Genomic DNA, 72,089 nt, shown 5'->3' on the forward strand with positions numbered 1-72,089 from the left:
CAAAGAATAAAAAGTATACATGATTAATCATAGGAGATCTTTATTTGTCGAGAGTTAATGTTTTCAATTTTCATTTGGAGTCAAACTAAATTGTATTCAAATTTTCTTCCAAGTTTAACTCACAAACAAGGGAGGATAAGGGAGGAGACGTGCAAACCTGACCACACGGCAGAAGGGTTACAGACCCCGGCCGGGTAAGGGTAGGGCGAACACTTGGTTTGGCCAACCTAGCTAGGACTTGGTTCTGTTTGCTGAATTTTGTGCGCGGCCGTGGGCTAGTGTTCATCACATTGTCATGTTGAGTTGATGCTGTTGCGCATCAGGAGTTCTGGAAAGACTCACCCACACTTGTTTTGTACCTTGTCTTTATTTAAAAAAAGATGGAAAGCAAAATGGGCTTCTACCGGGATAAATTACCGATGAGCCAAATTTTATTCAAGTAACTCTATACGCATAAAGTGTCTAAATGTACTTTTATTTTATTTCACTTTTATTTTGTTTTTATTTTTATATTATTTTTATATTTTTATAGTTTTATTTTTGTTTTTTATGGCAGCAATAGAGGTGGTGGGTACCTTAGCAGGGTGGACATATGTGAGGCGAGGATGCACAAGGTGTTTTGAATTCTTACAAGATAGGTCTTACCAAGCTTTGATTCAAATACAAGAATGCAATACAACTTTGCATTTATTCTGCTTGGTTCCCTGAGCATTTGTCTTCTCCTAGACCAAGAAGCGTGGTATGAATTTGCATTTGTTCTGCTTGGTTCCTTGAGCATCTGTCTTCTCCTAGACCAAGGAGCGTGGTATGAATGTTGGAGTTATTGTCCACTGCTCCGTAGTTGTCTTTTTATTTCCTGTAAAAGGTTAGTGGATTAAAAAGATTTTATCATAGCCTCAATATTATTTGTTCACATCCATGCTAAAAAGGATTTGGATTAAAAACTTAATAAGCATGGATCACATTAATTTGCCATAATTTTGTTTTGTCATTTTTTCTTTTTACTCGAGAGACAATTTTTTTTCTTTTTTTCTTTTACTCGAGAGACATTTCTTTTATTCTTTGAAATCAAATTTTCTACTTTTTTTTTCATTTTTTTATTATTCACCAAATTTTTATTTAAGCAAGGACGTGTCTTACACATATGTATGTCATCTCTACTACTTAATAAATTCGGATTAGTGACGGTGAAATCAAAGCAGACATGCGATCCAATCCAACCTAGAAACGTAACATCGACATGTTTGGAGTGACAAAAATAAAAAAGGTACATGCTTGTCCGCAACGAAAAAAGCCACGCGCCCCGCGACCCATGCCCCGCACCGCGCGTCTCGCGTCCCTCAACCGCGCCGCCTCCTCGCCGCCCTCGACCGCCGTCGCCCCGCGCACCCTCGACTGCCGCCGCCTCCTCGCCGCCCTCGACCACCCTCGACCGCCGACTCCCACGCCGCCCTCGACCGCCGCTGCCTCCTCGCCGCCCTCGACCACCGACGCCTCCTCGCCGCCCCGCGCCGCCCTCGACCATCTCCGCTGCGCCATCCTCCTCCCCACCGCCTGATCGTCCTTCTCCTCCCCATCACCCGCCGTGCCATCCTTCAACTTGCCAATCTCCACTCTCCGCCCTACGATCGATCCGCAGTGGCCACCGTCACCGAGTCCCCTTCACCGGCGACGTCGTCGTCGTCAGATCCTCTCCTCCACTGCCCCCAACGCCGGTCGGCCGTACTGTCCACCGCCGCCACCCGCCGCATCGTCGTCCTCCCCATCACCCGCCACCAACGCCTACTCCGTCCAACCCGCCACCAACACCGAATCCTCCGCCCACCCGCAACCGCCGCCAACGCCCCCGCCGCTGAGTCAGCTCCATATCCACCGTCGGGCTGACTCCTAGTCCTCCTCCTCCCCGCCACGAACGCCACCGCCGCCGTTGCCTACTACTCCGCTCCGATTCCCATCTAGCAAGCAGAGCAGGGATGGGAGGGGCGCCGTCGTCCTACTGCATCCCTGGTGAGCATCCACATCATTCATCTCTCTATGTCCCACCCATTTTTGGCTGGAATTTTATTGCGTTAACCATAGCTTCTCTTAGAGATCTGGATGATGCTCTTCTCTTAGGTTAGTTTAATTGTTTCCCTCGCCGCCGCCACACCCCCACCCCCCCCCCCCCCCCCAAAGTCCAAGTTGGATCTGCCCCTGCTATGGATAAATAAAATTAATCTGAATCACAGGTCAATCCCTTGTCATTTGTAATCCTAAGCAAATTAATAAGCTACATAGATGTTGTTCTTGTAATTTATTTGGAGTAATCAGTTTAATTGAATCACAATAGCATTGTGTTTCCCCAATTTGGTTTTGTCACTTACAAAAAAGAAAAAGGCATTTATGTTTCACATTTGGTACTCTAGCCAATTTATTCAGTTATCTGCCCAATTTATTCAATTGTTCTGCTGTGTACTATAGTCTAGCCAATTTATTCAACTATTCTGCTTTGGGTCCATTCGTTGTCCATCTGCTCATAGTCGTCCACTCACTGGTGTTTCCCTGGTGAAAGACTGAAGTGGCATATTTTCTTATGGTGTAGGACATACGAACTGAGCTCTTGCACGCCGCATAGGTTATCACAATGATATGTGCATGGGATATGTTTAATTACTCGATTTTACATAACGATTTGAGTACTCAACTTTATATAAAGAACTTCTGATTTTGATTCTGAAGTTATTTCTTATCTTGGGATTCAGATGGCATTTACTTCAGAATTTAATCAAAACACCAGTACACAAGGAATTTAGAATATGAACTTTTGGATGCAGGATGCTAGCGCAGAGAACTAATCCTGTGCCCGAACTCTGCTTGATCTAACGTGGTGGCTGACATTGACTAGTGAATGCTTTTGTGGAACCTCTTGATATTCCAGAATGGCAGATAATCATTTTCTTTGGCTAATTTTCACTGTTATTCGTTTCAGCAATAATAATTCATTTGTTCCGCTATGGAGAAGCACCTGGCCCTTGCGTACATCAGGATCAAGCTAAGGTGATCTTCATTTTATCCTGATGAATCTTAGAGCAAATAGGTGTGCATGGGCACAATGTTCTAAAATACATGGGGAGGACGGTTATTACCAGGAGTGAAAGTCTCCTACTGCAGCATATCAGACTTAATCAGAACCAGGAGTAGTGCACTATAGTTACTTTCTACTCCACCATGCAGATAAACCATGAACCAGTACTGTGTTTTACTACTAAATTTCCCCACCTCCTTTTCAGAATTTAAGACATCATATTCTTATATTTTTTTCTATTCAAAACTGTGTGTTATTCTACTTCTATAGGAAATTTCCTATGTATCCTTTTCCTCAAGGTGTTTTGTATATCTCTTTTCAAGGTACTTGCATAAGTATGTATTGGTAATTCTTAAGTGGAGTCAATAATCCATAGTTTTACATAGGTTTCCATGACGGAACATGATTTTTTTTTTGGACTACCGACTAGACGAGTAAGGTATTTATCAGTTGAATTTGCCAAAACAGAAAATTTGATCTTCTAGGGCTTGTGATGATGAAGAGACAGTGTGGTCAACCCATTCGGCAAGAGTGAAGGAAATTATTTTGAGGAAGATCAGCATACTGCAGAATGCTCGGTTACTCACAAGGTATTTGTGGAATTGCCTCGTAAATTTTCTGCATGTTAGTGTTCTATTTTTTTCCGGCATAAGTGTGCATGGTCAAATTATAATTATCGGTTAGTTGTTATATGTTAAATAGTAATAAGACCCTGGATAACCTCAGGATGCATGGGGGTGAAAAGTTATAAATGAGATGCAATTACCTCATCATGACATATTTTCCTTTGGTATTTCTTTTGTATTATGAAAAATAAATCAGTTTGAACTTCTTGGTTCCATACTTGCAGCAGTAACAACTAATGAGAAGTTTAGATAAGTGTGTATATTTGTGTATTGCTTGTAAATATTCCAATAGCGATTGTTGCATGCTTTGCCAATCAGTTAGGTACATGGACCCATGTTTAATGGGAGATGTAGATAATCTTGGCATCAAAACATAATCTTGAACTTACCTTTTCAGTTACCCATTATAGAATATTAAAATTGCTAACATACTGTTATTAAGTGAACACCAAATATTCTAATATATTACTATTAAATCATTCGGGAACAGAGTGCTTAGGTTGTTTCAGGATTTCCTATATTAGTACACAGGTCCTCATTCTGAAGCATTTTTCAGGCAAAAACCAAATGTACTGGTTTCTCAATTGAAGAGAGAATCATTTGAAACAGACCCTCCTAGCAATCACTTTGTGGATACTTTCAGAAAACAGCACCCAAACGATGATGCTTTTATTGAAGAAACAACAATTGTTGAACCTTCATGTAATATTTGTTGAACCTTATGTGAGATTGTTTTGTTCTGTTCTGAATTGCAAACCGCAGCTTTTGTCCTTGGTGCACTTTTGTTTTGTTCACGTATGTAATTGTGTGTGGTGTGGATGAGCTATGTGCTGAATAGGATCCCCCGTGTCAGTGTGGATGTTTGAACTTTCTGGTGGTTCTTGCAGACCTGAGTAGCTAGCTTGGATCCCCTTGTGATGTAGTCTATGACTTTGCATAACGTTATTTGCACTGACACTATGCAAATACTTATTGTAGTTGTTTTGTGTAACATTATCTCGACAAAGTATGAAAAGCAATATGTATTGACATGGATGTATATCATATTAATATTTGCATTATTAACGTTTTCTTACCACGGAATTACATTCAATGATTATTTAACATGATTTCATCCGGTGTGATTTTTCCCATTGCAACGCACGGGCACACCTAACTAGTCATTAATTAAAACCTGTTTGTTCTGTCTCTGATGCGATGCACTGGAGACATATACCGATCACATAGGACATTGATTTTGAAATTTACTTACATGCCTTATGATATCACATTCTCATTGAGTGCCGCTCCGGTGCTTTCTACTTGGAGTAGAAAGTAATCTGAGCCATTGATCATATTTAATTGTAGGGTTGAGATTTAGTTCTACTTCTACCAGAGTTAGTAGTAGAAATGTAAAGGGGTATATTCGTCCAAGGATAATAATTTGCGTAGGGGTATTATTGTAATTTATCAGTGTCTAACTCACCCTCTCCCTGCGCTAACCGGGCCACTACGTCGCGCTCGTCACCCTCCGTGTCGCCGAGGAGAAGCGGCCGCCGCCTCCACCGCCGGCGCGGGCCGAGCGGCGCGGCACGGGCACAGTGCGGGTCGGCAACACATTCTAGGCATCGTCAATGGCGCCCGTCGCTGCACAGCATCGCCGAAGTCAGTAGCTGATGCGATCGTCGGTGGCCGGCCTGTTCAACTGATCTGTGTTTTTAGACTTCATGTTCATCACTTCATCACAAGTAGCTTTTTCAGCTGATGCAGTGTTCTGTACTTCAGTTTGGTTGTGTTGGGTTCAGCATCTCAACTGAGGAAGATGATCAGTTGCTCTGAATGCATCATATTCAGAGTCAGTTAGTAGGTACCAAGTCACTGTAAGAAATCACCAATCTTATTCATGCCATTTCACTGAACACAACTTTGGTGTCCTAAATTATAATGCTATCAGGAAAGCAAGTGCTTTTCGAGCCAAACCTACTCATACAATTTCCTAAAAAGTTTCAGAAGCTTGGCTAGCACATCTGTCCAAAATAACATGGGTTTGTGGCTGTACAACAAAGCACCAGAAAAAAAAATCAACCATTGCTGGTTGGCTGGCCGGTACAGATTTCAGTAGGCAGAATGTGAAAGAAAGAGCCCCAAATTCCATGCAGAGAGCCACACAAATCAAGGCATCGTGCACCGCGGAAGAGTGGTCCTTCTCCTGGAGCTTGGAGATGACGGACATGTACAGGGTGCGCGCACGCGGCGAGGCGCTGGTAGGGCATGCCGGCCGCGGTCACCGCGTCCGATTCCGTCGCATCGAGGGACACCCCCCGATGTGTGCAACAGTGCAAGCAGAGGAAGTGATTTTCCCCTTCAATCAACGCTGGCAGCGCCGCCGCCTGCCGGGAGTAGCGATAACGCGATCGGACCTGATATGAGTGATCGAGACAGAGAAATATCCCATGCTAAAATTACCCCTAATCTGTATTAAGAGATTACTAATCTTCCTTTTAAAATAAAGGGTCAAGATTAATTCTACTTGTAGTAGAATACTGTAAGTAGAAAGTACTAGAGCGTCACTCTATTTCATTTTGGTAGATATCATGTGGAATAACATCAATTTGGAAATGATTTTTTTTCCGACATATCATTCGGAAATGACTTTTTTTTTTTTTGCAAATATCATTTGGGTTGTGGCTGGCAGATTCATCTCCTTTAATATATCTTCAATATATAACTAAGTTCCATATAGGCATGTGAGTTCGATTATAAATTTATGATCATTTGATTTTGATTTCAATACAAAGACCGCTGACCTCTAAAATGGCAAAATCTAAATCAAGAGGCCTCTCGTTTTAGTGCTAACGAGAGACCCTATCTAGATACCTTAGCTAGTACTAGTCCTCATCAAGTAGAAAATATATTCATATCACCTATGTTTCAAATAAAATTTTCTTTTAAACTACTCATCCGTTCTACGATCCGATTACATGGTTATGTTTGTAAGAATTAAATCTTTATAATAAGATCTCACATGATTATATTTTGATGAAAAAATACAAATTACTTTTATAATATATCTAAATTACTTTTAGATTTCACTAAATTACTTCTTAGATATATAAAAGTAATTTCAGTAAAGCTTAGAAGTAATTTACATATACTATAGAAGTAACTTAAGAAAAAAAGAAAGTAACTTTATCATGACATTAAAAGTAGATTCGTTATGGAGGTAAAAACATGAGTCTATCTAGAAATTAAATTTAATCAGCACAAAATATGGAATTGACTAAAAATGATAATAAAATAAACAACTCACAACATTATAAATGTATAATAAGTAATTTAATCAAATAGAAAAGTAATTTATATATATGATAAAAGTTACTTACATATATAATAAAAGTAATTTGCAATATAGATATTTCTTTTATCAAAATATAGTCTTGTAAGATCTTGTTGTAAATATTTAAATACAACGAACACAATGGTGTAATCGGATTATAAATCGGATAAATAATTTTAAAGAAAAATCTATAAGAAGAAAAAAAACATGTATCATTTGGTGTACTGGTAGGCAACAAGTGTGAGATGAGTCTCTAGTTAGGACAATATAGAGTGCGATCTTTATGTACTCATGTCCCTCTAAAATCCTCTTGCTTTCCCCATTTTTGCAGAGGATGGTGAAAGCCACAGCTGCCCCTCAATGCCTTAAATGGTTGATCCTATTGCACACAGTTCTTCAGGCTGCTGTCATCAAGAAATGTTTAGACGGTTGTCAGCCATTTTTCTAGTCTATGGGATGATATTTGTAATTTTTGTGGCAATCCCTACGTGTGGGTAGAGGTTGAACTGGAGAGATGTTTTCAAAGTTTGCATTGATTCCATGGGAGTGCTGATTACATGAGAATAGAGATGCTCAAATATATCTCTCATTTCATTAGCGAGAGCATCCGGGGGGAGCATGTGGTCTGATATCATTGACATTTTTCGCAAAAAAAATGTGTCTTCATTCACATAGTCCATAATGACATTTACTAAATGATATGCATATCTGAGATATCTCCATTCAACAAGTTATATCATTCGCAGCTTCTTTTTTCAAACTAATGATGCATCTACAAAAGATACTACTCGGTGTTCTTTTCTCCTGAAAATGAAGATGAAGATGAAGATTAAGTTTTTTTACGTAAAACGAGATGGTATTAATGTATGATTGATTAAGTTTTAATTATTATAAACTTGAAAAATAGATTAATATGGTATTTTAGAGCAACTTTCATATAGAAAGTTTTCGCACAAAACGCATCGTTTAGCAGTTTGAAATGTTGGAGACACTAGAACGGGATTGGTTATCTCTAACGGGCTTAATGCATTATCTCTTTCGGGCAGGCCGCCGTCACTAAGCAAAGGTTAGTGATGTGAGAAAATATCACTAATGGATGACTCTCATCTCTAATGGGCCTAGATTATAGCCCGTCACGGATGACTCTCATCTCTAACGGGCTTAGTCACAGATGAGTATAATCCACAAATAAATAAATTTTCTAAATTTTTGGTAAGCCTCAGGCTTTTGCCCTCACTTATGTGCCTTCTCGGCCGGTCACCCATTCCGAAATTGCTCTAGTCATGTGCCTTCCCGGTGACCGCCCTCACTTATGTGCCTTCTCGGCCGGTCACCCATTCCAAAATTGCTCTAGTCATGTGCCTTCCCGTCATGTGCCTTCCCGGTCGGTCACCCATGCCGAAATTGCTCTAGGCCAAGCACGCTTAACGTCATAGTTCTTTGAAGATTGGCTTCGGAGAAAGAAATTGTAATTTGTTGGTATGAGCATTCTATTAATCCTATTAAGCCTTGTCCAAGATGTCACACCCTAGCATCCCCTATTCATATACATTCATTCACATAACACAACCACATTCACATTACTTCCATTTTGATCACATATTTCACCAGCAAATCCGAGTTAATTGGATCAAATATATATTTAGCAAGTATTATCATGAGTAGAAGGCAAATCAGACTTCTAGGAAAAAATAAATTTCGAATTGAATTTTATGATACTAAATGAACTCATATGAAAAAGCTATCAAAAACAAAGTTGTAGAACTCATTGAGATCAACCACTTTTATTTTGGTCATTTCTCCATCCGGGTTTGATTGAACTATATAAAATTTGTATTTTAAAATATAAGAAACTCAAATATTTTTTCAGGTAGTAAATGATTTCAAACAGAAAAATTGTCAACAACAAAGTTGTATAACTCATCAAGATCTATAACTTTTACTTTGATCTTTTTTCTATATAACATTTTTTTGAACAGTTTGAATTTGAATTTAAAAGTATGACAATTTCAAACAAAATTTTCAAATACTAAATGATTTCAACTGAAAAAGTCATCAACAACAAAGTTGTATAACTCATTAATATCTATATCTTTTATTTTGTTCATTTTTCTATACAACATTTTTTTAAACAGTTTGAATTTGAATTTGAAAATATGATTACTTCAAACAACATTTTCAAATACTAAATGATTTCAATTGAAAAAGTCATCAACAACAAAGTTGTATAACTCATCAATATCTATAACTTTTATTTTGTTCATTTTTCTATACAACATTTTTTTTAAACAATTTGAATTTGAAAATATGATTACTTCAAACAACATTTTCAAATACTAAATGATTTCAACTGAAAAAGTCATCAACAACAAAGTTGTATAGCTCATTAAGATCTATAAATTTTATTTTGGTCATTTCTTTATCCGACAAAGTAATAGTAATATTGTTCACAAAATTCACATCTCTCATCTAGATTTATAAACTATAACACAGATTTGTAATTTTTGTGAACAATGTTACTAACACTTTGTCGGATGAAGAAATGACCAAAATAAAAGTTGTAGATCTTGATGAGTTTTACAACTTTGTTGTTGATGACTTTTTCAGTTGAAATCATTTAGTATTTGAAAATATTGTTTGAAGTTGTCATATTTTCAAATTCAAATTCAAATTCAAACTATTTAAAAAAATGTTGTATAGAAAAATCAACAAAATTAAAGTTATAGATATTAATGAGTTATACAACTTTGTAGTTGATGACTTTTTCAGTTGAAATCATTTAGTATTTGAAAATGTTGTTTGAAGTTGTCATATTTTCAAATTCAAATTCAAACTGTTCAAAAAAATGTTATATAGAAAAATGACCAAAATAAAAGTTATAGATCTTGTTGAGTTATACAACTTTTTTGTTGATGACTTTTTTAGTTCAAATCATTTAGTATTTGAAAATGTTGTTTTGAAGTTGTCATATTTTCAAATTCAAAGTCAAACTGTTCGAAAAAATGTTATATAGAAAAAATAACCAAAATAAAAATAAAAGTTGTAAATATTGGTATGTTATACAACTTTGTTGTTGATAATTTTTTTTATTTGAAATCATTTAGTATTTAAAAATGTTGTTTAAAGTTGTCATAGTTTCAAATTCAAACTCAAACTATTAAAAAAAAGTTATATAGAAAAATAACCTAAATAAAAGTTATCTCTAACAGGCATCAACAAAAGCCTGATTCCGATATGAGTCATCGGTGACGGGCTTTAAAGTCATCTCAATCGGGCCATATTTGGAGTCCGTCACCGATGACCCTCATCTCTGACGGGCTCGGTGTCTGGGCCCGATTGAGATATGCGAGGTCATCTCAATCGGGCCTAAATCTTTGCTCGTCACAGATGAGTGTCATCGGTGACGGGCTATATGTACTTGGGCCTAAAGTGAGTACATCTACAGCGGTGCAAATTTAGGCCCGATTGAGATGACTTCGTTCTGACGGCCCAAGTAGTCTAAGCATAATTGAGCCCGTTACAGATGATAGGATCTGTACTAGTGAGAGAAGAACGGGACCGTAGGCATACATATATCTAAATGATTGTTTGCCACTGACATAACATCTGTCATTCAGGCATGATGATACATCTCTAAATGGAATTGAATTTGAAAATATACACTTCATTCAATTTTTTTACAAAAATATTTGTGATTTAAATATTTTTACAGAAATATATCATCGATCTCGCACAACCGCTGCGTGCGTCGCGGGCGGCGTCGTGCGGGGAAAGTGCGAGACCGCACGGTCTCGCGGAATGGAAGAGCGAGACCAAACTGTCTCGCTGAACCAATCAGCAATACCGGATTTCAAAATGATTAATTAGTGATTAATTATCACGATTAGCGATTAGTTAATTATTAATTAATCACTAATCATTATAGTTAATTACGTCACTAATCAAATGGAGCGTTGCGACGGTGTCGCTGTCTGTTTCCGCGACACCGGTCGGTCTTGCTCTTCCTTTCTGCAAGACCGCGCGGTCTCGCACTTTCATCGTGTGATATCGTCCAGCGGTATATTTTTTAAAAGTTTTGCATCCTAAATATTTTTGAAAAAAAATTGAATGAACAGATAATTTGAAATTTAATTCTCTCTGAATGACATCTGCAAAAGCCAGTGATATGATAATCTTATACTTGTTGAATTGAGAGAATACAAATCTACCAAAGGATATTCCAACCGTTTAGATAACATTTTACATTTTTACATGAGAAAATTCCTTGCATGCCCCTGAAATTTCGCTCCATCCCTTATGTGCCCTTGAGTTTTGACGTATCTCTTATATGGATCCGAGTTTTCATTCTGATCCCCTCCATGCCCATACCGTTAGTTGATCATCAGTTGACCGTTAAATTGTTTTCAAAATGACTATATTGCCCCTACTTAGAGTACCTATGCGCTAGCTTTTTCACCAACATAATTTTTGAGTTGAAAATATTTTATTAGTAAACAACAAAAAGAATGTGTTTATTTGACCTCAAAGTTTGAAAAGTTAAATTTAAATTTTTAATAATTTAGATCAAATTTAATAAAAAATTCTTATTTATATTTAAATTCAAGTTAAGTATAGTTTTAATTTCTAAATGTTCGGTGAAACTTTTATATGAGTTTCATTAATTTTGATTTTGTTAAAGCTTGTTTGAAAATCTATTAAAAATATTTCAAAAAATAAATATTGGTTTTGAAATTTAGGCTCAACTATCTTTTGGTTTTCTATACAAATTTTAAAAAGTTCATACTAAGCTTTATTTAGCCTTTTGAAGTGATCACATGACTATAAAAAGGGCAACATGGCTATTTTGGAAAAGAGATGATGGTCAACTAATGGTATGGGTATAAACGGGATCAAGACGAAATATCAGGAGTATACAAGGGATGTGAAAAATTCAAGGGCATGGAAGGGATGGAGCAAACTTTCAGGGGTATATAAGGAATTGCCAAAAACATCATTCTTGCTACCGGAAACTGAAGATTTTTTTTTTCTCAAAATGGAACCAGTGGAGCTAAAATGATCACAGCAAAAAAGGAGCCCCCAAGCTGAAATCTGCTGCTGCGCTGCATCAGAAGTTTTCAGAACTCGCTCTGCAGTACATGGCAAAAATTAGCACCGAATCCCATAACCCATCTTATTTGGCAGTTCGGCAAGCTTTCAGCAGGCTGAGCAGCAGCTTAGGCATCGTAGTTGTTTCAGTTGTGATATATCAACGGCCCCTTTTCAATCGGTCATCATTGTAAAATTGTGAAAGATAATTTGATCGTCGCTCGTTATTCCAATGAGGTGTAACGGTTCAGGGTATGTATTAATCACCTGAAGCATGCATGGTTACTAATCATCTGATGATGGCTTCTTCCGTAATGAAAAAACATAGGAGCTAGAGAGATTAAATTTATATATATTACAGAGGACCTTCGATGCTAGTAGCTAGCGTACAGGAAAAATTACGCTACAATTTTAAAACTGATTACAACTGTAAATATTTTAATACTTATACGATGTAATTCTCCTATTAGTTTAGCTAGCTTCACGTTGCTTGCAGGAGTACGCTGTTCGTCGTTACTCATCTTTTGAAACCGTATTCAACCATATTATGTTCTCACAATCTAGATGTAGTATGTTAGTTATACGGAAAGCCGTGAGGTGGAGTAAGTCATAAAATTCTGGCAAGTCGTTGAGAGCCTAACATGGCGACAGCATGCAAATTAAGAGACATGATGAACAAACCAAATTAAGGCTACATACAGAGGGAGAGAGAAAGAGAGAGAGATTATAGTTAAGGCACTGAGACGATCGAATTGAACCACAAGAGTCGATCGTCGTTTTATTCATTACACACATATATACGGAATGATGAGGGGTTGAGATGATGAGCAGCTATATGTATGTAGAGTTTGTAGCACAGCACTCATCATTCCATGTCCATGATGATATATATATATATATAACCAGAGAGAGAGAGAGAGAGAGAGAGGGAGAGAGAGAGAGATTATTTGTCACCAGCCTGCGCGAAGTGGGTGGGAGGTACCGGTGTCGCGTCGATCAGTTATCCATGTTGAAGACGGCTGCCGCCCACGAGGGCTGTATGTTGCCGACGTACGGGCGGGTGGTGTTGTCGAGGTACGTGGTGCAGGGATCGGTCCAGGGGAACAGCCACGCGTACCATGGGGTTGGGGTAGTGCAGTTCTTCAGCAGCAAGCCCCCGAGAACGCGGCGGCCGCCGGTGGCAGTGAGCAGAGCAACCTCGCGGTTCTCGAAGAGAAGACGGCACTGGCCGTCTGCGCCGCTGGCGTCGTCGACCCGGCAGGAGGAAGCCTCCGGCCAGTTGCCGTCCCATGCCGGGACGCTGCTCTTGTAGTTTTCCTGGAAGGCCCAGGCGCAGGACACCTTGTTACGTGGCCCCAGGTCTTGGACGTCGTTGTAGAGGCGGCCGATGCTCTGGCCACTACCCACCGAGAAGTAGAATAAATCTCCATCACATTGGAACCAGATGGTGTCCCCCATCCGGTTCTCCAGCTCGCAGGAGAATGTGGTGTGGTTCGACTCCGGCTCAGAGGCAGAGCACGGAAATCCAACGGAACACACCGGGGGCAAATCGAACTCCGGTCTTGGTTTTCCTCCGACTCTAGGGCCACCAGGGACTGGTGGTGGTAGACGTCCTGGTCCTGGTGGAGGACGGCGTGCAGAAAATCGGGCGGCGGCCGCCTGATGAGGATACTCACCGAGTATGGTAGAGGCAATCATGCCAACTACCAGTAAAACTTTCTTGACCTTGCGCATGGCGTTTGGAGCCATTCTTCTGGGCGAGCTGAGCGAGACGAGTTCGAGATGGACATGCATGGATCCCCTATTTATTGGCCGTGCCACGGCCAGGAGGCAGGAGCTGAACTAGCTAGGTAGATCGTAGCGAGGCAGGCCGGGACCGCTAATTGCATGTGCTCCTAGGCCTAGCTACGTACTTGCATAATACACCCTGCTTAAGTTTATTGTCAAAATCATATAATTGCTTGCGCCAACAGAAAATGCATGACTAAAACTCATGCAGTATAATATACTCCCTCCATTTTAGTGTATGGCGCCGTTAGCTTTTTTACCAACGTTTGATCAATTATTTTATTCAAATTTTTTGTGAAAATATGAAAATATTTATGTCATGCTTAAAGAACATTTGATGATGAATAAAGTCACGATAAAATAAATGATAATTACGTAAACTTTTTGAATAAGACAAATGGTCAAACGTTGGACAAAAAGTTAACGGCGTCATGCATTAAAATATGGAGGTAGTAGTATACATCTATAAACTCGACCACTCGAAATTAACTTGCTGTCCCTCCCATTTCTCTTCCCGCATATACGACAACAGCTCCCACGTTGCTATGCTCCAAGGAGACACGGGCCACGATGTCACAGGGCCCGACATCACCCCCCTCCTCTCCTCCGCCTCTCACCACCGCCCGAGCAGCCACCGGCAAAACTGGGCCTCTCACTTCGCTCAAAAACACGATGGTTGGGGAGTCAATGGGAACTGCGCAGAGGGGCAGAGGAACATCGGTGGCAAGTTCCACCGCTGCCGAAGGCGGATCAAGCCCACCTCCCTAGCACCAAATCAGGAGGGGATGACACCAACGGAGCCAGATCTGGCAGGAGGACGAGGGCATGATGGATCTGGTGCCGCTAGAGGCGGATTCGGCCTCCCCGCAGCCAGATCGGGAGGAGCCGATGACCAGTGCAGAAGGCGGAGGAGTCTCCTATAGGGCAACCTAGGAGAAGTGCGCTCATGCGAAGGAGGCACGGGGTGGCGCAGCCACGGATGGTGGGCCAGTGCGGACTGTGGCGGAGAAGGAGAGGCGCGCATGCCGTAGTAGCGGGAGAAGGCACAGTGTGGCAGAAAGCACGAGAGCAATCCACGATGCGGTTGGCGGAAGACGAGGATGATGGCATGGGCGATGATAGGGGGGCCGATGCACTTGGTGCCGGCGTGTCTACGACAATCAGAGGTCGGCATAGCTGGGCGCAGCAAGCGGCCTCGTCACGTTGCGTCGACAGCAGGAGAGGCAGATGGTAAGGGCCAGCTACACCATCAGCGAGCGGGAGGCGGCGTGGCCATAAGAGGGATCGAGTCTGGGCTGGATGGTGGTGGGGCGCTAGTGCGGCAGAGGTTCGAGTAGGCAGAGGTTGAGCAAGCCGTGGAGCTCTAAGGTGGCGATGCGAGGGATGGGTGTGGAGGTTTGCAGGCGAAACCCTAGCTCGGGACATCCTGAGCCGGCGACAGTGATGTCCTCACACGCCGCATTATATTCCACCCTTGGGATATTGTCGAGCAGCCACTCGTCCCCCCTCGACAGGACGCATGAGGTGTAAACTAAGTTCTGTTGGATGGGCAACAGTGACGTCTATGACTTTATGGCGGACTGCATGCATGCGGTGGCCTCAGCCTCACCAATCTTAATTGCACAGTTTCACTCCCTTGTTGCGAAATTGGCGACTCGGGTATATACTAAGGCACACAGCGGCGGCGGTTTGGCCTGCGACGACTAGGAAAATATTGGCACCTCAACCAACTGTCAGCGGGAGAAGTTCGCGTCATCTGCGAGCTGGCGGTCGATCGACCACATCCGGGCCCCACGGCTGTACGTTGGATTGTTGGGCGCACACCAATATTGGACGTTATTGTGAATCCTGTGGACTCTGTTCGCAATGCATGGTGTCCAAACCTGGACGCTAGCTATCAGAACATCTGGATTTACTATGATTAAAAAATATTATGGGTATGATAGCTCCACTATCATCCATGATCGAGTAATTATATATCACACATGACCGATATATCACTGCACGTATATATTTAACTAGCCCTCAAATTAGCCAACTATACTGAAACAAACAATACAGCTATTTCAGATAATTTGGCCTCCTGAAATGGATCTAGCTATTAACCCAATTGACTATGACCAACATTACCGGCCCCTAAATGAAACCCAATTCTAAAATTGAGATTTCTTTTCTAAAAAAAATTGCTCCAACAATTCCCCTAGAGATGTATCCAAAAATTAAAATCCTATTATCCTCCTTCTCACTCTCCATAAGTTGAGAGACACTCTCGCTCTCAGTTTATACACGACAAAAGGAGAGGTCAATACGTGGAGAGAGATCGTGTTTGTGGAGGGGATGGGTGGAGCGATTTTTGTTTCTATATCTATTGGTAGTTAGAGGTGGGTCGCTTTTTATTATTAGAAGTTAATTTAAGATATATGTTAGAGATAAAAATATAATTACACCTAAAAACATATTAGAAAAGATAGATTTTTGGTATCTGTTGGACATGCTACTATGGCAAAAAAAAAAAAATCGCGTTCACGTTGATCACCTGCCGGCTTTCTCCCATATGGTTTCTTGTGGGGCCTACACATGTACTGCAGAGGCAATTGATGAGTAGCCTTGCTAACCAGCCAAGGCATCGCATGGTAATTAACAAACAAACAGTAAAATCGGATGATATTAATTTATTTTTCTAGCGTGGACCCCTTGCGCCAACCTTTATGTTCTCCGATTTGGTGTGCACAAGCATGCATATTATTGTTCGTTGGGGTATATAAAAAAGTGCCAAACACTACATCGAAATAAAGGAGATCGAGGTTCGGTAACCATCATCCGCTGTCGTTCATTGTTGTTAGCTTAATTTGTCGGTGATCGTAACTAACCCTACTGATAGTCTTGCAGTACATCGATTCGTGGAGGCCAATTATATGTAGGTTAACATTAGTAGTGTCATTAGCTAACTTAGCTAGCTAGAGTAAACTAAAGTAGATTTGGTAGTAAACATTAGTACTGCCGGCTTTGTCTCTCCCTCTCTAGTTATTGCTAGCCGGCCGCGGTGCGGCTGTCAATGTCTTTGGTGCCAAACTGCCAAACAGTACATATACATAAAATGGACGATTGCTACATATGCACAGGTCCATGCTTGCATGTGTGGTGCTGTTCCACTGGTTCTCGATCGATGGATGCTAATGGATATCCCAGTGTGATGGCAGTCTAACAAGCATTATTAATTCAGTAATAATATACTCCCTCCATGCTCACGTCATATATTTAGGCGAGAAGCTACTCCCTCCGTTTTAAAATATAAGCATTTTTAGCTAAATTCATAGCCAAATTAAAGTTGTTATATTTTGAGATGGAGGTAGTAATAATATATAATTGATAGTATGTAAATATGCATGGCTTTTATACCATGGCCTACTCAACGGTCACTGGTAACGTTCTCATCAAATCTTTCGCTTTCTATTTGATACCCACTAATTTCTAAAATCTAACATGCAAATATAATATACCATTAGCCACTAGTACAATCTTAAAAGCTCATTATGTAACCATAGCACGTTATTTAAAATTTATTAATTAGTATTGTTGTCGAAATGATAATCGCTTACGTCAAAAGGCGTGGTTACTCAACAGTGGTTAGAAAACGGTAAAGTATATTAAATTGAGAATTTTTCTTCGGATCCCCCTCTTACATGGCCCTGGGGTCTATTTATAACCCTATTACAGGTTCCCCTATTAGGGTTTAGGTTTTATAAGGGAATTTACATGGTTGCCCTTATGAAAGGGATATTTATATGGGTATATAGTGTAATTGAGGTACATGGGCCTCTAGTGGGCCGACTGGCGAACGCTGGTCCAGTGGCCCCCGGGCTTGATCGGCTGAGATGGCCTCTTGGGCCTCCTTGAAGTTGAACTTGTTATGGCGAAGCCATCCGCCTTCGCCATACAGTCTTCGCCCAAGATGCCTCCAACCTTGTGGGATACCAGCGCGATCCTTCGCGCTTCGCCGTCTTTGCTTGATAGTCTTCGCCATGGGCACTTCGCCCCGACGGACGATGTCTTGGGCTTGAGCACCCCACTGGTTGCATGGTTTCGGCAGGTCTGGTCGAAGGGTATCATGACATACTGCCAACAAGCCCCTCACGGGCAAGGGTGAGATAGGAGCTTCGGCCGAGCGCTCTCTCTTTCCTTTTTCACCGGGCAAGGGTGAGATATTGCCCCCCTTTTCCTTTTTCACCGCCGCACTCTCGTCATTTTCACCGCGAGCGCTATCTCTTTCTCCGTTCTTTCCTTTCACGGCGCCCCTTGATTTTCTAGATCTTTCGCTCGTTTTCCCTTTTTGCCACCGCTGACACCTTTCACCATGGCTCCTCGCAAGCCGAACCCCGCTTCCGCGACGGGCCCTGATCTCAGCCGGATCGACGACGACACCATTGCCTTTCTAGGAGCTTCGCTCATGGATGACGATTAGCTGGCGAAGCTTGTCAGCACCGGCCTGCTGGTGGAGGGGCAGGCCTTCGCCCCGGGAAAGGCTATGGTGCCGAAACCCGGAGATAACCGGACGGTGGTTATCGTCATGTTTTATTAGGCGGGGCTTTGGTTCCCGTGCAACGTTTTGTTGCTGGAGATCCTTCGCCTTTTCCAGGTGGAGCTTCCCCAGCTGAGCCCGTCGGCACTTGTCCGAGTCGCCATCTTCGACTGGGCGTGCCGGACCGCCGGGTTCGAACCGAGCGCCGAGCTTTTCAGCACCGTGTTCCATGACACCGTGAACTCGAAGACGGTGGTCACCCCGGCCGGGACAAAGAAAACAGCGTTCGGAAGCATGAACTTTAATGTTCGCCCCGAGCGCTCCGATCTATGGCCGGTGAACGCCGCCATGTCGAAGTGGGATCGCCATTGGATGGCGAAGTGGTTCTATCGCTCCATCCCCTTTGAGGCTGGCTCCGACGTGGCGAAGGCCCTCCGTTGGCGGCGCAGGGCGATTTTACCGAACAGGAAGCCCAAGGTTGCTGTCGATGGCGCCATGGAGGCTCGGTTCGCCTTGCTTCGCAAGGTCTGCTCTCGGCTTAGCTGCCGCGATCTGGTGGAGGAGTTTGCATGCTTCGGATTTTCCTCCTCTCCCAATCGTGGCAAGTTGCGGTGAATGAGGACGAGGAAGTTGACGGCTTGCCGAAGCTCATCATGCCCGAGGGGGAGAACAGTGAGCTTCTGCTTTTCCCTTACGTACTCGTGATTCGCTTATTTTTTTCAACACTTGATGTGGCGATTTTCGACTTTCTGCAGTGTTGACCCTTGCTCAGGCCAACACTGAAGCCCGTAAGATGATCGGCGACGTGTCGATTACTGAGTACAGCCTGCTGCTTACGCGGCAGGCGGCCGGCCGGGCGAACCGGGTATATGATGGCGATCTTCCTCCCCGGACGAAGCCCTTCAAGGCCGATGGTGATGAGGGGCCATCCAGGAAGCGGCTGCGGGGGCAAGTGAAGTTGGCCCCTCAAAAGCGGAGGGCCCTTGCCTCTTCTGACTCTGACGCCGTTGACGAGGATAACATCGAAGAGCACAACGGCGAAGAGGAAGGGGAGGACAAAGGGGAGGCGGAAGTTGCGGCCGAAAAGGCTAGGGTTTTCGGAAGCCCTGTGCGTCAGCCGGTTGCTTCGCCGCTTGTCATAACAAAGGGGAAATTGGCGGCCGTCGAAACATCTGCCTTGGAGTATTCTCTTACGGCGCCCCAGTTCGCCCCTGGTGATTTTGAAACTCGGGCAGAGCTTATCCCCTTCGTCGAGGGGGTAAGTAATCTTGTCTCGCCAGCTGGCAACCCGAGCTTGTTCACCGAACCGAATGAGTTCGACGAAGGGTGTTCTGCCATCACAAGTTTGGCAGTTCGGGTATGTTGTTCGTTTTTCTTTCCTTTCTCTTCTTTTTTTTTAACAATCTCATAACTGACATTCGTCTTCTTCGCCCCCTCTATTTTTGTACCCAGATTCTTACAGCTCATTGTTCGACGGAGCGAACCATGCGGGCCCATCTTGACGTATTCAAGAACCGACTTCGGGCCAAGGATGACGAACTGGGCCGCAAGAGCTTGGAGATGGAGAGCCTCGCTAACACCCTCAAAGAGACGAAGGCTGAAAACAAACGACTCCAAGCCGAGCTGGAGAAAGGGAGGGAGGCAAAGGCTGAGATTGTGCGCCTCAAGGCTGAACTCAAGAAGGAGCAAGCACATTCTGCTGCTCTGATTGATTATTACAATCTCACTGAGACGAAGATGGAGGCTCTTCGCCTAGAGGTCAGCAAAGCTGAGGCGAGTGCCGAGAAGGAGTCGCAGCGGTTCGTGCGGGAGGTGGCGAAAGCCACCGAGTCCACGAAGACGGCATGCCAAATACTTCGCCTTGCCCTTTCCGACATGGGGGCGAGGGTGCGAGGAGTCCCTGGCGAAGATGCCTCCGCCTTCGACTTCTTGGAGTGGACCCAGCAGGCTGGTGGTGCGGTCTTGGACTACGCCACTGCGTATGGTGATTGTTGTGCGCGCGTGTCGGCGGCCTTCACCTTGGGCCTTCTGCAATAGTTCGGCTGCGAGCACGTCACCGAGTTCCCTAACTTTGGGAAGGGGGATTGGGAGGTCAGCGCTCAGGACGTTTCGCCCGCGCTTCGTGCCTGGCGCAAATAGTTCTGGTAGAAGGACGGCCGATCCACTGCCAAGGAGCGTCTTCTTGAACAATTAGCGAAGGCCGAGGTGGCGGACCAGGGTGAAGGCGAAGGTGAAGATGCAGTGGCTAGAGAGGGTGGAGGTGATGCCCGAGATCACCCAGAGGTGTGAGGTCCTCCGCCCGCTCTTTAGATTTTGTGGTTTTCTTTTGGCGTTCGCCGTGGAGGGCGAACGATATAAATTTGGCCAATGGCCCTCCCCCTTTTGTATTGTAGCCGAAGACGGCCTTTTTAATATATGAAATATATGACCCATCGTTCTTCATACGAAAGAGGGTTTACTCCTTTTGCCCATTTAGTGTGTTTGGCCTGGTTTTGACTTCGTGTTTTGCCATTTGCCTTCCTGTACTGTCTTAGCAGGATCTTCGCCGTAAAATGTGCGTTCGCCCCCCCTTTGGGAATTGGTGAAGCAAGAACGAGAAGTTCGTGGCAGTGAAGGGTTTGCCGAAGGTGCGATGTCCGTTTCGGCCTGTTTATCGTGAGATGATAATAAACGGCAACAGCTACAAGGTTTTGAAAGTTGCCGGCTGGATGCGGGCGCACCCTGGGCGAACCCTGGAAGACTACGACCGTGTTCGTACGGAGCGTCTGGAGGACATGGTTCGCTTTTGGCGGAACCATCAGAAGTCCGATCGTCAGGAGGCGATCTCCCAGCGTCGTTATAGTCTGGTCTTTGTTTCGCCCCCTTCCCCTCTTAGGGTTGTGTATAATATTAGCAGTGATGACGAACCCAATTCGCCAAACCATTCCTTAGGGAGTGGGGATTGTTGTGGGGGCGAAGGTGTAATTTATCTGTAAGCTAGGCTGTAAAGCCGTTGCTTTCTTTGCTTGTATCATGTTGTAAGACTTGTATTCTTCGATTATTTTTTCGAAGTTAATAAAGATGTGCTTCATTTCCTTTTCGCTATTTTCCGCATTGTCACTTTTCGTGCTTTCGTTAGGTCGGAACGTGTCGGCCCCTTTGCATATATTAGTGAAATAGGTCTGCTGACTTTTCAGCTTTCGGCTTCCATTTTCGATCTGTAGTATTCTACGCTGAAAGGTGTACTTGTATTTTCATACTGGTCGAGTGTAACGGTGTTCGGTTAGTTGTTTCCCAAAACAAGCTGTTGCGGTTTTAACGTTCGGCGAGCGATGCTTCGGCCGATTCGTTTTGCCCCCCTGGCATTTTCGCTGATCAGGCGTTTGCCTTGGGGATTTTTCCACAAATTATCATTCACACAAAAAGGCGAAAAACACAAATATTTTATACTGGTTCAGGCCTCCAGAGTGGATAATAGCCCTACATCCAGTTTTTTTTCTTTTTTCATTTTCCTTTTTTTTTGTTGCATTTTTGTGCCGAAGGGCTTACATAGTAGTATGTACATTTTTACAAGTTGGCGATTTGGGTGCCACCCGTTCTACACATAGAAACGCTTAAGGGAAGCCGCGTTCTAGGAATGGTCGAACTCTTCGCCTTCCAGCGTCGCTAGGCGAAAGGAGCCTGTCTTGGACCTGTGCTTGATGAGGTATGGCCCTTCCCACTTTGATTCAAGCTTCCCGACCGCCACCGGGTATGCCTTCTTTCTAGGACGAGATGGCCAGGCAATAGCTCTGTCGGTCGAACCTTCTTGTTGTAATTTGCCGAAGTGCTTGTGGCGTATTTGCGCATGTGTTCTAGTGCTTCGACTCTCACCCCCTCTAGGAGTTCGAGCGACACCTCGCGCACCTCTTCACCTCCAGAGAACAATACCCTTGGTGAATTAGCCCCTAGCTCTGTTGGGGTCATTGCTTCGTCGCCATAGAGAAGCATGAACGGGCTGAACTTGGTTGGCCTTGTGGGGGTCGTCCGAAGGGCCCATAGAACAGATAACATTTCGTCCGGCCACTTACCCTTCGCTGCCCCCTCAAGCCTTTTCTTAAACGCTTCAAGGATTTTACCATTTGTGCGTTCGGCCGCCCCATTTGACTGTGGGTGCGCGACCGAAGCGAACCTGATTTCTAGGTTTAGCCCTTCGCACATCTCTCTAAACTTGTCAGAATCGAATTGCTTGCCGTTGTCGGTGATGAACTCGTTTGGCACTCCGAAATGACAAATAATGTTTTTCCATATGAACTTTTGTACTGCTGCCGAAGTGATCGCGCCGAGTGGTTTAGCCTCGATCCAACGGGAGAAGTATTCGATAGCTACAATTGCGAACTTGTACCCGTTTCGCGCCACAGGGAATGGGCCAATGATGTCTAGCCCCCATCTGGCAAAAGGCCAGATTGGTGCGATATGCTGCAGCTCATATTGGGGTGCAGTTTGGCTTCGGCCATGCCGCTGATAGCTTTCGCAGTTCTTAGTTTGCTCGACACAAACTTTCAGCACGGTGGGCCAATACACACCCTGCCGAAACACTTTGGAGGCAACCGTTCTTACGGCCTGGTGCGCACCGCACAGCCTTTGGTGCATTTCTTTCACCATTTCCTCACCCTCGGCGAAGGAGATGCATCGAAGTAGGGGTTGGAGCACCCGGAGCGATACAGCTGCCCCGAGACCAGTTTGTACTTTGTGGCTCTGATCTGTACTTCATCCTCTGGGAGCCAGCCGTTCTTGAGGTACTTTACGAACGGAGTTCGCTAGTCCTCTGGATCTTCGCCCAGTTCTACCTGGTCGATTGCCATGATGTCCAGGCTTTCTGTCGGTACGCTTGGTGCGTACAAGACTTCAAAAAAGATGCTTGGTGAATGCGGGCCTCCACAGGCATCAGATTTCGCCAGGGTATTTGCTTCCTCATTGTGGCCTCTAGGTAAGTGTTCGACCGTTACGCCGGCGAAACACTTTTCCATAGATCGAACAGCCTCCAGATACCTTTTCATTCCTTCTTCTTTTGCCTCGAAGGATTTGTCAACATGGCTTGCCACCAGCTTGGAGTCTGTTCGGATGAGCAAGCGCCAAACCCCCAATGCTTTCGCCTTTCTTAGACCCAAAAGAACAGCTTCGTATTCTGCCGTGTTATTGGTCGTGTCGAACTGTAGCCTCGTGGCATACCGAATCGGCATGCCCCCTGGTGAAGTGAGTACTGCCACGGCGCCCGCCCCCTTGTGCGAGCACGAGCCGTCAGAGTGCATTACCCATGGTTGTTCGACAGGCTGGGGTTCGAGGGCGAATGCCGGTGTCCATTCGGCCACGAAGTCAGCTAGGACTTGGGACTTGATAGCAGTGCGGGCGACAAAACGTAGGTCGAAGGGAGATAACTCCGCCGCCCACTTGCTGAGTCAGCCAGTAATTTCCTTGCCCCGGAGCACTTCGCCCAAAGGATACTACGATAGCATGGTGACTTTGTGGGCCTGAAAGTAGTGCTTAAGCTTGCGCGATGCCATCACTAGGGCGTAAGCGAGCTTTTCCATTTCAATGTATCTTGTCTTCGCCCCTTGCAAAGCTTCGGAGACGAAATACACTGGTTTCTGGCTTGACTCTTTCTCTTGGACGAGAACCGCACTGACCGCCACCGGCGAAGCTGCTAGATAGAGTAGCAGTTCACTTCCTAGTGCTAGGCTGACCAAGGCAGGTGGGCTTTGCAGATATTGCTTCAGCTCGTCGAACGCTGCTTGGCATTCGGTTGTCCAGCTAAACTTTCCCGCGCCCTGAAGGGTCTTGAAGAAGGGCAAACCTCTTTCGGCCGCCTTTGAGAGAAATCGACTGAGCGCCGCAATTCGGCCCTCGAGCTTTTGTACTTCGCGTACGCTCGATGGAGGCCTCATTTGCTGAATGGCATCAATTTTCTCGGGGTTCGCCTCGATACCCCTTTCAGAAACAAGAAAACCCAACAACCTGCCCACGCGAACACCAAAAGCACATTTCTCAGGATTTAATTTCATACCCGCCGCGCGTAAGTTGTCGAAGGTCTCCTGTAAGTCGAAGGCATGGTCGAAAGCCTTGCGGCTTTTTACGACGATATCGTCGACATAAGCCTCCACATTTCGCCCCAGCTGCTTGTAAAGTACCTTGTACACCAGCCTAACGAAGGTTGCCCCGGCGTTCCTCAGGCCGAAAGGCATCCTGAGGTGGCAAAAGGTGCCGAATGGTGTGATGAAGGCTGTCTTGGGGATGTCGGCCGGATTCATGTGTATCTGGTGGTAGCCAGAGTACACATCCAAAAAACTCATGAGTTCACAGCCAGCTGTTGAATCCACGAGCTGGTCAATCCGCGGCAAGAGGAAATCGTCTTTCGGGCACGCCTTGTTGAGGTCTGTGAAATCGACACACATGCGCCATTTGCCGTTCGATTTCCGCACCAGTACCGGGTTCGCTAGCCACTCGGGGTGGTCGATCTCCTGGATCACCCCAGCCTTGAGCAGCTTTTCCACTTCGGCTTTCGCTGCTTCTTGGCGATCAGCAGACATCTTGCGCAGCTTCTCTTTCCTTGGCTTGGCATCCGGCTTGACCGCCAGGTGATACATGATGAGGTCTGTCGAAACACCTCCCACTATGTGGGGCCCCAGGCGAAGATATCAATGTTTTTCTTGAGCACCTCCAGGATGTTCTCGACTTCTCTTTCGCCCATGTCGCCCCCAGCGATACAAATCTTGTGGGATCAGCATCGTCGACTTGCACCTTGATCACCCTGCCGTGGGGGGTAGGCTTCGGCACGTGCTTCGCCCGGTCGTGCGGTTCGGCCTCAACATTGTTCACCGCTCTGTTGATTGCGGCCAAATCTCCCTTTGATGAAGCCGAAGGTTGAAGCCCCTCGACCACGATCACTCCTGCAGGGCCAGGCATCTTGAGCTTGAGATAATTGTGGTGGAGATAGCTTCAAACTTGTTCAAGGTTGTGCGGCCGAAGATGGCATTATAGTTGTATGGGATGTTGACAACGTCGAACAGTATTTGCTCTTCGTGTTTGTTTTCACATGTGCGAAGGCTACCACCAATTGTGCTTGGCCTAGTACTTGAACTGCTTCTCCACCAAAACCACGAAGCGAGGCCCTTGAACTGCTTCTTTTGCCGCTTTGACAGTTGATTCGGCGGGTCGGCCCTTGTAATCACTTGGATTACTCTACGCTGCACATCTTGGCACTGTTCGGCTGGGGGTCCTTGTTCTTGAACAATTTCACGAGGTGCTTCGACAGCTGCTCCTTGTTGCGGCCTTGGATCTTGCGCATTACCATGCTGCCGAATGCTTCGGCATTGCTCGGTGGTGTCTGAAGAGCGTCCATGGAAGGTGCAGTAAAGGTCTTTTCTGACCTTCTTGTTAACGGGCTGCTGATGGCTGCTTGCTTGCTGGGCGTCGAACTCTTTGCGGAGGGCTTGAACTTCTTCAACAGCCATCACGGCCTTGCCTGCATGGTCGGTTCTAAATTTCCTCCAAGTCATGGGAGCTTGGCCTTGCCTTGGCGGTTGTCCTTAGTTCGCCGGCTGAGGCTGGCGAACAGCGAGAGGACCTAGTTCGGCGACCTGGGCTTGTACTTGGGCCTGAGCGGCGGCGACAGAGGCTTTATCATACTCGGCCTGGATTGCTTGCCGTCGCTTGGAATCCTCTTCGCCCCTTGTGTACCCGTCAATGATGCTAAGCAGGTGCTCAAGTGTCTGCGGCTCCTTGTTGGCGATTTTTCTTGTGAGTTCGCCCTCGAGCAGCCTGGCCGAAGCAGCGTTGAGGACGGACGCCTCAGTTATGTCCTGAACTTGACATCGGGCTTGTGAGAAGCAACGCATGTACTCCCTTATTGACTCCCCTGGCCTCTGGCGAATGCCGAGTAAATGTTGCTGTGTCTTCGGTTCCTCATAGGTGCCTTCGCCTTCGTATTTTTGTCACCATGAGCGGCTTCGATCGCGGACTCGTACATGGACAGGAACTCTTTTGGGTCCGTTTCGCCCGAATAGCGCAGGACGAGTGGAAACTTGAACTGAGGTGGGATTGGACGGATCTTGATTCCCCCGCTCAGTGGTAGCCCCTTTTCGTCCCCCGCCTTACCCGCGGCACCCTGCTGCGGATATGGCGTGGCGAAGGGCGAAGTCATGGCTTGCGCATGAGGTTTAGCCACAGTGCAGGGCTGCCCGGCTCCGAACGGTGACGCTTGGTGAGCCGCCATGGATAGATCGAACGACGGTTGGGTCCATGCCATGGCGACCTGGTTTGGCACCTGGTTTGCTCCGAAGCCTGGTGTCGGTGCATGTGGTCGAATGGTTGGTGCTTGAGCAGCGTTGATGAAGTCAAACTGCAGTCCTTGACTCCAAGGCGAAGCCCCCGGACCAGGCTGGTTCGACGGCAACCAACTGGGTGCACCTTGACTTGTGTTCCCCTCCGGTCAGGCCGAAGGGGCTGTACTTGAAATGCTGTAGGGTTGGCTGAGTTGCTGAAGGAAAGCTTGAAGCTGCGCCTGCAAAGCCGTAGCCCCTTCCGCCATTACTTGTGACACTTGGCCAGGTGGTGGGGGGTGTACTTGGGCAGCGACCGGCCGAGCCTGCGGCCACACATGAGGGACCGAGTGTATTGCTGCGGCCGAAGGCTGCCCGGCGAAGTACATTGGCGCTTGCATGGCTTGTGACGGAAGGGGCTAGATTGATGCTTGTGGGTGGACTTGGGGTGGAATGTAGCCCGCCGAATACTGGAGGATTGGGGCCGAAGTGACCTTGGCCTGCCGTGCTGCCTCGTACGCCTACTGCTGTTCTTGCATTTGGCGAAACATGTCTTGGAGTCGTGTCATGTTTTGGCGCATGGCCTCCATGTCGGCTTCGGCCTGTGCTTCGAGGTTGGGGTTGACTTGTGCAGCGGCGAGCGCGGTCTAAGCCGTTGCCGGCTGTGACGAAGCGGCTTGGGGCACCGGCAGCAGGCTTGTCGAAAGGATCTCTGCCCCGGTCTGGAGCGCCCTTGCCGCTGCGGCTGCTTTCGCCGTGTCGACCGTGTTTGGCCCCTGCCCCGACGAAGCGGCAGGAGCCGAAGGTGGTAGTTGCGGCGCGGGTGCCGAAGCCGATGGTGCTCCCCCAGCATCGGCGATGGACGTCGGGGGCTCTGCTCCCTCCTCGGCGGCCATCTCCTCTCCTGCTTCGCTCTTCTTTCGCTTTGCAACCTTCTCCTTCACAACCCTCTTTGGTGGCATTCGCTCTTAGTGGTTTCGCTCGGAGTTCCCCACGGTCGGCGCCAGCTATTGTCGAAATGACAATCGCTTACGTCGAAAGACATGGCTACTCAACAGTGGTTGAAAAACGGTGAAGTGTATTACATTGAGAATTTTTCTTCGGATCCCCTCTTACATGGCCCTAGGGGTCTATTTATAACCCTATTATAGGTTCCCCTGTTAGGGTTTAGGTTTTACAGGGGAATTTACATGGTTGCCGTTATGAAAGTGACATTTATATGGGTATATAGTGTAATTGAGGTACATGAGCCTCTAGTGGGCCGACTGGCGAACGCTGGTCCAGTGGCCCCCGGGCTTGATCGGCTGAGATGGCCTCTTGGGCCTCCTTGAAGTTAAACTTGTTATGGTGAAGCCATCCGCCTTCGTCATACAGTCTTCGCCCAAGATGCCTCCAACCTTGTGGGATACCAGCGCGATCCTTCGCCCTTCGCCGTCTTTGCTTGATAGTCTTCGCCATGGGGACTTCGCCCTGACGGACGACAAGTATATATATATTTTAGAGCTCAACCTGTAAGCTCATCATGTATATATGTATATATGTATGTATTAATTATTTTTATAATATATAATGTGGCGTTCATCATGTATTCCGTAGCAAAGTGTGGGGTATCAACTAGTATATGTATATATGTGTGTCGTTCGCTTAAAACGATGTCATTTGTTCTATTTACATTTTATAATTATTATTTTTCATCATTTAATATGGGTGTTCTTGGGGGTGGTAACCTAGTTATCACAAAAATCTTGGAGCCTGTCATTAGTCACGGAACCTTGGTTGCATATGAGGGTGGGTTTAAAAGCTTGAATAAGCACTGTCATCTTTCGGTATATCTAGAGCTGAAAAAGTACCAAACACATCATATCGGCGCAGCAGATCAAAAGAGAGGTTGGCCACTCATCGGCTGTTGTTACTTGTTGCCCTGCTGGTGATCGATGCTGGGTAACTACACCCAACCCCTACTGATATCATATACTGCGTTCTTTCTTCTTCTCAACAGTGATTACGGAAAACGGAGCGATCCATTAGCACATGATTAATTAAGTATCTGCTATTCTTTTTAAAAAAAATGGACTAATATGATTTTTTTAAGTAACTTTCGTATAGAAACTTTTTACAGAAAAATGCACCGTTTAGTAGTTTGAAAAGCGTGCTAACGGAAAACGAGGACGACTAGCCTGAAAAGAACGCAGCCATAGAGTACAATTGATTCAATTCTAGAGCAGCAGACACTACACCTAGTATTCATGGCACTTAACTGCTGGCAATAAAATGAAGTTAGTGGCGAACTATTTGCCAGGAATACATCAAGTGCCGGAAATAATCTTAGACATCATCTCATTTGCCGGGAATTAAAAAAATAGGGCAGCAAATTAAGTGCCGACAATGAACTAATATAACAGGTCAATTGATATGCCATAGATAATTTAAGACAACACATAATCTGCCGGGAATTTTGTTACCGGGAAAACAAATTTCCATGGTTAAGATAGAGTGAGGTGAGAGCTCGGGTGGCAAATTTTTTCCACGACAAAAAAAAATCCAGCCAAAAAAAAATTGACGCCAAAAAAAAAACCTAGGCGCCGCCACCTCGTGCCCCCTTCCACCGCACGCGCCTCTCTCACCATCCACCGCACGCACCGCCGCCTCCTCCGCCAAATCCACCACGCGCCGCCTCCTCCTCCTCTCCCACCGCGCGCAGCCCCCTCGGTCTCACCCACACCACCGCACGCCGCCGTCCACCCAAATCGGTCGCCGCACCTCCACCAGCCGGCCGCCCACCCAAACCATCCCCTCCTCCCCACCTCCGACTCGACCCAATGCCTTCCCATCTCCTCCGCCGACTCCCCATCGCCTCCACCTCCGGTGCCTGCCTCCACCTCCTCTTCTGACATTAAGGAAGTCCCCTTATTCAGGTAAAAATCGAATCTCTTGGTTATCTGTGTTTTTCTTTTTACAACCTTGCCTTGTGATTTACTCAATTTGTCTGCATATAGGTGCTTTCGTGATGGATTTGGAGGGGAACTTGTAGCCATTAGTTGCTTAAAAGTCGAGGGTAACTAATTGACCAGCATTTGTTCTGTACTTTAACGAATTTTACACCGATTGCAACCAGAATTTGTTTCGGGTGTTAGAATTGGGAGAATGACAAGGGAGGTAACCATGAATCTTAGATCAACAAGGTAACCATGGTGTTGTTTGAGCTAATGAACAGTTTTCCCTTAGCACTGCATGTTTTTTACCTGACATATACTTGTTGGCCGATAGGCCTGGTTAGCCTGTGATTCACCTGAATTAGTCTGCAAGTAAGTATGCTGCATCGGCCAGATTGGGCTACCAGCTCACTAATTTTAGCACATGTCTTGATCCGAAACAGTGAACCATGGGATGCTCTTTGGCAGCTTGTAACTCTGAATATGTAGCTACATACATGAAAATAATTCAGAGATACAGTAGTACAAAGATTTCACCTGAATTTTTTCAGAGCTATCTATGTTCTTGTAGTTTTCACCTGAATTCTGATACCTTTAATTAGAATGTGGAGATTTCGTCTTCACTCCCTGAATATGTGTATCATGGTAGCAATGACTCCTAAAGCGTTAGGACTAAATACTTGTGTTAGCCAAAGTTACACACATGAGGAACCCTCTGTCTTGTATGTCTACATATAAGTATAATGCACCTTATATACAAGCTACAAATTGTTTTGTTATATCTCTGCCCTGCATATAGCATGTTGGTAATTTAGTTGTCTTCATCGATCAATTTCGTTTGCTTATAAGCTATGCTCATGGATGAATATAGTTTTTTTTATAGGAAGTTGATTTGTTTCAATATAGTCATTCATGTAAGTACGGTAACCTGTTGTACTCCTATACGTAAGGATTTCGTTAAATGTTATGTTGATCTGGAAATGGGCAACCACTTAAATGTTCAAGTACTCTGTACCTAGATTGATATCCTGGGAGCTTCTTGAAATTATTAACGCAAGCATTTAATTTTAAGTCAGCATTATAATCTATTTCTAAATGTGAACTATTTGGCTTTATGGTGCAGTTTAGTGGTCCACTATCGATTTTTCTACAATCAACCTACGTTGTTGACCATCTACCCAGCAGGAGATATAAAAAACACAATAGGTTAGCATCATCCAGCATACCATCAGTACTGTGCTAAAAGTCCGAAATGTTATATCTATGTGTTAAGTTTTCCTTGTGCAAAGTCTTTTTATTCTTTTTCCCATGAGCACAATGGTTTGTACTCGACGCGTAGAAAACACGATTGAAACACATAATAATTTAGGTGACCTGTGAAATTTGATTGTTAGCTATAGATAAGAGATGGATGGACCTTCCTTGGTACAATTCTACCTGATAATTAATGTGGCGTAATGGTTTTTTTTCATTCATTCATCTTTCTCTAAACTTTCATAAAAAAACTATAGGCACACATCTGAATACACACAAGGGGTCAAAGAACTTATACAGTATGCTTGTGATTTCCCATCTCACACTATCCTTGTGATATTATATTGTCTGTTCGATAGACTGTTAACCTGGACAGTCTGAAGTGTTCCCTATTGGTACTACATGATCAAGCACCCTCAATAATATACATTGATTGCATATATAGCTATTTTGTTTCTTTGATCTTGGCCAGTTTGCATGGTGTCTTGTCAGTTTGTGATCAAGAATGCATTTATATTATGATAGATGGTTCTCTTTATTCTACATGCAAGATTGCTCACAGATTCCAAACCATTATTTTTAGGTCATAACCGGAAGGGCTACTGAAATTGTTCTGCTAAAGGTGTAACTTGTCCCTGAAATTGTCCATTGAAGATTTTTTGCTGAAATTATTTTTGAATGAAGACCTGCTAAAGATATCACTTGTCCCAGAAACAGACCTAATAAAGATATCACTTGTCCATTGAAGTTATCTCTGTATTTATATTATTTGGAAGAGATGTCACTTACAGTTAATGAATGCTAAGAATTATTTGTACTCTTGTATGGATATGCTCTATGCAGAGGCATGTATATATTGCTCCTAGATGCAACATAATTGTTACTCATGAATTTGTTATTTCTGAAACTGTGGTATGGAACCCTACAGTGCAATATTTTCTGCAGTGTGTTGATGTATCTGTGCAATCTGAAATTTTTGCAATCTGTGCAATCTGTGCAGCCTGAATTATTGAATGCATGGTGAATTAATGCCTGTGCAATCTGAAATTTTTGTTCTATTTTACAAACCATACAATTGATTTGGTGCCAGCAAAACCTATAACTGCCAGTGATGCTTGAATGATGTGCTGAGGGTGTTTGAAGCATCTAGGGCATTTAACTGCCGGTAGTTTGAACATATGCCGGGGAAGCTAAAGTTGCATCTACGGCAGTTAACTGCTGAGGATTTGGTACCTGCCGGCAAAGGGCATTCCCGACAGGACTTTGTAGGGCAGTTAGCTAGTGCCGGGAATGCTTTTTCCGGGGGAATATCCAGTGAAAACCATCAAATAAGTGAAAACCCGTGAAAACCGCATCTAAAAGTTTTGTAAATTCATGAAAAAATTACTAGAGATAGGTATAGGCATGAAATACATTCATACCAAATCTCATGTTCAAACTCAACTTCATTTGAGAGAAACAAAAAAGACTAACACTATTCACCCGAAATTTGTTTTTTTTGTTTCTCTCAAATGAAGTTGAGTTTGAACATGAGATTTCGTATGAATGTATTTCATGCCTATACCTATCTCTAGTAATTTTTTCATGAATTTACAAAACTTTTAGATGTGGTTTTCACGGGTTTTCACTTATTTGATGGTTTTCACCGGATATGTCCCCGCTTTTTCCTGCCACAAAAACAACTTTCTAGGGCCGATACACTGCTGTAGACACTATGTCATGGTGTAGTGAGAGCTAGGAATTTAGCCTATCCATTCAAACTGTCGATGCCAACACTGCATGTTTCAATTCTCTAAAAGATAACATAAAGTTCAGGAATTGCTAAACAGTCCAGAGGCTGTTGTCAATTAGGCCATAATACATTGTAATAGAACCATGACTGGATAATTTCTTGCTTTTTAGGCACCAATCAATTTGTAATGCAATCATGTCTGAATAATCTCATGTGATATCTGATTGTATGCATGTATGAGTGTAAGAAATTAATGAGTGTATAGGGGTGGGCAAAATAGATCGAGACAAAAGATACAACCCGAATAGACACCAGTAGAAAAAGGGTTTTTCATGGCGGCACCCTATTTTTTTTTGTGCTGGTGGCCCTTTGCGCGCTCTGCTTGCAAAATTGTAACGAGGGGTGGAGGGTTAAGGACCGCCAGTGATGTGGAGCTTATGGGTACCATATACCCACAAGACTAGGTTATCCGACTAGTTACACATGATGACTTATGTTAATGAATATTCATAGGACAAGGAGTATTATGTTTACTTGTCTATCAAGAAATATCCCGTAGTTTTAGTCGGTTACTATTGTAAAGTAGATTTAGGACTCTAGACCGTAAGGGATAGAATCTTGTATTGTAATCCTAGCTCTTCCGACTATATAAGGAGGGGCTAGGGCACCTCTCGGGGTATAACTTCACCCAAGATTTACAGATCAATAAAATAATTGGCGGATTACAACCCTGGACAGGAGTAGGGTATTACTTCTCATTAAGAAGGTCTGAACATGTATAAATCATTTGTCACCTAACCCGTTCACTTTTCCTGCTTGTTTGCAACCCTCGTTTAGTTTTGTCGTAATCTAGTTTCAACAGTTGGCGAGCCAGGTAGGGGAAGCATCAAGTTTTTCACAGACTAGTGTGATGGGATCTGCATCAGGCATTGATGATTTCGTCTTCCCTCTAGGGCAGACGTTCCGCTTTGGCAGCCTCAACTTCATCACAGATTAGCTTCGGCAAGATGTCTCTTCTCGATTCGGATTCAAACTAGCCGGGAAGGGATGGCGGCTCGGCTCCGTTCGGGTTACCGAACTCGGCTAAGATCTACTCCAAGATTGTTTCCCCCGAGTTGGCTTCAAACCGCTCGGACGAGATTCCCGAGATTTCTTCACCTTCGTCAAGATTCTCATCAAACTCTGGTTCACCAATCTTCCCTCCAATCAGCATGCGACTTCCAGACAACCTTGCAACGATATTCGGATCAAGATCGCCTTCCCCCCGTAGGTGTCGATCTAGTCGGGCTTCGGTTTAGATTGAATCAGGCTTCAGTGAGTTCAGCGTTATTCTTCAGCCACTCGGATCGTGCTCATCTACGGATATTGATGAGTACCTCAGCTCTACTAGCGCTAGCTCCTACACCAACACCGTGATCATCGACTATGGTGACTTCGACGATGAATATGACTTCGACAACTTCGACATGTATGATGGTTACTGAAGACTATGAAGACTACAACGACTTCGATGACGACTACACCCCACTCTTCTACCTCGTCTTTATGGCTGACCAAGAGACACCTGAATAGCGGGACGGACACCTGCCGAGGAAAAACGAGTCTGACTGGAGCGCAAGCGCCAAGAGCAGGAGCGACTTGATTGGAGCGGGAACGCCAAGAGCAAGAGTGCAGACAGAAGGAGAAAGAAAAGTGCAGATTGAAGGAAGATGAAGACCGGAGATAAAGAGATCTGATTAATTCAGGACGACGTGTTTGGCAACTCATTGCCCAGACCGTCATTGATGACACCAACGTGTTCCTTACCCAGCAACAGAATGCAGTCAAAGCCATTACTCTCCTCGACACACTCATCCCTACTGCCCCGTATCACATCACTCCCACTCTCCACAAAATGAACACCATGATAGCGGCGACGATTCCGGACAACTCGGCTGGCAGTCGACAGCCCACAGCTTCGCTACTGTTAACAACGGAATTTTCCATCAGATTCGGAGAAGAAGGAGCGAGATCGAAGCGGATTTGGTATTGAATTGAGTTGAATTTGGAGTCAGACCGCGCATCGGCTAGATACCGTATCGGCTAGAAACAAAGTTAAGGTTGATCCAGCCGATAAGGCAAAGTAACCGATAAAGCCGATACGAGGTGATTTGGGCTCGGCATGGGCCTAGATTGGAATAACCGTCATTGCCAATTAGAGATAAAGCTTAATTTAGGCAATTGTATCTATTAATTAGGATATTAAGTTTGTTTGTTTTAGATTTTGCAAGAGACCGCCATATATGGTCTTGTTTGTATTTCATCTTTAGAAAGGTTTGAGTCGTGTCTATAATAGACTCAATTTTGTACGCGGGGTATAGATATGAATCCCGTAGCTCTGTAATACAGCAAACAATCCAATACAATTTCGGCGCATCGCCACCCTTTTATTTTTCTTCGCTTTCGGCGAGTTCTTCGCGAGAGGTAACCCGTGTCGATGGCTCGTGCTATCAGGGCTAATGTGTCACTTTAGACATGTTAATCTTGTTATTATTAGTCATTTCTATCATATGTCTTAGCTAATCTAGTCTTAGTACTTCGATTTAGCTCGATCGGCTGCTACTCACTTTAGGGTTAATGCCAGTATCGGTTAAATCGCCTTACTAGATTAGATTAGCTAAGGCATCTACCATCCTGAAAAGTGTTTAATTGCTTGATTGTCTAGACTCTTGGTTTCTTTACACACTTTGCGATACATCATCCCTAGTCCTGCTTTGAACCCTAGAAACTAGCCTGCAATTAATCATAATAAGGATAGTGCTGGAGTTTCAGCGGATCTTACCTAATATGCATGCTTCTTTATATGTTTCATGTATATGCGCCACTTATATACATGGATCGTTTTATATAAACATATCAAGTTTTAATCAATATCGGCTAGATCTATGTGCTTTCATGCTTGATTATTATTTGACATGTTTCTATAGATCAATCTGTCTATATAAGTTTGTGCCAAAGTACTAGCTAGCACGTTATCTTTTCTCGCCCTAAACATTGCTCTATCGGTTATTTCTATGATATCGGCCAAAATCTGTTTCAACTCCAATAGACGATATCACAGCCGATATGGTGTTTTTAGGGTTTTACTTGATTTCACTTATCAATCTATGGCCGATATGATCATGTTGTATCGGCTAAGCCCTCTATCAATACGTCAACGTCCTATCGGCCGATCGGCTAACTATGTTTTCATGTTTCTTGTTGGTTGTAGGATCAAATCAGCTGGCACGCCGTAAGAGAGCACTAGGCAACCCTTTGACTTGAAGTGGAGTTAAGCAGATCTCCAAGGTCGTCGTGTTTTTCTAGGAACACGCTTTTGGCACGCCCAGTGGGACAAAGGCTTTGATTCATCATGTCGCTAACTTAGCTTGATGGCGGCAATGTCATCCCCGTCAAGATTGAAGATCTTTCTGATGAGCAGGAGGCAGAGATGGAGCAAACCATGCAGTAGCTGAAGGAGGTGTACCTTAATTCTTTCACTGTGACTCGGCAAGGCACTGTAGTATAGAAGACTAAGTTTCAGATGCCGAAGCAAGAGGGAGAAGGCTTATCTGGTGCTAAAGATGAGCCAAAACTAGATGATAATGGTACTGAAGAGTTGCTGACACTACAAGATCTTATTGACTCAGCCGTGCACCATGCTTTAATCAATCAATCTGGTGTGATGGTCAATACACTGACTAATATGATCAAGTCTGTGGTTGATGGATTAACTGTTGAGCATAAAATTACAGGGCCAACTTATCTCCAAAACAATGTTTCCCACAATATAGAGACGTCAAGACCAATTTGGGAAGTGGCCAACCTCAAGTCAACCCTGCATCGGCTCCAAGAACAACAGTACCTTCGACAACAACCAATCAAGTGCCGGTTTCAGGGGTTCAAATTTCCAATATTATTCCTCCAGAGCAATTGATTCAGTTTTTGACGATGCAGCCTGGTGGAGAAATAAGGACATCGACAACTGTTAGTATTTCTTACGACCACAGATAAATCCGCGAGCGCACGGAATACTGTTGTAGCACTTCACCTTCGGGTGACCAAAAAGGATATCTAACTTAGGGAACGAGTGTAGTGTACCTGAGGCTAAGACTATCCAAGGACAACAACTATTGGTAGGCTAGCTAGGCTAGAGTGAACTTTCTATGTGTTTTTAATTATCTAATTTAAGTTAAAGGTCATTTCATATCTATTACTTCGGGCACCGACCCCTGTTGGTCTGCCAGCGTGGATGATTACTAGGATGGGGTTCAGGGCTAGTTGTCACCACCTACCATCTACCTCTGATAAATCCGTGGGATACACGACAAACAAAGGTAATCTCTAACCTAGACATCACGCCTAAGTTATTAATTACTACTCTAATAATTGCGCAGGAACTTCCTTCTTTATCTAGAGTCCTAGTACTAGAGCATTTAGTACGAATACTAAACAATGAACCCGCACAGATGGAAATATATCTCACTTAGACTAAGTAATTAAATAACATAAGAAAGGATCCCGAATGCTTATTTTGTAGAAGAAGTTTCTCCGAACCCTTAACAGTGTGTACCGATAGCTCCGGTACTCCTCCAAAGTTTCTCCTAGTTGTCGGAGACCGTCAAACTTCTGGGCACTCCTCCAGAGCTTCCCCACATTCGCTACCTATTTTCTAATTTACAAAAGATACAATAGAGCCTCTTATAATTCAGTTCAAAGTTGTGTGTAGTGAAGTGAGGGAGAGGGGGTCTATTTATAGGCAGGTAATGACGGTTGGGCAATGGGAAATGTCTGAATTGCCCTCCAATCGTCATTGAGGCATCATTCGGAGCATCCATGTGAAAAGAGAGAATCAACGGACACGATCAGGGTTCGGCTGAACCCTGGCTGGCCGATCTTATCCCCAGACTTGGTCTGGGCCTCCTCTGCGCTCTCCCTTATGCACTTCTTTGGTAGTTGGGCCCAAGTTCTGGTGTTTCGATGAGGTTAGGAGCCCAACTCTTATATGGATGTAATTCTTCTTCACTTTAGTCTGGATTTCCTCCCAACTTTGGTAGTTTATTACATGCACCCAAATATACACCAACACTCGTGGAATATATTAGAATTAAATGCTACCACTATGTCGTATGCTTTATTATCTATGTATTATGTAGGTATTGACGGTCATATATTATGATTTAAGGACCGTCAACAACACACGCACAATTAACCTTTGCTTGTCCCGAGTGAAGGCTATGGACTCCACAATAAGGTTATGACTTCCTTACTAATAATCATGCAAACAAATTATTCAAAGTCATACCAGTACTTATTGGTCTTTGTAGTGTCTACCATGCGAACTTGTGCAATTGAGAAATGGAACAATCTTTGACTCAAGTCACCCTCTTTTCATGACGAATAGCTTGGGGTTTTTCAAGTAACACAAAACTATAACTTAGTTTTGCTCCTCAGTTGATTTTATTGATCACTCAAGATGTATGATTCCTCGCAAAGGTATATGATTGTGCCTTTTCTTTTCCTACCATCTAATAAGGTTTATGTGGAGCTTAGGGTATGGAAAAGAGTAGAACATTACTTGCACTAGCCGCCAACCCATGCGATGCACGGGCTATTACTATTGATATTGTGGATTTTTTTCTGCCGAATAAGTTGGTTGTGAGAATCCAACATAGGTATAACTCCATATTTATTGATTCCAAATTTATATCTATATTATAGCGCATTATATAGTAGAGTGAAAGAAGAGTTCGTGTAAGTTACACTTTGTTAATTATTATTTATAGATAGAATTCCATATTTCACACCAGAGTGACCAACTTATATGGTCATGACAATTCGAGTGTCATTAGAGTTGCCAACCAATGGGTTGCATGAGTTAGAGTTTTCTTTTCTCAATTACATTGGAAGATGCATACAAACTACACTAACACACATGCGAGCACGCCTTTTTAACTCACTGATATGGATGCCCAACTATAATAAATTTGTGAACCCTCAGTAAATTCATAAAGAAAATACACTGGCATCAAGAGATTCGGAAGGGGAAAATGCAATGAAATCAGAAGGATGAGGAGGAAGAACGGTGGTTGCTTGCCTGCTTCTCACCGGTGCGGCGGCAGCATGGTCATGGATAGGGAGACCTCGGGCAGGAGGCGAGAAGTCCCGTGGGAAGTGGGAGGGGAAAAGTTGAGAAGATATTCCAATCTTATCTAGAAGACCGACGACTGGTTTGATTTATGAGGTCTTTAATTTGGGGGTATTTGGAGGGAATATTTTACGGTAGGTGCCACAAAATTTTCTACAAACCCGCAAAAATGTTTGACACTACTTACATGAAAAAAAACACCACATGTGTACTACTACTATCGAAAAAAAATAAACGTTTGATTTTCTTAATGACTTTGAGGGGCAACTGTTACTATAATTATATATTAGTACTAGTAAGATTATTCCAAGCAATAAGATTATAATAAAAACGAAAAGGTCCGAATTACTCTTCTGAACTATTGGCTGAGTATGAATTACCTCTTAGACCCGAAAACCAAATATCTTTCACCCTCAAGTATTAATAACGGACAAATTACCCTCCTAACTCAATCCGTAGTGGTTTTGATGCTACGTGATAGTCCATTCAGCATTTTTATTAAAAACGGTGCGACCTACATGTCATATTCTCTCCCTAACACCTCTCTCTTCTCCCTCTCTCTTCTCTTCCAAATTGGCAGGGAGCGCGAGCGGTGAGCGACGGGGTAGAGGAGATGAGTAGCTAGGAGCAGCGAGCAGTGGGGGGCATGCGGTTGGGGGCAACAAGTAGCGGAGGCGGTTCCTCCACAGCCTCCTCCATGGCCGCGCGGCTGGCGATGCAGAGGCGGGCTAGGCTCCGCAAGCAGTGAATTGGAGGTGGAGAGCGACAAGGAATGGCAGGATCCTGAGCGATCGACGGCGCTGCCCACTTAATCTCATCGGCGACGAGGGAAGCCTCCGCCACTCACCACTCGCCACCCTAAGCCGCCTCCGCAGCTCCGCCGCTCACCAGTGTCCCCTTTCCATCCATCGATGAGAGACGCCACCCGCCGCCTGCCGATTGAACAATACTGTTGTGAACCACAAATCGATGTCCTAGAGCTGACGACGCACACCAGGAAAATACCATGTGCCCCCTCATCCGGCTCGTCGCCCACGTGTATTCTGAGTAGTCGATAAGCTTGTACTATGAGTAGGGTGTTATACCTCCGGGTGGTCCAAACCTGTATATCGACTTTGTTCGTTTGTCTGTTTCTTGCGCTCTTGAGGGGCCCGAGTCCCCTCCGCACATGTGACTAGCTCCCCAACCAAACTCATAGAAGGGGTCCCATATCGACAACTCTATTTGTTGGACAGCGACATTGTGACTTTGTTCGTTTGCTTGTTTCTTGCGCTCTCGAGGGGCCCGAGTCCCATCCTCATATGTAACTAGCACCGCCCGAACTTATAGAAGGGCTCCCACTTTGACTACTCCATGTCTTAGATAACCACATTGTGTCTTTGATAACACTAGCATTGAAACACAATCTATAATAATTGGTATGTCTATCCACCCCCATACCAGTATGGTTCCCCCAAGGTCATCCTCTCCCCCGCGCCGCTGATGCCGAGAGCCGCCCCTGCCGCTGCCCACTTCCTCGCGCCGCTGCCAAGGGCTGAAGGTGGCTGATCCGCCCTTTCGAGGCCTGCCGGCGCTAGATCCACCCTCCCGAGGCCCGTCCATGCCGGATTCGCCTCTCCTGAGCACCCCCGTCATCCCGAGCACTGTCGTCGCCTGCGCAAAGCTGCCATCCCTCTTCTTTGCTGCCACCACCGGTGGAGAGGGAGGAGGAGGCATCGGATCTGCTCCCCGCCGCCCCCTCCCCTGCGTCACTGACGCGTAGAGCCGCCGCTGCCACCGCCACCCTATTCCCCGCGTCGCTCCCGAGGCATGGCGGCGTCGGATCCGCCCTCCCGAGGCCTGTCGACGCTGGATCCGCCTCTCCCGAGCACCCCCATCCTCCCGAGCACCGTCGTAGCCTGCGCAAAGCCACCATCCCTCTTCTTTGCTGCCACCACCGGTGGAGAGGGAGTAGGAGGCATTGGATCTGCTCCCCGCCGCCCCCTCTCCTGCGCCGCTGACGCATAGAGCCGCCGCCGTCCTCTTTCCCGGGCCGCTCCCGAGGCATGGCAGTGGCGGATCCGCCCTCCCAAGGCCTGCCGCAGCCGCATCCGCTCCCGAGGCCCTCCCTGTTGGCCGATGAGGCGGCAGTGGGGTGGCGACGGCAGGTGGCGGCGGTAGAGAAGGGAGGGAAAAGGAGAGATGCGAGGGAGAAGGGAGAGTGGCGGAGAGACTGAGGGAGGCGATTGGGGCATGCAGTGGATTTTATTCGCCTTAATTTTTTTTTGCAGTGGTCCTCTTTACGTATAGCCAGTGAAAACGCTAGTGGACACTTACGAGGTCCGCCTCGAAAAATAGAGTTTTTTTATAGCGAATCTCTTAGCGTGGTCGCCATCGAAAATCAGTTTTCGCTGACAGTCCGTAGCCCCCCCATCCATCCTTACGTTTTTGTTGGTGATTTTCACGTACAACCGACAACGAAAATTATAGGGTGGCGCAATGAAAAATTGTTTTTAGTAGTTACTAAACCTTTATTTTACAATCCTAAAAATGCGATCCACTTATTTATTTTCCAGCTTCTATCTATTCTGGAAAACGAAGCGACAATCTTTTCTCCTTTTGACTTAAAACAAAATCTTTTCTAAGGCGCCAAATATCTCATGCCGAAGCACCAAGCTTTTATCCTTTTGACTTAAAACCTAATATTTTCTCAAGGCGCCAAATATCTTGCGCCAAATCTCCGGTTATGGCGCCAAATCTCGACCTCACCAGACACTAGGCGCCAAATCCTCCCCACAAATACCCAAATCTTCTTCCTTACCAACAACCCCCCAGGCTCCTAGCGCGGCAGCTCCAAATCCTTCTCCTTCCTGGGCTCTTGGCTCCCGAGAATGCTAATTGGCGTGTACGCGGCGCCAAAAGGCCACGGAAGCCCATGTACACTACCAAAAGCCCACATGTGTTTCTTTCTTTTTTTTTCCTTTTTTTTACAGCCACGGTTTTTTTCCTTTTTTCAACTCAACTTTCAAAAACTTTGAAATGAAATTTGAAACATTCAACTCAGATTTGAAAATTTTCAACTCAAAATTTGAAAACTTTCAACTCAAAATTTGAAATTTTCGAAGTGAAATTTTGAAAACTTTCAACTTTTCATCTTAAATTTTAAAAACTTTCAACTGAAATTTGAAACTTTCAACTGAGATTTGAAAACTTTCAACTCGAATTGGAAAACTTTCAACTCAAAATACAAAAACTTTGAACTCAAAATACAAAAACTTGTAACTCGGATTTGAAAACTTTCAAATCAATATTTCGAAAAACTTTCAAACCGTATTTTGAAAAGTTTCAAAATCAATTGTTTTCTTTTTTTATTGCGAAATTACCGTAGCATTTTCACTAATCACCATGATTAACGCTAATTGTCGGGATTAGTGACCCGATTGGTTTTAACGCTATTGAGGAGGCGGAGGCCCGCGTGCGCGCGCGCTAGCCATGCCCCCGGGCACGCCGCCTGTGTGTTCCCCCGCCGCTGCCGCCGGGGCTGTATCCTCAGGAGCTCTGCGGCGCCTATGGATACCCTTAAGCGCAGCACCTGAACGTGCTCCGACATGGCTGCCGCGTTCGGCGTTCACGTCGACCTCAACGGTTCCCCCTCCCTCACCCCCAAGATGGTCAGTACGGCTCCACTTCCTTGATCTCCTTGCTTCCTTCATCTATTCTGTTCTTTACTGAACCCATGGCTGATATTTCTGTTCATTACTGAATCCGTGGCTGATATGTGAATATGGCGTATGACATGAAAGCACTGTGATGTTCGTGTGTGGTTGTTTCTTTCTTCCATATGGTTAATCTTGCCTATTAACTCGTGGTATATATTTTAACCACAACGATCCAAGCTGGTCAGATGGGGGGATAAAACAAAGTTGAATAAAAACTTGCCCACAATTAATGTAAGATGAAAACACCATTTGACATCCATTTTCTTTACAGAGATCAAGTCTGCATCTACAATGTTTTTTTACTTATTTCAACCCCTCAAATAATCCAGCAGAAAACCTTTCTAGTTGCAAATAAACAACTCTGCGTTTTGACTGCTTTCTGTTCACACCATTGCTGTTAGTGCGTCCATCATGTAGTCCATTTAGCTACAAGTCATGGATTTCTCTTCGTTTTTGTTGGAACAACTCTGATTAGAAATACATTTATCTCATGTTATAGATTAATTTGTACAGTATCATGGTTGGGGATTGCCCTTTGCATTTTCAATGGCTGCACTGTATATGCTTTGATAAAACATAATTAGTTTTGCACATACAAATGAACATGGAACCACACTTGTACAGGTGCTAACTTTCACGGAAGCACATTTTTCTTTTGAATCTTGTTTGTGAATCCTGATCGGCTACGAGGTGCAAGTCTTTGAGCCGCTTAATCGTCTACCACTTGGTTCAGAACACCTAATCTGAAAGAGAAGTCAAACAAAGTATGACCTATTGCTTTCAGATTTATTTTCTTTTCTTTACCTATGATGTTTCCTCTGCTGTCCTAATTAATTGATTACTCAGAAGCATCTTCTGTGATCCTGGCCGCAATGATGAAAGGCTGGCTGCTTATTAGGCCTTGGAGTTGGTTTCTTCTTTCTGCAGATCAGAACATGCTCTCCATGTTGAATTTTAACTAGAGAATTCTGTTTTGCAAACTAGTCTAAAGCTTTATTATTGGGGATGTGCCCTTATTTAATTTAAGTTTGGACTGAACTATGTGAATATTGAACTTTGAATGTAGCATTACATTCTATCTTTGGTCCATGGTCAACCAGGATAGTCAGGTTCTTTTTTAACATAAATTTGGTCCAAAATATCTAGCGTGCACAATTGCTTCATGTCACCTAGTGTATCTTGAGTGGTTGTTGGGTTTAACTTGTAATTCTGTAGATCATTTGCTGACATCCTGTGCGGCTGTGCTAATGAATTGAAGGGCTGATATTTTTTTTAGATAATGGAATGAAGCATTCCGGCCTTTGCTCAAGAGCTACAACCAATTATTATAAAGTTCACACAAAAGCAAACTCACACAGTGAGTATGTAGTAAAAGTAAGAAAATCAAAAGTAAAAGCAAACTAATAAACACCAAGCAAGGTAAAGACCCCACAACTACTGAATTCTATTGGAGAATCTCCACCCGAAGTTGGCAAAGAGCTGCATGATCGTCGACTTTTAGGACACGCATCTTTTATTATCTTGATATGATCATCATGCCTTTGCAGTTGAGCCCATTCCCGGAGCCAATATGTTGCCCTGAAAAGAACCTGCAAATAAGATTTTGAAGGTGATCTATCGAAAACAATTTTATTTCTACTAAGCCAGAGAGCTCAACATACAGCGGAATCTCGAACAAGAATAAGTTCCTTGATCTTTTTAGGCAAAATTTGCTATAGGACACGTTCTCTGCACAGCCGTCAGTTAATCAACTAATTAAGTTGTCCTTTGGTGACAAATATTTCCTGGTGCCATAGATCAATTAGCATCTGAGTGGATTATAACAGCAGGTGCATCGTCTCCGTGCAGGATCGAGGAGGAAGAAGCAGCCAAAGGCAGTAATGGCGCAGGCGGAGAAGACGAGCGAGAGATTTTCTCTATATGCGGAATGTCCTGCTCGCTTGATCCCGTCAGGAACGCGCTAGGCACGGCCCTATTCGCGTCTGTGTGCGGCGCGCACACGCCATGCCTGCATGCCGTGGCATGCCAAATTGCGCAGGGGTAGATTGGTCTTTTAGAAAATTATCCGACCTTTTTTTTTGTCTCGGAAATTATGAAATATTGTCTTCGGTGTCTCACAGCCAATTTCACAACTTTCGTAGTGTCCGTAGGCAAAGCCAAGATTTTGCGGTGTCTCACATCCAATTACACGATTTTCGGGTGTCCTGTAGCAAATTTTGCCATCTTTTTATTAAGACCCACAAGCCAATTCCCAAACATATGAGATATACTATGTGGAGGATATAATCCAAACGCGAATTGTATAGATCTCGAAAGAAATCTGGCAAAATGGCAATCCAGGAAAAGATGGTAAATCGATTCATTTTTCATACAAAAACAACATCTCAAACTACCATGCCAATTCCTCGTAGCCAAATTATCTTTTGGTAAAACAATCCCCTTAAAGGAGATACCACATAAAAATCTTAATCTTAAGCGGCATCGTAAGTTTCCAAATAAACTTATTTCTCTCGATATACCCATTATTAATTAGAGCCAAATACATAGATCGAACTGAAAATTTGCCACTTTGATGAAGATTCCATCTAAATATATCATCCTCCTTTATTAAGTTAACATGCACAATTGAAGCACACAAATTGTGACATCTAGTCAAGTTCTGACCCACTAATGCTCTTGTAAAAGAGACATTAAGTGGAACAATGCTCATAAAACTTGCAACTGAGGAGTTTTTCCTTCAAACTATGGAATATAATGATGGGTATTTATCCTTTAAAGATGAATTACCTAACCACTTATCCTCCCAGAATCTAACTTGTTCTCCATTGTTAATAAACCAGGAACCCATATTTAGAAAATAATTTTTAACTTTCATCAATCCTGACCAAAAATAGGAATCCCCTTGTTTCCTCTCAACTTGAGTTATAGATTTAGTACCAAGATATTTTCTTTTCAAAAGATCCTGCCACACGCTTTGTTCATTTATTAATTTAAACAACCACTTACTTAGTAAACACTGGTTTTGGATTTCTAAATTATGAACACCAAGTCCCCCTTGATCTTTAGGCTGGCAAATAATATCCCATCTTGTCAATCTTTCATCATCTTGCCAAAAGAAACAGGATCTATAATAATCTATTTTTCGAAGAACCCCCTTAGGAATCTTAAAAAATAAAATCATAAACATAACTAAGCTTGATAACACAGAGTTAATCAAAACCAATCTCCCACCTACAGACATATGCTTTCCGTTCCAACTACTAAGTTTTTTTTCTCAATTCTTTGTTCAATTGTTAACCAATATTTTTTTGCGGGGTAATTGTTAACCAATCTTTATTAGTAAGCTTTTTAAAATGCATAGGGATGCCAAGATATCTAACAGGAAAATCTCCTAGTTTGCAACCAAAAAAATTTGAATATTGCTCATGACATTCCTCTGCTTGGCCAAAGCAAAATAATTTACTCTTGTGAAAATTTATCTTCAGGCCAGATAATTTTTCAAAAGCAGTTAAGATCAATTTCATTATTTTAGCTTTTTGTAAATCATGCTCTAAAAAAATTGATAGTATCATCAGCATATTGTAAGATAGATAAACCATCATCGACCAGATGTTGGACCACTCCAGAAATTTGATAACGGGTAGCATAGGTAGCATATCAACAACTATATTAAAAAGAATTGGAGATAACGGGTCCCCTTGCCTTAAACCCTTATATATTTGGAAATTTGATCCCACTTGGTCATTCACTTTAATGCCAACATGTCCACCTTGGATAAAAGACGCAATCGAATCACACCATTTTATTGAGAAACCCTTTATTCTCAAAGTTGGTTGAACAAAAGACCATTTTACTTTGTCATAGGCTTTCTCAAAATCAATCTTAAAGAGTACACCACTCTTTTTTTTTTTGGTGCAATTCATGTATCGTTTCATGAAGAATAATAACACCCTCCATAATATTTCTCCCAGGTACAAAAGCCGTCTGTGTGGGACTAATAACCTTTTGAGCCACTCCAGAAATTCTATTTGTAGCAACTTTAGTAAAATTTTTGAAACTGACATTAAGTAAACAAATATGCCTATACTGTTGAATTTTCAAAGCCTCTTTACACTTGGGCAGTAAAATAATAGTAACAAAGTTAAGAGAGTAAAGAGGTAAATTACCACTATGAAAATCATTAAATAAATCAATCAAATCAGGCTTAATAACATTCCAGAAAACCTGATAAAACTCAGCTGGAAATTCATTCAGACCCGGAGCTTTATTATGTTCCATTTTAAAAATCGCATGTTTAATTTTCTCCTCAGAAAAATCTTGTACTAGAGCATTATTTTCTAATTGAGAAACCCGGGGAATATCACTTATTTGGCTTTATTTTGAAGGGCTGATCTTTGTCATGGAAGCATTTGTTTAATCTTATCTAACGCAATGTTGTGGTTTTCCTGATTGTAGAATTTACTCGTAGTAAACCAATGCATATATTTTTTTAGTTTTTCAGATCGTCGTTTTGAGATGCTAATGATCTTTGCATGCGTGTGAAATACACTGGCTAAGAAAGCATGCAGTCTACCACAGTCAAATGGGACTCTTCGTCCTTGTTCAGGAGATGTGTAGGCTTTCATGGTCTTCAACTAACAGAGCAACAATTTAATGCATTGTTAATTCAGTTCAGTTTTTCATAAAACCAATTTAAAGATGCAGAAGTTTCATTTTTTATATATATGTTTCAAAATTAAATTACTCAAATATCCTGGAAACTGCAAATATCTGTTGTAATATTAAAAAAACCTATGGGGTGTTGATATTCTGCAGTCAAATTTAAAATTTCTTATGTAGGTTATTAACATGGAATTTAAATAGGTCTCAAATAAAATGGTCAATAAAATTTTACATATATAAATTTTGTATGGCATAATTCGAATTTATAAAATTATATAATATAGCATGTTAACTTATATTATTAATTACTTACCTTGTTAACAAAGTGGCTTTTAATGACATAAAAAATATTATCTATTTTATTATTATGTTCATACCTCTAATAGAATATTAGAATCGAGGAGTATCAGCTATTGGATCAATTCCTAATCAATGGATGATCCAAAATAAAGTTGAGGTACTCTAAAAAGAATCCATAATGTTAATAATGTTTTCTTCTGTCCAAGCAATCATAGATTTAGACGTGGTTTGTAAATTGTAATTGTCATTTTGTGTTGCAGAGTGACAGCTTATGTGTTGCATGCTTGTGTTAGAGCATCTAGTTCTGCACACCCACTAATTACGTGTTACAAGTGACCTTGTAAGACATGGTTTGGTGTTACTGATCTTTTCGCTGTAACATGTATCTGGTTGTGTTGCAAGTTTGTGATGCAATAGGCAGGTTTTGTTGTAGTGTGACTCCTTGTTTCTTGTGGTTGCAGGATCAAACTAGCTTGCACGCCCTACAAGTGCACTAGGCAGGCCTTTGACTTGCATAGGAGCTGAGCAGATCTCCCAAGCTCCCAAGTCGTCGTTGTTGACAGTCGTTATCGACCAATTTTGACTGTCAATATTACACAATTAATGAATACTAGCTATGCTTGCAATGCATAATTTTCAAATAAAATATCTACTTACACTATGTGCTATGGTACTAACATATATACAGGAAAGCCATTCATAAATGGAGGAGAATCGACGGAACATCAAAGAACAATTAATCAAAATCTGTCGACAGGCAGACTTACGGGTGGATGGGCCTCTAAACCCATTGAAATAATATTAATTGGGCCCAACCACTATACTACTGGGCTAAGGAATCAATGAGGAGTGCACCTGCTGAGTTGTGGGTTGTTTGGGCCAGGCCAGGGTTCGGCCGAACCCCTGGTTCGACCAAACCAGCAGCTAGCTTAATCACCCAGTTTTTTACCAGCTGGTAGTCATCAGTGTCCTAAGGTGGTTATGACCGGTTCCACCTGAAGAAACCGTCGTTGGACACTTGGCACAAGGAGGTGAAGCAAGACGGAATATGCTCATTGGATACCTTGAGCATCTCCGCACTCTCAAGGTACCCCATGGCCTATAAATATCCCTCCTAATGCGGACATCACTCGTTCGGATATACACAACAATCCTTCATTGGTCATTCATGGTCCAATCACAAGAGCTCGTGCACAACAATTAAATTTAGATGTGAGCCCCGTTCCTAAGTTCTTCTTTATATGATTTTCAGAATAGATTGCTACATAATAATTATATTATGATTAGGAACAATGGAGAGGACAAGCAGACACTTAGAGAGGGATTTAGAGGCGTGGAGGATGAGCGAGTACGTCCAAGATAAGGTGGAGGCACAAACCAAGTCGACTTCGAGTACGTTTCGGAGTTAAGTATCGATTTACACTAAAACGGGCGTCCAGGTTGCATACGTGCTCGGATTGGGGCGTTCTTTATATGGATGGAAAGCTAAGAAGATAACCTTTCCTATGGTTCTCGGAAATTGATCGAACAAGTTGACACTCAGAATCTGTCTATCGTAGGCTCTCTAGACCTTCCATTATATTTGAGAGATGAAGTGAATAATTCATGTCATCAAACAAACATAATAAAATATCCAATGCCTCGAGAGAAGAATATTGGAGACATTGATGGGCCTTTAGCCTGCCAGTCAATTTCAGCCTGAGATGTGCCCGTCAAACCACTCGAAGGCGGCGACCAGATGTGTTACACATTCAAGAGACTTGACAAAATGGCTAATGATCTACATCATCTCAAATATTATTAACTCATACTCATGTGAATCTAGTTCCCAGGATGTGCACTAGATTCACACTTTCATCTTAAGCATGAATATACATAGCAAAATACATCTAAGGTTAATAAAATTCAGATTACAACTACTTAATCGATACATGGGCCGACTAGCCAAAAAATAGATATATCAGAGAACAGCAGAAGCTTGACTATCCAAACACAAGCACACCGACTAGGGGTTTATTAAGTTCAAATCCTAGAAGAAGCAGTCGAAACCCGCATTACTCAGATTAAACTAAGTCTGTTTCCTGCAAAACATAAAATAGACAAAACATGGCAAGACTCAGTACATTAATCAAATTAATGTGCTGGCAAGAGCACTATTAAACCTACATACATGAAAGCTCTAAGTCAAAGAAAGGTTATGTGTGGTCTCAATTTTTAGCATTAAGCAAATTTTAGTTCACAATCCATTTGCAATGTAATTTAAGCAAAACACTTTAGCAAAATGTAAAGCATATTAATCATGGCATGATATCAACATAAATAGATAGACATCATTCCCTTACAACTCAACGGGAAGTAAGGCAATCATATCACATATACCAATCTCATCATCATCTCAAAACATTTAGTTTTAAAAGCATTTAGAAAAACACAAGATTATACCCATAGCACATCATCATGTTGCTCATGACCGTGAGCATGGCTTATCGATTAGTTTTTAGAACTCTGCAGAGTTTGTACAGCTTTACCCACATGATATGAACACTCTACTTTGTTTTGAGTTTGCAAGACTCTACCACATTCTACACGGTGAATATGGTCTAGAGGTCATAACAAAGCCTTTACCCTACTTAGAGTTTAGCCTTGCACTAGCACGATACGTGTTCCTCCATCCTAGGCATACTTGGAATATGGCTAGAACCGTTATGGCGAGCCCACGCTTTAAACTTAACGCCGTGGTGACGAACATCGAACGGACTCCACCACGTGGCACAATACCGTTGTATTGGACAGACTGAAACGCCCATGCTGTGAGGTGGACTCATCCCCTCACGGAAATTACACACGGCTAGTAATATTCGCTAGCTCTGAAATTCAACACACACACACACATGGGTAGTTCCTCTGAGTTATCGACTAACTCCTCAGAATTATCGACTAACTCATACACACCAGCCTACCATAATACAAGGCTAGTTCTAAGTAGTTTAATCAGCCAAGCCCCCCCCCCCGCCCCCCCCAATAAAAAGCACATGTGGATGTATGGGAAACATAATGGGTGATATCATGTTCGGTCCTTAATCGACTCAGGCGAACACTCCTCCTATCAGTATGCAACTACTACCATATGCATACCACTTGTCGCCCAAGTCCAAAATCACATTTTATCTCATTTTATTTCAAAAATAATCAAAGATTCACCTTTGTCCATAATGTTCAAAAAGGGTTTTCAAAAAGTATAGTAAGTGACCCATAACCATGTTCTTATTTATCACTAAGTAAGGCTAAGCAGTTGCACTTTATAAAACCATAATATAGTCATATGAGCACAAATGAAGTACTCTAATTAATCCTAAGGTTCAGAACAGTAAGGGAGTGATTTTCAAAAGTTGAGTTATGCATCTTTTAAGGTACAACTTTAAAACAGTAAGTAAGTTCTGAAAGTACCGATAGTTAGAAATACGCGTGCAACTTTACAATCAAAACACTTAGCCCGAAAACATGAGATTCAATATGTTCAAAGGAAGGGCAAAACTTGCCTTGGCTGATATAAGACCTCCCTGAGATCAGCTATAAGTCCAATCACCTCACCGATAACGATTCCGCCGTCTAAAAGAAATAACGGTAACGATAAATGCCAAAACATGTAAAAATCCAAAATGCTCTAAAATGCATGATTTATTCACAGTGGGTAGGTTCTGGTCCAAAATGAATTTAGGTGAAAGAATTTCCATTTTATCTCTTTCTATTTGAGAGTTATGAATTTTCAAAGTTTGCGTTGGTATAGGTAGTATTTACTCAGGTGACATTATGAAATGTTTTTGTGGAGTGATTTTTATTGGGTTTGACATCACAGAGGTGAATAGATGTATTTTCTAAGATTAACACATTTGGTTTCATAATAATTAGCGTAATTATGATTTCTTTATGAATTTTACAAGTTATAACGTGTTGTAGGCATATAGTGTTCTACATGTATATGTCTTTGGAGTTTTATGTCCAGAACATGTTACCTCTTGATTAGTTTGAGTAAAATGAATATCATTTCTAATTAATCCACTTGAAGTTTACAAGTTTAGAGCATTTATTACTTTACTTCATATTTTTGTAATCTAGAAGTGTTCTATATTAGTGACTTAACCTATCAACCTAGAGATTATTACATGAGCTAAGTTCTTCTAAGTTGGTGGATGAAGATGAATATTTACATAAATATTTAGGGGCTATTATTATACAGTAAGCATATATTTTTATTTTATAACTTGGAAGTATTATGTTTTGGTGATTCTACATAACTTGAGTTTACTTAAAATGGAGTTGAGATGACTTTTATATAAACTTTTAAGGTTCAGCGTACATAAAACTAATTATTTTGAAGATATTAGTTTTAGAGAAATTTGGTAAAAAGTAAGTATATGCCTTTATTTCACTTTACCTGAGAGTAAATTGCGAATATGCAGAAATACCCTTAAGGTTTCTAGGAATCAACCCGCAGTCCTAGGCCCATATGCCATTGAGTGGAAAAATTACACATTGAACCTTATATTTGTTTAAATTCTTGAAATGACATCCCTGTCTCCTACAGAGGCAGAGCAGCTGATTGTATTTCTTACGGCCACATATAAAATCTGCAAGCCTACGGATATACCGATGTAGTACTTCCCCTACAGAGTATTCTAAAGATATTGAATCCAAGAGAACGTGTGTAGTCAAATCTTCCTCTGGTTCATCCAAGGACACCAAGCAAATGATAGTCCAGGATAGAGACGATTTTATAGTGAGAAACAATGTCTAGGAAAGCTTAACTTTAATCCTAATACAATTCTTCAGGCACTGGCAACCCGCTGTTCCCAGATGTCGCTCTACTACGTACCCGGACATGGAGGACTTAAGTGATCTCGAGGGCTGTCACCACCTCTACACCTACCTCAAACGCACTGTGGGATACACACCAATTACTGGATAATTTTACCTAAATACCACGTCTAAGCAATTAATATCTACTTTAGTGTTTATAACTCACCAAAGCAATCACTATATTTTAGTTGATTATAGTGAAAAATAATCCCGTATGCTATTTAGGAACTAACCAAGAGATAATTCTCACAAGATAAATCTAAATTACTCAGGAAAGATATTATATTGAATTCAGAGTAATAAACAGAATAAAGAAATAGAAGAAGATTACCGACAACTCCGGAATTCTTCCGACTTCTTCTACTCTACTCTCTTCCTATTCTATTATAAATTATAGTACACTAGAGCCTCTTATAATTCAGCTCAAGCTTGGAAGTGTGTGTTGAAGTGAGTTGATGTCCTTATATAGGGGTAGGTATGACGGTTATACAATGCAAATTGTCGGAAATGCCCCGCAACCGCCATCAGGAGATGATCAGGACCGTCCACACCAAACCCTAGCTTGGACGGCTGAGATTTTGGTTCGGCCGAACCAGGGGGTTCGGCCGAACTTGGGCTGGGCCCATCTAGCCTGGCTCTTGGCCCATCTTCCCTCCTGGACCTCCTCTATCTATTTCTCAGGATTTTGGGTTGATTCTCGGGTATTTTGATGAAGTTCACAACCCATCCTTGCATGGATACACATTTCTCCTCACTCTAGTCTGATTCTGCTCCCAACTTAAGGGTTTCTCGTCTGTATACAAATATATACCAACACTTGTGGAATATGTGAGATTAAGCATCTATTACTATGTTGGATATGTTATTATCTGAACTTTATGCAGATGTTGGCGGTATAGAATGGACATTTAACAGCCGCCAACAAAACCCCCCACACTTAGCTCTTTGCTCGTCCCTAAGTAAAGGTTAGTGTAGAATGAATTTCTTCAAGATATGAATCAAGCATATAAATCATTCACAACCATACCTGGACCTGTGAACTTTATCAATGGCTATCTTACCATCTTGGGTAATTAATAAATGGAACGATCTCGATTCCCGTCCTTCTTGCTTCTCTGTCAGACTCATAGGATTTTTATGAATTTTCGCAAACCAGCTCTTTTCCTCATATTGACTTTCTCTCTTATCTCTCAAGGATATATATATATTCTTTTTTTTTATCCTTACCAAGGCAAAATGTGCAAGAATTCACTCCTATTCTAAACTGATATGTGGAGCTCGGTAGGGATAAATCGTGACATACCTGCATCATATATATTGCAAAGCCAAAAATATGGAATCAAGAAGATCATCGGTCATACTCCTAGATCAAGGGTCTTTATTTGTGGTAGAAAATGAAAAGGTATAATATTTTGTGGAATGATGGAATAAAGAAATGATTCTCCCTTTTTCCTATACTTTCTCTCCATTTTGTTCTCTTGGCATGAATATAGAAGGGGCATGGCTATATTTTCTTTCCAACTTTGCTCAATGTTTTGGGAGCAAGCTTTATTTCCTTCTTCTCCCCCCCCCTTTTTTTCATAGCCATGCCTTTCCCTCCTTTTCTCATTTTCTTTTTGCCAAGAACTTTTCTAGGAGAAAAAAGCATAGTCTAAAGTAGGAGTTTTATTTAAATAGGAAACAAAAATTTCTGCGGGAAGCCAACTTCCAGTGTAGAAGCTTAGCTTTCATCATGTATGCGGGAATGAAAGTGGAATCGACCCTTTGATCATGAGAGTATAAAAGATATCTAACAAAAGTCACATAAATTTGACAAAGCTTAATATAATGTCAAGCAGTCATATGCATAATAAGTTTATCAAAGATATACTTGCATATGGCCTTGGTAGGTATAAAATGAAGTCAATTGGTGGAATGAGCTCTTTAAAACCTCTCTTTTTTTTATTTTGAAAACAAATCCCCATGAATCATGACATCAGCTGCAAGAATTCATTTCATCTTAAATCATCTCACATGAAGAAATTACTTAGATGCATAAGGTTCCCTAAACATGGATGGTTGTTCACAAGCACATGTTTTAGCTGAGAATAATGAATATACAAGATCAATCATATGAAGAATTTCATTAGTTGGAAATTTTATCTTTTACTTATGCTTGAACCAAGTGTTTCCTGAATTTTCAGCTCTAGTACTATACAATGGTGGAAATATACAGATATAAGACGAGCTCACCTGCTTACCTGTGAAGACTGAGAGGAATTGGGGCCAACACTGGTTCGGCCGAACCACTCTGGTGCCCAATCCCTCTGCAATCTTCTGTAGAGTTTAGTGCTTCTAGGTGTTTAGAAATTCAACAATTTTCAGAGTATATGCACGTCTGAAGCTGGAATATCTCCCCCACACTTATTCAAAACCTGAACTTTATTAAACAAAACAAAAACAAACTTTGGCAACTATTGGGGTTAACACCAATGAGCCACATTATTCTTAGCAAGTGCTTACATGATTGGAAAAATAAAACCAAGCACCTACTACAATTTATTTATGGGAAAGGAGACATCTAATTAGCATAATACTTATTTACCTTCCCCATCTCTATAAATGCACGCTCGATTTTAGCACACAAACCGCGACTAAGGGTATCAAAATTATTTCTAATTTCAGCGAGTTCTACCCCTAACTCCGCATTGCGATCCCTAAGCTCTATGTTCTCCTTGCGGAGTTTCTTCACTTGAGCGGCGAGCTTATGGATTGAGGGCTCCGGCGACTTTACTTCATCTTCTTGATATTGGCCGGCCACCCTTACAATTGTAGGAGGCGTCAAATGATGCTTCACCTTCATAGGTGGAGGGCTACGGGATTCCGCTACCCCCTCTTTCTCCGATGCCATCAAAGCCCGGAGTAAACCCTTGCCATACCCACCGCCTGGAGTTCACACTCCCTGAATACGGAATCGATCCTCCTTCGGAGTGGATTGGAGTAGCGGTGGGTGTGACATACTTGTGGAGCACCTCATCCCCTGCCTTGGTGTAGTGTTCCACCGGAAACAATTGATTTGTTGGCGTTGGCTCTCCGTCAAGGTTGTACGTGGAGTTGGAGGAAGAGCCAATGAATGGGATCAATGATTTGCCAGCCATTGGTGATTTGGAGGTGATGGAGCATTGGAATTGAGATGAGAATGAGAGGAGGCTTGCAAAAGTGGGAGAGAGGAGGAAGAACAGGGCTCTGGGTCTGATACAACTGTTCTACCTCCAAATGCGCATCGCAACGGATTATAGACGAGCGGGGGTGTAAGTTCAAGTGCCTTAATTTGGTTTTTGTGATTAATGACAAATCTAATTAATTGAGACTAACATTTTTATGAATAAAATTGATGAGAGGTATGTATTAAACTTCATATATTCTAATTTGGTCTCTCTTGTGGATCCAAAATATAGTGTGAGATCCATCATTAATCTTGATTGATTATGTGCATATGCGTTCCTTTATATCCATATGTATGCACATCTTAAGGGGAGATTATTCTATATTTTGTTTATTATAAGATCTCTAGCTTGATTTGAAATTGTAGTTCATGTCATCTTTCTAAATTGTTATATCTGGTTATTTTCTATCACCAAAGAGAGAAAAGATTGAAAGATCTTGGATTAAACAATTTGTGTAATTGTTACTTTGGTGATAGATGATAAACCGATGTTATGGGATTAACCTCTCTTTTTCATAAGTTGTCAACTATGTTATTTCCCGATGATGAGATGTGGTAGATATGCATTCTTTGGTGATCGACCTAAATCATGACAAGGATGAAATGCATGGAGTTTAAAGCGATATGTACCACCTCTTATCTCCTACATTTTGATAGGTTCATATATATGATTTCCATGAAATTGTTATATAAGTGTGAGACTAATGTTTACTTGAGCCTTATCTTATTTAGTCTCCTTTGCATTGAGAACATGGAGATCATGTAGGTATGTGTTTTTGTTTAACTTTATCATTGCTACATGCCTTCTCTATGTGTATAGGATAAACCCCATTGGTTATTCATTACTTATGCATACACTCGCCTCTCTTGTAAATTTATTTGTATGCATATATTTAGGGGGAGCAAATCCTACATATTTATTATGCATGTTCTAGATCCATGTTTGTCACGCCCAGAAATTTAGCCCAAATTTCCAGACTATTTTGTGTATTAAATCCCTGTCCAGGACCAGCCAGGGTATACAAAACGACAAGTAATAAACAGTTCCAAATGTAAATAAAGCATAAATACTCAGAAGAGGCTCTTAGTCCTCACACCGAAAGAAAACGGCAGCAGCGGAAAAAGGCGAATCTAGCGGGGCTTCAGCTCCACTCCACAGGCAAAACTCAACTGGGGTCTGAGCCTTGGTCTTCTAACTTCGTCTTCAGCTCAGAAGCACAAAACTTCTGAAAAGGGGGAACAATAGCAAGGCTAAGTACAACCACCGTACTCAGCAAGCCACACCAATGATGCAGACGTTTAAGGGGATAAAAGGACGGTTTGTGGCTATTTGCATAAAGGCGGTTGTAAAACATTTTATTGAGCAAAACGGTAAAATAGTTGGTTAATTAAGGTAACATTAAATCTCCACTGATCAACGCTACACCACGTTGAACAGGCCCAACCAACCCACCTGAACTACAGTGCATTGGGTCAATTTATTAAGTGTGAGACTAATCACGGTGAATCTGGTCGATCATCCATAACCGCGGACATGGCTATTCGAATAGTTTTACTCTAGCCAGAGGTGCACAACTGTACCCACAAGACACAATCCACCGGCATGTCACCGTGCCTGCGTAGACACGTCACCATGTCGAGTGATTGTGACAAGACCCTCAGCATAACCCTCCCCTAACCATCCACACCACGCTAAGGTTTCACCCCCACCCCCTAAACCGGAGGTGGGCAGTCCCCTTGTGCACCGCGGTGAATCTGGCAGCTAGACAACCGGACACCCCGGCCGACCCAACTCCATCACGCCCACCCTCGGCACCGGTGCCTAGGAAAGGGTCGAGCTATACTTCAGATCAAGTAGTTACCCACTCTCGCTTGTGGCAAGCACTGTAAGTCTTCCAGGGTTTCCCGTGAACCGGTCCTTAATTGCCATGGGTGCGACTTGCAAAACCATGCATCCACAGCCCACCATTCAGTCGCATTTTAGTTGGATAATTACGACCAATGCAACATGGTAGGGTGTCTCGAGCACGCAGCTCATTCTGATACTTAAAAGGTATAATACTGTAATTATCCCATCAGCTGAGCTAGTGGTAATTAAGCATGGCTAAGCATATATGATTCTAGCTAGGTCAACATAAGTAACACAAGCTAGTCGAATTATCACCCAAGGTTGACAAAGGACGGTTATCAAGTAAACATGGCACAAGCGAGCAGATAGGTAATTCCCTTATCCCATGTAATTAGCAAAACAGTGCATATTTATTTTCAAACGGCAAAACATTTATAAAATAGGCTCAATATGCTAAAGGGGAATGTGTGACTTGCCTTGCTTCTTCAAAAGATCTTCTAAACTCTTTTCCTTGTGACTGTGATCTTCCGAAACGACGGATTCTACACGCTGGCACGCAAAACAAGGAAAAACTCTAATAAAAACCAAGAAAACAGTACATAAAAAGTAAACATCATGTAGATCTCAATTTTAGATGAATTTTGCAAGTTGAATGGCTCAATTTGGAGTTCGGATGAATTAGATATGAATTTTAGAAGTTTTGAGCCATTTAAATGGATTCCTAGAATTATTAATGATTTATTGCGCAATTATTAATTATTTTCCAAAGGGAAAAGCTAGCGCTGATGTCAGCAAGGGGCTAGCCGGCGAAGGGGAGAAGGAGGAGGGAGGCGGCTCACCGAGAGGTGCGGCGACGGAGGGAGCGGCCGGCGGAGGAAGGCGGCGGCGCTCCTCAGGGCGACGACGCGGAGGGAGTCCCGGCGGTGGATGGCGAGAGCGAGGAGGTGGACGAGGTGCAGCACACGACGACAAAGCCGACAAAGGTGACGGCAAGCTGCGACTGCGGCTATGGTGGGGATGATTGCCGGCCGGAGGCGGTGAATGGAGATGGTGGCTCGGGTGTGTGGTGGGGAGGTGGTTTGGTGGTGGTTTGGGGGAAACGGAGCGGAGGCCGACGTGCCGTGGGGTGCGGCGAGCGCGGTGGAGGCAGCGGCGCGGCGTGGGGTGGACGGGGACGGCGGCGAGAGGCGGCTGCTATGGTGGCGGTTCGGGTGGTGGTGGCGGCGGGGTTTTGGCGGCGGTTTGGGGAGGGGAAGTGGTGGCCGGGTTTTGGCTCGGCGCGGCGGACACAGTGGAGGCGGAGGCGCGGTGCGGCAACGGCGGGAGCGGCGGTGGCGGCTAGCTAGAGGACAACGGTGAGCGGCGGCGGCTCGGTTTTTCGTGGGGAGCGCGGTAAGGGGCGTGGGGAGTTCGGGAAAGATGGGGAAACGGACGAGGGTCGCATGGGGACGGTTTATATAGGCTCGGGAGGCGGCGAGGAGGCCGGGACGAGGCGGATTTGGGCGGCAACGGCCGGCACAACGGTGGTGGCGACATGGGCGAAGTGGAGCTCCAAATGGCGCCGATTTTTTGGGGAAAAGTGGGAGAGGAAGTGGAGTGGGTGGCGACCACGCCCGCACGGTTGGACGTGCGCGCGGGATGCGGGATGCGGTGAATTTGGCGGCGGCTTGGGCAATAGTTGCTGGCCATGGTGGTGGGGTGGCTGGAGGTGGGAGGAAGAGCGGACAGGTGGGACCGCGGGTCCACCTGTCGGCGTGGGGAGGAGAGAGGAGGCCGGGGGGGGTTATGTAGACTTTGCGCGAGGGGAAAAACAGTCGGGCTGAGGAGGGGAGAGGGAGGAATTGGACCGAGTCCACAAGGGAGGAAGGAGGATTTAATTCCTTTTTCTTTTTATTTAATTGATTAAGTAAACTTTGTGACTTTAAAATTATTTCTTGAGCTCCGAAAATTCACGAAAAAAAAATCCGGAGAGTATATTAGGGCGTAGAGAATATTACAAAATATTCCCGGCCAATTATTTTTAAAGGAAATTTTAATTCCCTCAATATTTCACTTGATTAAATTTCTTTAACTTTTATTTAATTTTCTAGAAAATGCATTATTTAATGATTTTTAATCCCGAACGAAAATCGGGGAGTTACAATATTATTCACCTATTATTGATATTGGATCATTGCACTTGAGCTTGCATACGAGTATATGACACTTGTGGTGTAAATTAATACTCAACAAACATATCCATATCTTTCATATGCAACCGGTTGGTCATCTAGTGGAGGATGACAACCGATTTATTGAGACTAATGTTCTCCTTTGAAATGTGCAAAGAAATAGGTTTAATTGTGATGAGGCAAATGGATGACACCATTAGTTGATGGTTACCAAACCAAAGACATCGGCATGTTGACAAGAATGAAAGCTTGTGATGAGAAGAAAGTCTTGAAAAGGGATGGATAAGACATCGGCATAAATATGGTTCAACCGGATGGTCACAAGTGTTGATCTTGGCTCAAGCATTGACCCCAACTTGAATGGCGCAAGGCAAAGGTATAATGGAGCTAAGAATGTTTACTTAGTCTTTTTCCGGTCTTGGTGTTTGGTGTAGACCGGATTTGCTCGATAGACGCCGTACTATCAAGCAAGCATGTAGATAGTCTTGTGCCATATTAGTTTATATGCATGTAGGAGTATTTGGTGGGCTTATCTAGCCAAGTGTGGTGAGTTTTCTCAAGTCCTAAACAAAGAGAGAAGTGGGCAAATCCTATAGGTTTGGGTAGCCTCATGTGGTTATGTCCGATGGAGTATCCTTTGGAGTGTGCTTGCCCCCCGAGCCGATATTGTTGTTGTTCTTCAATCTGCCCCCCGAGCTGGCTTTTCTGAACAATTAACTCATCAACTATTACCTTGATCAAATTTTTTAATGTATCCGCCAAAACTCCAGATTGATTGAACAATGCGCGATGAACTACTTCATCAACTATATCTTGAAGTATTTAACCTATCGGCTTGGGGAATCGAGTTTTCTGAATTAGCCCTTCTGGTGTCATGGTGAAACATTGAAGACAACGCATTTGAAAATCAGCTACAAATTGTTCTATCTGTTGCCTCTGTTCCTACGGTAAATTCTCCACTGTGACCATGATCTTGGCATTGTCTTCTTCTTCAGACATGTAGGAATAAAATTCGTGTCCCACCGGGCGTGCCAAAAGCGTGTTGATGCAAAAAACACACACTGGCCTGGGAGATCTGCTTAGCTCCAGTGCAGGTCCAAAGTTGGGTAAGATGCGGGCGTGCCAGTCAGTTTGATCCTGCAACTGACAAGATATGGAACAGTAGATCAATGAGCCGATCAGCTGATGAGCCGATGGAGTAGTTCCAGCCGATACCGATACCAGCCGATAGCGATGGGATTCTGTGCTATCGGTTATATGTCCAATGTAGATTCTGACACTTGATGTAAATAACAATATAAAGGCGATCGGTTGATGATAATATAATATAACAATAATATAATCCAGTAGAAACCAATCGACAAATAATGATATGATAGAATAAGCACTGGTCCGAAGGTTAAAACATTCATCGGCTGGAGGTCCGATGTCATAAAATCCATAGATTAGATTAAACAATGAAACCTTTGTTGTCATCGGCTAAATCAAACTTATATGTATATGCAATCCTCGTAAGCCGATGCAACATCCAGATACCTCATCGGCTGAAACCCCGATGAAACCCTTATTGACAGTCAAAAGCAGGCTAGGGATTGTGGTTCTAAGCACGACTTAGTAGATCAAACTTAACTGATGTAGCACTAAGTATGAAAAGAAACATAATATCTAGACAATCAAGCCGTTGACTGAGTTTTCAGGGTGGTAGATGCCTAAGCTAATCTAATCTAGCAACACGATTTAGCCGATATTGGCATAAACCCTAAAACGAGAAGCAGCCGATAGAGCTAAATTGATATGCTAAGACTAGGTTAACAGAGACATATCATAAATAGGTAGGCAAATATATCATCCAAACCAGAGCAATCTAAGAGGTCGAATGTACTGATGCAGCCTTGAACGACGCTGACGTAAACGATACAATTGCCTGGGCTGACGGAACATTGGACTTACCCCTTCAACGGAGATCGAACACCGATGCAGCCCCGCGTCAGGTGCCAAGTCCCGTCGGACGATAAAGTAGAAAAAGTAAAAGGTGGCGGTGCGCCGAGAGTAGTTGTGTTGATGGATATTACATAGACCCCGGGTGTACATATTTATACCCATGGGTTGATACAAGTCCTTGTCGGACAAGAAAGAAACTTTCCTAAAGATAAAAGGAAAACATAAAATCCTTATCAGACACTAAACACACTTTCCTAAAGATAAAACGAAACTAACAAACTATTCCTAATTAATAGATAAACTGCCATGCCGCATCCTCCTTAAACTCGAACTCTTCTAGATAAGCTTTCTTTGATTGATCCGACTCCACCAAGAACACGACAGCATGGCGACTTGATGACTCCCATCGGCTGTTTCCTCCAATCAGCTAATTCCAGTACTCTAAAGCCGATTTGGACTCTAAGCCGATGATGACTTCGGGCTTTACCAAATTTCGATGTTAACAATAAGTTTTTTCGAAAACAGAGTAAGAATCGGGTGAAGTCCGAATCGGCTGCGGTCAAGATCGGTAGAGTTTGAGTCGGACAAGGTTAGCCGATTAAGCCGATTTTGGTAATATGACTCGGTACACGTCATCGGGTTAAGACAAAGTGCTTCATATAGATTGCTGCGCACGGATTGAGTCCTGGAAAAGCAATTGTATATATTAATTAGGATATTTTATGTAATTTCCTTAGAGATATGTTTGGGTAAAAGTCTACCGCAAAGACTTATGGTATTTTAGAGTTTGTTAGAGATAAGAGTCGTGTCCGGCAAGGACGTCTTAAAAATATAGCCCGAACCCATGTAATTAAAAAACATCACTTCAATACACTTTCGGCGCATCGCCACCCTTTTTGCTTTCGTTCTTGCTTTCGGGTTGAGCTGCATCGGTTTCGATCTTTCAACTAGAGGTAAAACTTGTTATGGCGGATTGCGTTCTCGGGATTAGTGCTTCCATCTTTATGACACTCTAATCTTGCCTATGTAATTCATCCAGTTTTCATATGTCTTTGTTAATCTAGCTTTAGCATATCAATTTAGCTTTATCGGTTGTCTCTCGCTTTAGGGTTTCTGCCGGTATCGGCTAAATCATTCTGCGAAATTAGATTAGCTTGGACATCTACCACCCTGAAAAACCAGTCAACGGCTTGATTGTCTAGATATTACGTTTCTTTTCATACTTAGTGCTGCATCAATTGAGTTTAATCTACTAAGTCGTGCTTAGAACTGTAATCTCTACCCTATTTCTTGATTGCTAATAAGGGTTTCATCGGGGTTTCAGCCGATCTTATCTGATTTGGTTATTTTATATCTTATATAATTGATTGTCATACCAAATCCGCCCTTTACATTAAGATCTTATTACATTAGAATATATTAGGCTTCCTGTTTAATTTGTTCTGCTTGCTTTACTATCTTAATATAGAGTGGTATCGGAGTATTAGCTGATACGTGCTAGATCTATCTGATCGGCTATGCAGTAAACATCTATAAAATCATCATGTTAGTGCATATTTCGACTTAAGTGATTCATATTGTCTCGATATGGCGACTGATCTATCCCAATCACTTAGTTTAAATATACATCGACATAATGATTATATGCTGTTGACATCCACAGCCGATCGAGTAGATTTAGCTTTATTTTATTTATTCAAGGCAGCCGATCGATCCCAATATGACATCATCAATATAAACTTCAACCAACGAGCCGATCAGATCGTGGAATATATAATTCATGGCTCTTGGATATGTAGCTCCAGCACTCTTCAAGCCGAAGGTCATCACAACTGTTGGTATTTCTTAACGACATTACTGGAAATATAATTCCCAGCAATGGCACAGAAATACTTTTGGTATATTATGGTTACAGAGTTCATCCGCAAGCGCACGGATATACTATTGTATCATTTCACCCGAGAGTATTCCAAGGGTATCGTATTTATTTTATCCCGTGGGAAGATCATGTAGAGAGAACTTGACTAATAATTTATATATTACTTGTGATAATCATATTCTAAGCAGGGGTTAAGATAATCCAAGGGTAAAGTGACACACAAGCATTAACTTCTCATTCTCATGATATATCATCTAAGCTAAGTGGAAAGAAAAGAGAAAGAAAATCTATTCCTATACTTCTAGTATACATAGTATAATACCTATACTAATCGGGCACTTTTTTCGAGCTCTCACGTTAACCAGAAAGATCTAGCCATTGATCAAATAGATCGTATTGTTGCAACAGTTGATCATTGAAGCCAATGAGCGTGTAATTTTATGGGCCACTTAAAAGCCCGTCTACTATGTGCCATGGTATCCCATCGTTTGTTGTAACTGATCTGTTCACCAGTCATGGGGACGGAACGTAGATGGAGAACATGATCGAGTAGATTGATCTGATGGAGAACACGAGCAGATCGATCTATCTTTGCCTCCGCGATGGAAGACGCTCCAGTTAATTAATCATCATCGCCATGGATTTTATCACAACTATAACGTGATTCTCGCCAGCAGCCCTTCAATCAATCTTTCTACAATTCTATTTGAACGTACGACAGGTAAACAGTGTCATGTTTATTTTATTGACCTAATTAGCCTTCCTTTATATATTCATCTTTTGTCTTAGAACAAGGTCCTCAACAAATCTACCTTCGCCGCTATTTGCGTCTATCAGAAGTGCATGTGCATGCATGTAAACGGTGCTTCTGCAGAACCTAAGGACATGGCCATGCAACCATAAAAAAGCAGATTATGGATCGGAGCGCACTGACAGGGTGATCATGCATAGAAGGTTTCTTAAAGAAAGAGATGATCACGGAAGGGTACGTGGACAGATCAAGTTTGTAAAATTAAATCAGAAGTTGACGTTAATCTCCATCAGCTTATCAGTTTAATTAATTAGCAAGCTAATCAGGTTCGCGGCTCTTCTTCGTTTGTTAATTAAAACAGGCTTCTCCCTATTTCATGCATGCATTAGTATAAGTTAGCTCATTAATTACTTCTTTCTCTTTTGTAACTACACATGGATTATATATATATCCATCACCCATTGACTATAGTGCGTCCTGTATGTTTGATGGTAAATAAAAATGGTACGTCAATTTCTATAATAGAACATGCAAGTAACAATTATTTATTCGATAAATGTTAAAATAGGTTTTATCTCTTATTTGAAGAGATATATACTTCCATATATATCATTTGAGACCTACCTCTCTTTAGGATATTGTTACCGATACTAATCTAACAAGTGGGAGTAGTACCGAAAATTCACAAGTTATTTATTCTCAAGAGATATCTACCCTCTTGACTGTCAATCAGATGTATACACATATTGCTCTATACTTTCAAAGCACTAGAGAAGTCTTGATGTCATCGATATGATGGTACACTTTTGTACTAATTGATTCAACGGATTTATTTTCAACCTCACTTAGCGAAGATGTATATATACTTCTTCAAGGATGTGAGTAAGCTAAGTTATAAACAACATTTGATAACTTTAACGATTCAAAAAAAAATTGATATATACTTAATATCTCGGATTAGAAGAAAAAAACTTGGTAATTATTATGTCGAGGTTTACATGTACACAACTAGGTTGAAATATATATTTTTATTGTTTGACGAACATGCATACTATGCTCCAAGCAGTGATAAATAGTGTAGGAATTGAATTAATTCGTTTTTCATTAATCATAGTTCCATTAGAAAGATTATCAAAGATGCAGTCATAGTAAATCCATTTTAAGAAAAAGAACATTTAACTATCACTACACTGGTCAAAGTCACCTGTGACGGGCCCAAACCCTCACCTTTGACGGTTTTGGGCTTGGTCAGTGATCAGTGGTCACTGGTAAGTCCAGTCACCTTTGACGGGTGGCCGGCCGTCAGTGGTGACATCCACCTCTGACGGGCAAGTTAATAGAAGGCCATCAGAGGTGTTGTTCTAAGCTAGACTAGGGCTTATTAGGACCCGTCACAGGTGTCTCATCTCTGACGAGCCCCTAAATAAAGGCCCGTCAGAGGTGATGATCTCCGGTATATAGTAGCCGTCACAGGGTGACCCACCTGTGACAGGCCCGAAAGTAAAGGCCCGTCACAGGTGGGTCACCTGTGACGGTCCGACGTTTGCGAGTCCGTCAGAGGTGAGGTTACCTGTGACGGATGTTTCTTCCGAACCGTCACTGATGAGTTAATTCCAGAAAAAAAATAAATGCTAAATATTGGCTAGCCTCAGGAATTGCTAGCCATGCCCTCTGAAAAACAGAAACATCACAGGTGCCAGTCACCCCCCCCTCCATATCACATATTCCCCAACTGCCCAACATCACAGATGCATCACATATCACAGATCCATCACAAAGCAACAATTTACAACATCACATATGCAACAATTTAATTTATTATAGCACACAATTCATACCCCATGAAAGTCCTCAAATGATTACCAAAATTTCTTGTATTCTGTTCGTTGTGAACCTCCACAACCTGTCAATAAGGGAAAAAAAAGGAGAAAACAGATGAATAGTACAACGTAAATTGTAGTTGATCAAATGTGATGACAATTTAGTAAAGTACCATAAATATTGCACATATGAAAGTAAATTACATTGCACTCTATAAAAACATAATTTTTTACATCGCCAAAAATTATAAAAACATCTTTTTTACATCACAATAAATTATCTAGCCAAGTTCATGAGTCTATTTGGCATGAAAACGTCCTTTCTTGTTCATTATTTCTGCAAGAATAAAGGCGCACACTTCGCCTCTGATAGCGGGGGGGTTGATGGGTGAGATCTTGAAGCCAGCTCTACCTTTCTGTTTAATAAATAAGAGGTTAATTAGCACGTTTTGAATAGCAATGTAGATATTGAAATGAGCTTATTCGCCATTAGCAACAACCTCAGGGTCGAAATCTTTCACCTCTCTTAGAAGTGTTGACATGTTGTGGCACACGTGGAAACCACATTGGTCTCCGATCTGTTGTGCGCATGCAAACTTGGTGTCATGATAAAGTTCGTTCTTGCCCTCCTTGTGCCTACCACCCTTTTCCACATATGGGCCCCAAGCCATATTTAAGGCCTTGGTGATTTCACTGAAATCATAATCTTTGGACTTATTGGAGTTAAGGTAGGTAACCCTACTCCACTTAGGTATGATGACTAGGAGAATCCAATGTCGCCTGCGCAGTGGTTATGTAGCGTTAGTACTAAGAACCTTAACTTCAAAAACAATATACACGAAGGGTATTGTCCTCTTACTCTTGGTTGTGTGCGCACATGATGTACTCCTTGTCTTGATGGGCCCATAAACACCGGTTGACATAGTCAACCACCTCAGTGAAGCTCTGTCGTAAATTAACCTCATTCACCATGGATGGATCAAGGAACCTAACCTGATTACCATGGCGACGACTCTCGATCCAACACAACCTTAAAATATTTACGTATTAGAACTAATTTAATTAGGAGATATAGTCCAGTCATATCACAAGTATAGAAGGTATGCACTTACAAGGAGTAGCATTTTAGAAGACCAGTGTCCAACTTCCGGATCCTGAAAAGGTCGAAGAGGTCATCAAAGCCTATAGTTATATAGGCAGGCGACGATAGGAACGGCTGGTGGTCGTGATGTCCAACTATGGATGACTCCCTCATTTTCCGCTTGGCATTGCTTAGCTCCATGTATTGCTTATGTAGATCTCGGCAAGCAATACCCATCACAGCTAACACATTGTCCTCCACCAATGGCATGCCTAGCTCAAATTGGGCTGGCGCCCTCACGACCTTCCCCGATTTGCTCACCGGCATCGACGTCGCAGCCTTGCCCCTTTTTGGCTCCGGCGCCAACTCCCCGACCTTCCCCTTGCCGCGTTGACGCTTCTGGCCCTTGACAAGTGGTGGGGAGCTATCGGCCTTTCTTGTGGTCTTTATTGGAGCCAAGCTTTGAGCTATATCTGCCAAGTCCATATCAGCTCCACCGGGAGAATGAGGTACTGACAATGCCGGTCCACGGGGAGCCTCAATTGATAGCTTAGACTTGGGAGGTGTAAGCTCCGTCGGTCGACTTGGACGAGGAGTCATCTTCACAACTATGTCTTCTTTGGGCCATTGTATGAACGTCTTGCACGCATCGCCCAAAGTCATGATTTCATCATTTGGGGGCACGGGCAGCGGATAGCCTGACCAGGTGTCCTTTACTGTATCGATGGACACCATGGCATACCTAGCTAGCAGGTCTGCGCCGTGGACCTTGTCTATAACCGAGGGCTTGAAAGCCATGCCCTCAGCGACTTCAGGAGCGAAAGTTGGGTGGACTCTCGCTAGTAGGACACACTGTGCTGCGCCCTGCATTAGGTGAAAGTTTGAATTTAATATTGGAATGTGTAAATGTCTTTTATTAGATATGGATCGGATAACAACAATTACCTCGATGTGGTCCACTGCAGCTAGTGGTGCGATCGGGAGACCAGGGGCCGGCACCTCTGTGGATGCACAACTACTCCTATGCTGTGCGGACTCGCGTCGTATTGTACACGAGGAGTTGGTTGCACAGCAGGTGTTGTGACTCGGGGTATATTCATGTCGGCGAGGACCTTGTTAACCCTTTCTTCCACCCTTGCATTCATGCTAGCTTCTAGTTCTTGAATGACCTCAACCTTAAGTTCGGCCTTCAAACGAGCGTCCCTCTCTTCCTTGGAGACTTTCCGTTTCCTGTATTGGGAGCTGTACTGAGGGAGTCCATGCTTCCAGGGCACATCGCTACCAATTCCCCGAGTTCGGCCAGGATGTTCTTTGGTTCCGAGCGCCTTTGTGAGGATGTCATCTTCGCGCCTCTTCGGCACGGACTCAACCTCGCTTTGTGAAGCTTGTTCAGCAACCAAGCCCAACTAGAAAAGAAGATAGTCGTTTATACGAACTTGTACTTTATACGAACGGAAATTAGTTAGGTTAAGTAGTGAACTCACTAGTTCCTGATAGACGACGGCATCACTTTTGTTCTCAAATGTGACAGAGCCGTCCGGGTTGACCTTACCCCTTGCCCGCGCCCAGTTGCGAGCTCTTTGTTCAGGGATGTCTGAAAACGGGGCAGGGACATTCACTGCTGCAGCGGCTGCATCTTCTTGGGCCCATATTGCCTCCTTGCCGATGTACCCTGCGGTGCCCAGCCGATGCGGGTGCTCATTCCGCTGTTGCAGTACGCGATGTGCCTCGCTTGATTCCCTAAACTCTTGGGTGGTCTTGAGAGAGCAGAATTCCTCCCACACCGCTTCGGTTATTTGAGGGTATTCATCGAACGGCGTATGATTGCCGGGCGGGTTGACAAACTCGGTGAAGAGCTTCGACTTCCAATTCTTCCAAGCTTTGCCCATCTTTTGGAATGCCTTCCGCTTGAGCCTATCCTTTGCTTTGGCTGGAAATGTGAACCATTTCTCCATTGCCATCCAAGCTCGCTCTTTCTCGGCTTCTGTGACCTTCCCGATATTTTTATGGAGGATCCCGAAGTTCTCACGTGCCGCTAGCCCGCAGCAGTTAGACCATCTTCCAATGACAGTCCTGGGCGCCGTGGGCCTACCACTAGCGTCAACCTCTCTTATAACTTGCACTGTGGTCGGCCATTGTCGCGTCCCAAAACGACTCTAAAATACATCCTCAAAATTATGCCGAGAATAATTAAAATTCATGTGAAAGCCTCCAACAATTAAAATGTGCAAATTTAAAAGTCAAATAAGGCTTGGAGAATTTTTGTATATTTCCTAATAGCCTAAAATGCGTAAATAAATTTTAGTGGAATTTTCAGAGCACAAATAATAATGGAGAAGAAATAAACAAAGTTAAAAAGGTTTTATAAAAAAGAAAAACCCTAAAAGAAGTCTTTTCCCCCCCTTTTCCCTTCTTGGGCCGGCTCGGCCCAACTCCCTCCCTCTCTCTTCTCTCCCCCGCGGCCCATCGGCCCCCTCCCCGCGCGCGCGCCGCTGACGGGCGGGCCCGCCCGCCACCCTCGCTGACGGGTGGGGCCCACCCGTCATCCCCTTCCTCGCGCCGCAGCCGCCGCCGCGCCCGTGCCCTAGCGCCGCCGCCGCCGCGGATTCCGCCGCATCCCGCCGTCCCCGCGCGCCATAAAGAGGGGGGAATCACTCCCCGTGATTCCCTCTCTCTTTTCCCCCTCTTTCCCCTCTCTCTCTCCCTCGGATTCGTCCGAAATCGCGCCCGCAATCTTCGCCGGCGTCATCAATGGCGGCCGAGATCTCCGCGGCCGGTTTCCTTCCTCCCCGGCCGCCCTCTCTCCCTCCCGGCGCTATAAAATCGATCCCCGAGCTCCGCTCCTCCGTTTCCGCCACTCGCCGCTCGCTCTCCCCGTCGGATTCGCGCTCGCGCCGTCGTCCTCTCTCTCCGCCGTCGCCGCCGAGCTCCGGTTCGCCGCCGTCGTCGCCCCGGACCTCCTCCCGTCTCGGCGTCACCTCCTTCGGCTTCGCCGCGTCCCCGTCAACCTCGTCCGCTCCTCCGTTTCGCCCGCCGACCGTCGGAGCGCCGCCGTCCTCGTCGACCCGAGCCGCGCCGCCGTCTTCCTCCGCTCCGGCCGTCGTTTCCGCCGCCTTCGTCGTCCCGGGGTGAGCCGTGGACCGCTCCGCTCGCTTCCCCGTTCCCTCCTCTCTCTCGGGTGCCGCTCCGCCGCGCCGTTGGTCGCCGGCGGTGACCATCGGGGCGCGGGTGCGCCGCCTCCCGTCGGCCGTGCCGGCGAGGCCGCCTTCGGGCGCGCCCCGCGGCTGCCAGGTGGGCCCGGCCGTCAGCCGCCCGCGCCCGCGGGTGCGGCTGACGCGTGGGACCCACGGCGCCGGCCGGCGTCAGCCGCGTGCGCCCGGTCCACCGTGGACCGTGGGGCTGACGCGTGGGCCCCACTCCCGTGGACCCGGTCCGCGCGCCCCCTCTCCCGGCTGATGCAATAAATGGATTTTTAATTAAAATTTAAATGAAGAAATTCGCAAATATCCATTTAAAGAGCATATAAACTTCAAATGGCCATAACTTGGCCATTTGAACTCGGAATTGGACCGTTCAAGTCTCTAATTTTTCCTTAAGAAGTCGAGAACCCACTTTTGTGCTTTATTTTTGCTGTTATATGGAGTTATTTAGAGTAAAAGCCTTTTCTTTTCCGTTGGTCGTGTAGACGCTGCAGCTTCGGAGGATCCGCTCTTCGTGGAAGTTGAAGCCGACGTTTGGGAAAGCGAGCAAGGCAAGTCACATCATCCTTGAGCATATTGAATCCCAGTTTATAACATTATTTTAATTTTAACTTAATGCATTATCGCTTTATTTAAATTCCCGCGTTACCACTGTTTTATTTAGCCATGCCTATTTACCTTTGTTATGACCATATTATTATTGTTATTGTTATTATTACCTTGTCCACCCTAGATTAAACAAAACCTCAACTAGTGGACACCCTACTCATGGCACCACTAGTTTAATTTTAGGTAGATGCTTCGCAAGTTAATTAGGTAACATTAGGTGGTTTTACAACTTTAGACTTTGGGAAATATTCATATCACCTGGATACTCTGGAATGGTCTGGTTATTGTGGAATTGGCTTCACACCGCTCCTTCTATTCAAAATCCCCAAAATGGTTTTAGGCTGGGCTCGGGGTGCATGGTTTTGATAGTAGCACCTCGGCCATATAAGGACCGGTCTTCGGGCCTCTGTTGCAAAGCACTACCATACTTCCACATGTCTAGTGGGTAAGGCTTAGTTTGTGGCTCAGTCTGGTTATAAACAAAAGTACACGGATGGAGGTGGATGAAGTCGGGGGTCGATGGACATTCTCCAGGGCAAATGAAGGCTACACGAGCTGCGGCCCGGTAGTCGAGATGTCATGGCACAGGGCCGGTGTCCTGCTGCTAGGGGCTCAGTCCTGCCTGCCTGTCCCGGGGGTTCCGGCCGTAGGTGGGATTGGGTCGGTACTCTTGTCTATGGCTAGGATGGGTTGGAAACTATGTCACGTCTTCCGTCTGTATACCGTGGTGGTATGTGGCACGTGGGTGCACGTGAGGAAGATGTGTCTTGTGGGTAAAGATGTACACCTCTGATCAGAGTATAATCTATTCGAATAGCCGCGCCCTCGGTTATGGGCAAGCCGAGCAATGTACCCAAGTTAGTGTTTCAATTCTTAAAACCTGCTTATCAACTAAAATGTGGAATGGTTGGCCTGGGTTGGCTTGGGACGAGCTGGGACCCAGGGTCGGGTTGCCAGTTCGGTCCGAATCATCATAGGCCTTGGGTTAAGGCAGGTTCGTGTGGGTTCACGGCCTTGATTAATAACATTGTATAGTTCTAGAATCGCGTTTACAAAATAGCTTTGAGCAACTAAATGTCTTTAAATGCTGTTTACTGCAACCCTAACCCTCTACAGTATGATTCCCTTGTACTCCCTTGCATTTATTCTGCACATGCGGGTGTGTCTTGTTGAGTACGGTGGTTGTACTCAGTCTTGCTCAATTTTTCCCAACCCCAGAAGAGGAGTTCCTTGAAGATGAAGGCTTTGGTGTCTAGCTCGTGCCTGCCGTCAAGCGCCTGTGGTTGTCACCCTAGTCTTCCGCTGTT

General features: G+C 43.6%; 1 protein-coding gene and 3 long non-coding RNA genes across 4 annotated transcripts; 3 read left to right on the forward strand and 1 right to left on the reverse strand.

The window, feature by feature from the left end:
• The first annotated feature begins 1,283 nt into the window (after positions 1-1,283).
• On the forward strand, positions 1,284-4,751 carry LOC107280529 (uncharacterized). The gene is made up of 4 exons (XR_010740952.1): positions 1,284-2,007; positions 2,969-3,036; positions 3,533-3,654; positions 4,247-4,751. It is a non-coding gene; the product is annotated as an uncharacterized lncRNA (long non-coding RNA).
• An 8,092-nt stretch (positions 4,752-12,843) lies between these two features.
• Positions 12,844-13,869, reverse strand: LOC4335503 (uncharacterized). The gene has a single exon (XM_015779647.3). It carries the CDS (start codon positions 13,838-13,840, stop codon positions 13,088-13,090), a length of 753 nt encoding a protein of 250 aa, XP_015635133.1. The 5' UTR covers positions 13,841-13,869; the 3' UTR covers positions 12,844-13,087.
• Positions 13,870-29,327: 15,458 nt separating this feature from the next.
• On the forward strand, positions 29,328-31,805 carry LOC107280528 (uncharacterized). The gene is made up of 4 exons (XR_001545021.3): positions 29,328-29,589; positions 29,671-29,856; positions 30,731-30,813; positions 31,445-31,805. It is a non-coding gene; the product is annotated as an uncharacterized lncRNA (long non-coding RNA).
• Positions 31,806-42,192: 10,387 nt separating this feature from the next.
• On the forward strand, positions 42,193-43,737 carry LOC107275359 (uncharacterized). Its single transcript, XR_001545322.2, has 3 exons — positions 42,193-42,409; positions 43,082-43,221; positions 43,304-43,737. It is a non-coding gene; the product is annotated as an uncharacterized lncRNA (long non-coding RNA).
• The last annotated feature ends 28,352 nt before the right edge of the window (positions 43,738-72,089 follow it).

Source organism: Oryza sativa, chromosome 4 (assembly GCF_034140825.1).
Source record: "Oryza sativa Japonica Group chromosome 4, ASM3414082v1".
Lineage (NCBI taxonomy): Eukaryota > Viridiplantae > Streptophyta > Magnoliopsida > Poales > Poaceae > Oryza > Oryza sativa.

Coding starts and splice junctions, on each gene's coding strand:
- LOC4335503 (XM_015779647.3), bottom strand. CDS start 13,840: ATGGCTCCAAACGCCATGCGCAAGGTCAAGAAAGTTTTACTGGTAGTT.